Consider the following 72,089-nt stretch of genomic DNA (forward strand, 5'->3'; position numbering starts at 1 on the left):
ACGATCAGTAATTTTGATTGTAATAATCCAATGGGCGGAAAGAAAGAATTATCGCTAAGCATCCAACGGTCGTTCTTCTAGAATATTCTGAATTACGTAAACGACACTGTTAGAATTTGTAATTCCAATCACTCACTTCAGAGTCCTGTACAAGCGGTTGCGTTCCACTAAATTTATCAAAATTTGATTTCAATTGTTTTCATTTATCAGATAAAACCTTTTTATTTTTTCTTGCCCAGTCAATACTATCACGTAACCAGTCGTTAAATTCAGATCAGAAAAAACCGTTAGAAGATTTCATTAAATCAGTGAACTTGTTACAAATTTCCCTCAGGGCAGAAAAGAAAGGAATTTTATTGAACTTTAATAACGATACAATGTCAGACTTACACAAGAAATTACTGGCCAAGTACAAAGGAGATCTCAAATTACCAGACACCCCGTTATCTCTCACAGATCATTGTTCAAACAAGCTAATCAAACTGATGACGGACGAAGATAAAATCCTCAAGGAGGTAAAGAAGGCGGTAGAGGAAAGCAGACCATTGGATAAAATCGGAGCCTACCTAAAGAACTTTCAGAGGGACATTCACGTTAAAGAAGGACTGTTATTTAAAGATAACAAATTAAAAGTACCGGCTGCATTAAGATCACCATTCCTGTCACTTCTTCATGAAACACACCCAGGACAGTTCGGGATGAAATCCTTGGCAGAAAACATCTGGTGGCCGCACCTATACAGAGAGATCTACCATCACGGAAAAAATTGCATTCAGTGCATCATGGCCGGTAAAACCCTAAAAGTGTTACTAGAGACAAACAATACGGAGAAATTACCGATTCTGACCAAACCAAACGAAGAAGTAGATTTAGATTTTGCGGGCCCATTGGACAAAAGTTGGGGTAACTCAAAATATCTTTTGTTATGCATCGATCGCTTCTCAAAGTTCCCGTCAGCAAAAACAGTGAACAACACCTCGGCTTCTTCAATTTTAACTTTCATTGAAAGATAATTGCCATCTTCACGGATTTCCAAAGTCTATTAGAGCCGAACATGGGTCATGTTTTACTTCTTTCGATTTTAGAAGCTTCTGCGAGAAGAACATAATTAAATTAATCCTATGTACGGTTGGGGATCATAGATCCAACGGAGTAGTAGAAAGACTCGTTTACACTGTTAAAGCTAAGCTACTGGCAATGTCGTTCAACGATCCAAAACCATCTTTAAATACAGCTATTGATAAAATCATTTGGAATATTCGTTCGACGAAACAATCATCCATTGGATGCTCTCCTTTCTCAAAACATTTTAATAGATCTCCCAACACCTTCTGGAAATCTTTGGTCTCTCACGCGATTAGTTTAGATAAGGGAAAGTTAATCCTATCAAAGGATAGAGTACAAGACTGGGGAGCTGACGACGCGTTTGAAGATGGCTATCTGGAAAACAGAGCAATGGACGAAAGGGGGTACGAGAGCGACCCTGCGGACAAAGCAGACAGAAACCTCCAGCGAGCACCACTGGCAAACCCTTTCAGCCAAGGAGGTAACTGGTTTAGGAGGACAGTTAACAGGAGGGAAGGCGAACCTTACTTTAAACCACTTGGGGGTAAGCCTCTGTCAGACACGAAGCATACGGTTACATTAGACAACGGACATGTGATCAGAAAATCTGACTTAGCTTTTAACAAAATCCAACCGTCAGCCCTCACGACGTTTTCGGCAATACCGAATTCGCTAATTAATAAAAATGATTTAGCAGGCAAGCGAAAAAGAAATTCTCCCTCGAAGAGACCAGATTCAAGTGTAGGAGGCTCTTTAACGAGTTACACACCAACGGCAGGAAAGACAAATAAAAGGAGGAGAACCAACACCCCGAGCACAAAAGGTTCAAAGTTCGCCTTTAATAGTTTAGATTCATTGTTAGAGTTGGACCTTTGGGATAAAGTTATCGACGACTACTTGGGTACGGAAGCGGAAACTGTATGTAATACACCGACTGTTAATTTACACAGTGATTTAGATCAGCCAAGAAGTACCGTACAAAGCCAAACGAACACTCAGACAACGATAACTATCCCAACGGGCACAAGCGATGACCCAATTAGATTGGACAGCTCTCCGGAGAAGACAGTGGAGACATCAAAAACTCCAATATCTATCAAACCCCACTCAAGACGGAACCCAGGTCCCCCTAAATTTTACGGAGACAGTCGTTTTATCGATCAAGTGACGCTTGGAACGGAGAACAACACTGCTGTAGACTCCGATGACGAACTTCTAATTACGTTCTCCAGCGAAAAGAGTCCACGAACTAAAATGACTTACTTGACACCAATTGAAGATATACCACGGCACACAACACTGGTGGCGGAAACCACACAAGGCCCCTTCTCAACACCCTCCTCTCGAACAACAAAGGTCGCATGTATACCATCTCTATTGGTAGAAGTTGCTATTAATACTTAGGATGATGACGGCAGCGACATATCTTCGGGAATTGACGCTGATGTAAGGAGGGAGGTCAATAGCCTTCATGATAGATATAACGCCACGAACGTAAACTCCGAAAACTTTTAAACTCTGGTAATATTTTATCCTTCTTATTTGCTCGAGCTTTTATCCATTGGTCCAAAATACACAATTTTAATTTAGTTAGTGATTTAGTTAGTTTGCCTTAACTGTATAAATGCTACATAACCTCAGTTGTACATATCATTTTGTACATTCAGTGTTGATGTCTGTGTAAACCTGTAAGTAGCTTGTATAAATTACCACATAATCACCTCCATTGTAATCTGTACTCCCTGCATAATTCCATTGCTGCTGAACACGGTTACTTTTTGTTTCAACTTTGGCCCTGGTGGAGCGAGGGGAGATGGAGTATATGTGCGATGTTGGCTACATCGACGAGCAGGCAGATATTAATTTTTGCGCAGTGGGGAATGTTGTGATTTAGTATTTTAGTATGTTATAACCTTGACCTCTATTGTCTAATCAAGTACCAGTTAATGTTCACTCTACTAAGTCCTTTGGACTTCGAGTCACTAGTTGGTCTTTTTAGACTACAGTCAGTTTTAATTCACACATTACTTTTTATTCTGTTTTAATCTTAGTTAGATACGATAGTTACCAGTGGTAAACACACACTTTTATTACTGTAAGGCTGTTTGGCTGATTTATTTGGTAGTTTTCCTTTGTACTTCTGCTGGCCTAACCCTATCACCCACCTCTTAAAAACATCCTGAAACCGTTTGTCTTACGTCTAATTCAATCTAACGTTTTTTTTTCCTACTGGTAATCAGTCTAACCAATTAATAGTCTTCAAAAACTAATTTCAAAGCTCTGTGAATTTATTCAAACACCCACACAAAGTTAAAAATATAAATGACCGTTTAATTTCAAAGGTGGATGTTAAGTATGGTTAAAGTTTTGTTGGCAGCCGCAAAAAAGAGTTTCATCTCCGGTTGGTTGGTTGCGAAAGCTATACATACCAATTAATCTTTTGTTTTGTTTGTCTGGTCACATGTTACCGTTTTTTGTAGGATATAGAAGAGGAACAAAAAAAGATTGGAAAAAGAGTACTAATATCTTAAGAGTACTAATATCTTTTTGCAAATATCTTTTTGCAAAACTCTTTTAGATCCAGAATTTCAAAAAAAAAATTGTTTTAAGTCTTGCTGTTATTTTGGATTTAGACTAAAAAAACTTTTAACAAAGTAACTGTATTGACAAAAATAAAAAGGGATTCAATATGAAAATGTTTTGTTCAGACGCTTTAAAGTATAAAATATAGATGACGACAACCCAATTGCTTAGATAATTTGGTTTGTAATAAATTTCAGCGGCGTCCTAAAACCTAAAAACAGCCATTTTAGTACTTCATCATTTCATTATTTTACAATAGCAACTCAACAAAATAATTCCAGTTTGATATTTTAAGAACAAAATTAAGGCTGTGCCAAAAATGACTGCTTTTACAAAATCAAGAATTTTATAGACAAGTGTCCGAGTAATTTTAGTTAATATGATTTTGATAATCCAAAAGGATTGCTAAAAAAACCTGCCTGTGCTACTTCATAACAATTTGAAGTTTTGTTTGAAAAAAGAAGAGACTTAGGCTGTTAACCTGTTTTCAAGTCATAAATAAGCGAAAGCACTCATAAGTTAGATTTGAGTAGTCTTTCGAATTCACAGTTGCTCAAAAAAGAGGCCAGTTTTTAGCATCGGGTCATGAGTTTTGATTCAAGCAAAAAAAATGCAAAAAACTGGTTCTTTTCAAACACATATTTACCGAGCTTGTACCAAAAAAACTCAGGGTTTGTCGAGATGCGTGGAGAACTTAATTGTATCACTTTCCTGAAAAACAAAATGGCCGAAACAATATGAAAAAATGAAAGATCACAGCGAAAGACTTGCAACAACTGTCTTAAAAGTCAGTATAGTTTTGCCACTACCCAATTATATGGCCAATGAGTTTGCAATACCATTTAAGTGCAAATTCATAAGAACGGCCGCACGCACACGGAAACATCTAGATTTAAAAACGCTACCCATCCCCGTTGCTGGAAAAAAAATTGATCAATGTGACAGTAGGTCTTACAAACACGAGCAAATTTTTTGTGAGATGACACCAATGTGCTGAGAGTTTTGAAACATCAATTTTCTGGTTGGTCGATTTAAGCTTGAAAATAATCCCAAAAAAAACCTATCAGCCATATTTAATACTTCTTTCATATACTCCATTCTCCCCAACAAAAACTAACAGACCGACATTCGGACTTACAAGGCTCTTACTGATTTAGCGCCTGAAACAAATTTTATTTGATTTTGAGCAAGCTGCTTTTCTATCAATCCATAAAAAAATACCAAATGAACAACCAAAAAATTGTGTCCCACAAGACCTACGAAACGTATCAACAATTAAAGTTAGCCCTAAAAATTTTTTTCGCAATTTTAAAACTTTATAAATTCGGCAAATCCCATGATATGATTGTTAAGAAACTTCAGAACCTAGGCAACAGAAACCGTTTAGAACCTGGCAAAAGAAAAATTTCTTAATGGTTTCTCTGTATTTATTGGCTCTCTGTATCTAAAAAGCATCCTGTCAAACCGTTAAATTTATTCCTCTATTTTATTCCTCTATAAAAAGCACCCTCTATCTGCAACCAGTGAAATGCGGTCGTAAGTGTGCTTCATAGGAGAACAAATGATGCCGAAGAATAAACTTTTGAAATCTCTTGATATATCGGCGTAGCTCAATATAAAATGTCGAAATTTGTGAGCAGCTTGCAAAAAACGTTTGCAAGTGAAAGCGCTTCAAATGAAAAAAAAAATCGAACAAGTGTTTAATTATTTTTAGTGAATTATCTAGTTGGGGTTATCCAGTGTAAATTGTGTAAAATTTTTGATTTGCTTGTTGAACTATTTAGTTTAACTTTTAATCCTAATTCAGAGTCTTTTCCTTGCACACTATCGGAAAAAGTACTAAACGCAATACCTTGATTCGTTCAGTAACAAATTGATAACAAGACAGTCTCGCTTTTGTCGGGATGCGCTAGAATGGATTAGAGAATGGCAAACCCGCTCTATTATTCAGATTTTGGTTAAAAATTAACGCAATTTTAATGGAATGAGCAAACAACTTTAACTTTCTCATCCCATTTTGGAGAAAAAACGACACTAAAAAGAAAAAAAACACACTTTTGTAGTATTTTAATGAAAATGGTCGGCACATTTTGTGCTAATTTTGAACAACAACCGGCTCCCTTGTTTCTTTTTGTCTTCGGTGGTCAGAGAAGTGAAAGAAAAGTTATACAAATTTCTCCTACAAATTTTTCTTTTTTTATTAAAAGGTGAGGGTTCGAAGTTGATATTCGAAAACGAATATTCGAATAACTGTAATATTAGCAACCTATGAATTTTATAAGCGAAATTGTCAAAGCTTTCTGACAATATAAATGAGTGAATTAAAATAAACGTTACAAACTGTCTTACAAGCCAAAGTTTCTCACCTATATTTTCAAAACCAAATTAAGGGCTGGAAAACATACATTTACGTTTTTTTAAATTATATTTCTTCGAGGTTACCACTGTTTGCGAAGCTTCTGCAGTTCTGTACTTTTTTCGATTGAACTCTAGAAACTTAAGAGGTTATTTACCAAAAAAGTTTACCTTTAAAGCTAGACGATTTTGGTGGTCACGGAAGCCTCGTAAAAAACTTACAGCTGGTCGGCTGTCTACTTGCTCTGAAGTTGTGATCAACTAAGGTTTCTTCGGAAAAATGTTTTTGAGCATAAAATAATTTTGTTTTTATACTTTTCAACTTAATATAATTTTGACTCAATTGTTGATATAAAAGTTAATGATTGGGATCATCATCAGCTGCGATATTTGCTGACAAGGTGATCAATTACCGCTTAAGTTGTACCGATCTCTTTTACAAGGAATTCGACCCCTCCACGACCCAAAAGACTCATACAAAAGGATTCATATGAAAATCTTCGAAAAAGTAGGAAAAACAGACTAACTTGCCGTTGGAACTTTCAGCAAATTGGGTTCTTCTGATTTTAGAGTTTTGAACTAGAGCTCGAGGAAAGTCTATTTGAAAATGATGATAACAAGATGGGAAAATTAGCAACAAATGGAAAAATAGGGTATGAAGTACGGGCCAAATAGCCCGTGTTTTATTCTTGTGTGACTCACCCGACTGTTGGCAGAGTTGCCCTGTGAACCCCCTTCTGCAGACACAACTGGTGGCTGCCGGGTCATCCGAGTCCACCTGGCACAGTGAGTCACTCTCACAGGGGGAGGAGTAGTGGAAGAAGGAGAGGGTGGAGGTAGCTGTTGTGGTGGGGTTGAGAGAGGAGGAGTCTTGATATGAAGGTGCAGCAGCAGCAGAAAAAGATGATGAAGAAGACAGGACACACTTCTCGTCTGATATTGTGAAAGTAGCCCCGAGGTGTGATCGGATCGAAAGGGATTCAAACCTATTTACAAGCAAAACAAAATCAAAATGACACAACGAAGCTGGCTGCTGTGCAAGTAGCACAGTAAGTTCCGACCAGAGTTTTTGTTTTTCCACATTTTGTTTTTCAAATTAAAGTAGTTTTTTTTCTGCGTGGTGTGATAAAAGGATCTGAGCCAAAACAAAAATTAGGCATATTTGACAATCATAGTAAAAAAAGCAAATTGGAAAAAATTTCTGCAGAAAATTGAGGAGAAACGTTTTTGCAGATTTTTGAATTTTTGACGTATTCGTTTCAAAAAAGCGCCAAAAAATACGAAAAAAAACTATCTTTAGTCGAATGAAACTAACTTTTGCGACTGTAAGCTATTGTAAGATTTTAGGTTGTTAAATAAACTTTTGTTAGCCTACTCGCTCACTCGAAATTAGACGAAAAATCAATACTGGGATTGTTTTTTTTTTTAATTTTAATGTTTGAATCACCACTAAAAGAGCTCTAAAATGAGACTTCACTCATCTCTGTCCCATGATTAATTGTGGTAGCTAATTTTACATGTATAACAAAAAAGTTAGCCGGTTAATGTGCAAGTAGCACCGGTTGTTCTGACCATAGTCTTTAAGAGTTTTTGTTTTTCCACATTTTGTTTTTCAAATTATAGTAGTTTTTTTGTGCGTGGTGTGATAAAACGATCTGTTATAAAAGTGTAATTTAGTCACATTCGACGGTCATACGGACAAACTAGTTAACAGATTCTGAAGACAAATGACTAGAAACCAAAAACTCATAACAAAAACAAAAAATTCAAAACTTTATAAATTTTTTTTGCAGAATTCCCAAAATGGCTTTTAATTTCTCCGAAAAATAATTTAGTCCAGTGAAATTAAAATTAAGCAACCATAAACAATTGTAAAGGGATTATATTAATCATGAATATGTGTGCTTGATCCTTTACCAGCTCGAAATTAGACGAAAAATCGAAAAATTCAAACCGGTTTTTCACGAAACTGGGAAAAAAATTACAAAACTTATAAATTTCGTTCCAGTCACGACTGAAAAGACTTAATGGTTATTCAAATCACGCCTGAAAAGAGTTAATGTCGTTCAAATTACGACTAAAAATCACGAGATAAATGACAAAAAAACCAAAAACAAATCATAAGAAAATCAACAAACACTTCAAAAAATTTTTTCAATACTTTTTGCAGATTTTTTTTTAAGTTTCAAGTTTTTGATTCTAAAAAAAGCATTTAAAATCTCCAGATTTTAAATTATTCCAATGAAATTAAAATTAACAATCAATAATTGTCAAACAAAAAACTACAACAGATCAAATGGTCGGAACAATAATTTACTTGATTTGCAAACTTTCAAAAGTTTCGTCTCTTCAATATATTTTTTATAAAACCGATGTAAAATTGAACCACAAGCAGAGTAATAACTGGTCAAGTGAGCTAGTTATTTTGCTATTTTGAATGAAAGTTGAAGCAAGCAGCGATTGTTTTTTTTAAATAGCCGTTGTGGTAGACTAAAACTGCAAACTTCGTAGGTAAGTGTCCTCAATGAAGCACTTCCCCTTAATTTTTCTGTTTGTCCGAGTCATTTATATAATGTCTAACAGCGCGTTTATCAACGAAAGGAAACAGTGCGAGCTTTTCAACTCACTCTTTGCAGACGAGTGGAAATTTTTCGCTGACTCGTTAGTCATTTAGCTAAAATTGCCTCTTATCGACCGGCGACGAACTCCACGTGACTTTCATGTACTTTCCGGTTTTTTCTTTTTTTATACTACTCAACATGCAAACCGGAAATTAACCCTTTAAAATTTGAAAACAAGATATAAGTGACTAATCTTCTGCTAAAACAGGATTAGCCGATTGCTGTGCAACTAGCACCCCAAGTTCTGACCACAGTTATCACTGCAAATTATTTTTTCGCCGTTTTTTTTGACAAGAAGTATGATAAAATGACATTTTATAGCGTCTCTCGAGAACATCAAGCAATCTTTTTAAGTCCGTTTTCTCCATCAGACTGCTTTCTCTGGACACTGAGACCATTTTTTTGCAATCGAAATCACGACTAATAGGCCGTTGATATACTACAAATGACACCGTATGAAAACCTCAATCGAGATACCCAAAACCCTGCATCATGGCTCCTTACTGCTATTTTAAGTTATCTTGCCGGAAAAACAAAAACTAGATAAGATATTTAGAAAAAAACAATAAGTTCAATTAAAATTTTTATATGATTGCCATAGTAGTTCCAAAATGGCATCGATAAAAGTTAAAATTGCGAATCAATGAAACATGGTACTTGCTCTTTTCAGATTTTTCAGCTGAAAACTGGTTTTGATGAAAGACTGAAAATAAATTTCCAAATATCACCTTGTTGTGCGTGCTATCGTATCGTTGCGAAGCACTTCGTGGGAGAAAAGAATTGAGATAAAACTTTGCAAGTTATTTGAAATTGGCTACAGTGGTAAATAAAAAACTGATGAATAAAGCGCGACGAGAAATTTTTATGTGGCAATCATAGCTTAACCACTGCCTTCTTCTTACAACTCAATTTTCCACACGACGCTTAATTTATATCCATTTTCTCCTGAAAGAAAACCTTAACAAAAAAAAAAATTGTTAAAACATTACAGAATGTTCAACTTCAAAATTATTAGAAAAAACTCCAAAACTTTTTTTCAGAGAGTTTTCTCTTTTTTTTTGTCATAATTAGAATGAAAAAAGTTTCCTGATAAACGCTTGATTTTTTCAAAATGTTTACAATTAAATCGATCAAAGCAAGGTAACAGATCTTTCATGCTGGTGGCAGAAATTTCTTTATAAGCTTAAGTTAATTCTATTGCTAATGTCAATTTATGTTGAACGTTGTTAACTGTCTTCATTGCTTTTGATTTTGAGCTAGCTTTCATCGCAGCAATTGCAAATAGGACACATTCCTATTTATTTTCACTCAGAGTGAATCTGCGAGACACATCTTATACATTTTATATGTTAAATGAAAGTCTTAATGCGCTATGGATGTAAGGTTTTAATTTTTCTGTAGAGTACAACGCTTAAGAAGGCTTAGATCAGAACATTTAAAGATCGCTCAGAGCAACCATCGAGCTCAACGTTTAAGCGGCTTTAAGGGAAGACCTTTCTTGAAATTTCAATCATTCTTAAGTTTTCAACAAGTTGAATTCGATTCAATTTCAAGACTAGACAGTACCTGCCTAATTTTTGTACAACATTATGCGTTTTCAGTATATTTTAGTCTGATTGAAATCAATTACAAACATCAACCTCCAACATTAGAAAAATCATTCCTGAGCAAAACGATTCGCGATATGATTTAACTTTAAATGTTTCAAAGTGACATAGTTTCAAAAGCTTGCTTTGAAAAAACTTAATTTTTTCGAGACTTTTTTTTGCATATGAACGACGTCGAATTTTTCAAATTTTCATCGCTTGACTAGCCTGCCTGGAAAATTTCAATTTTTTGATAACTGATTCTGTCTAATAAATAATTTGAAATATTTCAAAGTTTCATAGCGGGAATAGCTTGCTTAAGAAAACATTAACTTTTTTGCGAACCGATTCAGTCTATGAATGAAGATTTTTTAAAATCAATATTTTTTTTTGTTGAAAAATAGCTTAAAAAAATTGGAATATTTTAAAAACTCATAGCTGGAATAACTTGCTTAGAAAAACTTACACAGTTTGAGAATTTATTTGCTCTATTAAATGACTTCGAGTATTTCAAATTTTCATCGTTGCGCTTGCATGCTTAGAAAACTTGAAATTTTTGCTGATAGATTCGGTCTTATGAACAACTTTAAATATTTTTCAAAGTTTTATAGTTGGATTAGCTTGTTTTACAAAACAAAAATTTTTTGCGTGCCGATTCAGTCTGTGAAATAAGTTGAACTTTCTAAATCAAAATTTTACTGGTTGAATAATGGCTAAAAAAACCTAAAACCCTTCATGAAATTATTAGAAGTATTTTTCAAAATCATAGCTGGAATAGCTTGCTTAGAAAAACTTAAGCATTTTGTGAATCCATTAGTCTAAAGTTGTTGCCATCCAAATCGGTTCAACAATTAACTTGAAAGCTTTATACTTGAAAGCTCGAAATTTTTGTGCGGACCGAACTGTTCTTTTAAATTTAAAATTTTTCAAACCAATTTCCGATAAAGATTAACTTCAAATTGTTTCTAGTTTCATAGCTTGAATAGCTTGATAAAAGCAAGATGTGTTTTTTTTGCGAGCCAAATCGTTGATAGAGACGGGCTTGCTTGTTTTATACATCAAATGAAAGACTTAATGCGCTGTGGAGGCCACAATTTAACTTTTCTACCGAGCACGACGTTTACTAATGCTTGGATCAAAAAATTAAGGAATCTTCCAAAGCAACTATCGAAATCATTGTTGAAGAGGCATTTATGCAAAAATTTTCAAGAATTTTCAATCATTCTTAATTTTTGAATATTCCAGAAGTCTTTTCAAACTCTATGAACTCGTCTCAACTTCAAGGCTATATAGTACAAGCTCACATTTTTTTCAAGATTTGCAATTCTACATTAATTTTAGTCTGAAATGAATCAACTAAAAACAGCAACCTCCAAGCTCTGAAAAACTGTTTTTTTTTTGCTAGCCGATTCAGACAAAGAAATATCCTAAATTACTTCAAAGTTTCGTTGCTTGCGCAGCTTTTTTAGAAGACAGCTTGCTTGTTAAATTTAAAACTTTAACCAAAGCGATTCAGTCTGTGAAAAAACTTGAAATACTTCATGGGTTGAATAGTTCTCTTGCAAAAACTTATTTTTTTTTCACAAATCGAAGTTTCTGAAAAAATTTCCAAAAATTTTCATAACCGAAATACAGCAGTGATTGAATTTATCCTGTCAAAATTAAACAAACTTGAATTTTAAAAGATTTGTTTCTCATTATAAATTGATGTTAGTAAAAAAACTCAGAGCACAAAACTTGCATAAAATTTTATAGAATTAATATAGTGCAATTTGTTTTCAAAATTCGGTTTAACAAGCTTTCCCAAAAAATAGATTATTTTGGATTTCAGTCCGTCAAAAATTACGCTGCGTCTACCTAGTCAACCAGCGACAAAAAATATCAAAACAAGGAGTGTCGGTTACTGTGCAAGTAGCACGGAATGTTCCGACCACAGTCTTAAAAAAATACAAAAATTTTTTTTTACAACTTAAGGTCGTTTTTTTCTGCATGTTGTGATGAAAAAATCTAAGCAAAAAAAAGAATATAATCATGTCTGAGAGTCATAGTAAAAGAAGCAATTGGAAAAGTTTTGAAAAACGAAAAAAAAATAAAAAGATTTAAAACTGAAATTAATCTTAGTTAAGCTAATGCAAGCATATACGGTCACCTTATTAGCTCAAAATTAGACCAAAAATCAAAAATTTTAAACCGGTTTTTCAGGACACAAAATTTTTTAAAGTTGATTGTTTCACGACTGAAAAGACTTTAAATTGATATATCACTCTCAAACCAGTCCGATGAATATTTGTGGTAGCTGATATTGCGTGGAAAACAAAAAGCAAAACAAAAACTAAAACACACCCGAATACAAAGTTCCTCCCCACTTTTAAGGGTCGGAACAATAAGCCTCTTATGAAGCTCAACAAAATTCAAAAGAGTATAACACCCAATTAAACGGTTAAATCAAGGTATTTTTGTTTGATAACATAAATATTGTTTTAAATAAAAAAAATTTAGAAGATTGCTTTATTATAGTTGTTTTCTATATTGTTGTAATAATTGAGTCGGTAGTCTCAGCGTAATCTTTGATTGAATAAAAAATCAAAGTAAACTGTTATTAGCGTAAAATTTTAAGCTGTAGTTTCAAACAAGAATTTGCACAATTTTCATTCTGCTGAATATGTAAGCAGCAAGATTTGTTGTCATTTTTTTTGCGTGAACTGAACCCAATTTAAAAAAAAATTGTTAAAATTCACGTTCAGCTCGTGTTGTCCAGATAATTTATTTCAGCGCTGTAGGTTGCTTCGAAAATCTTCATTATTTTGCAAACCAATTTGGTGTATGATTTAGATTGAAATTTTACGTATGTTGATTAGCTTGCTTATAATAACTTAACTTTTCGCGAACTTCAGTCATTTCAAAATTTCAAAGCTTGCAATAGAAAAAACTTTATTTGACAGACTAGTTCGTTGTATAAAAAATTGAAGTGTTTGTAACTTTTTAGGCGAACTGACTTAATATGAAATTGCTTCAAAATTTTTTAAAACATTTCATTGCCCGAATGACTTCTATATAAAAGCATTTGGCCATCCGAATTGCTCCGCAAAAAATTACTTGAAATTGTTTCAATGTATCGTAGTTGGAACAACTTGCTGAGAAAAAACATAAATTTTCTGCAATCCGATTCGCTTCGTGGAATATTTTGGAACATTTTAAAGTTTAAAAGCTGGCTTTTAAAAAAAATTTCTTGAACCGATTCGTTCTTTAAAATTTGAAAAAAAACCTAACAAATGTTCAAAGTTTCCGATTTCCGGCTTACCATTTGATTAAAGAATCCGACTTACCATATGATTAACTTTTGTTTGTTCAAAGTTTCATGGCGTGAAAGGCTTGATCAGAACGACAACTAAGTTTTCCAATATTAGGATATTTTTTCCAATATTAGGATATTTTTTGGCTCTATTAAAAGCTTTTCAAATGAGCAAAAAACCATTTCTACATTTTCAAAAGTTTTCAAAACTTTAAATTTTGAAAAATTTGAAGAGACAGTGCTTATTTTTTGGCACATCATTTACTTAACCTTTTTTTGGTTGCTATTGAATAGCTTGAAGACAAATTTTTATTATATGAGGCAACTAGAGCGTTAAGAACGTATTCGATTGCGTTTCGCAGTTAAGACTGAATATTCATCTCGATTGTAAGTAAACTGTGACCGCAAGTATTGTCGCATTTGGTTGCCTTACTAAGTTTTCGAATTATGTTAAGAATGAATATAATTGTTTCGTTTTTATGACTGAAAATGGAATTGCAACTGTAACGGTCGACTGCATTCAAGTACCGTTCAAGAAGTTTTTGAAAAGTTTTTGCTTCTCGTTTTTTTTCAGCCGTCAAAATTAGTTTTCCTACATGTGTTTACATTTAACTGTAGCTTGAAAAAAAGGGTTCTTATATGCGGTGGAACCAGATAGAAATCCTACTGCCTATAGTTTCAACTTGAAAACAATTGTTGTTTGTATAAATAATTTGAAAATGAATTTTGAGAATTTTGTAATTGCCAAAACTTGAGAACTTACTATTTTTCTGATCTGAAACAAAATCCATAATAAAAGCCAAGGAAAGCTCCTCTAATGCATAAATCAAAGCTATTCGTTTTCTGCAATCGGCTATGGAAAACTAATGGACTGAAAATGACAATTGAAATGTATAATTGAAATGTTTTTAAAAAAAGTATTGATGCCTCATAATTTCTGGCGAAAAAAAATCTGATGTAAACTGGGATTGAAGTTCTATAAAGTAGCAAACTTTGCCGTCTCCCATATCTATGATGCGATTTGTTTTGAAAGAAAATTGCGTTAAAATAAGTAGATATTTTTGAAGATTTGCCTGCCAATTTGGTGTTTTCTGCATTTCGGAATTTTCATTTAATTGTCATTTTGGTTTTGGTTTGTCAAAACACATTAAATAAAAAATGGAACTCGATTTCAAAAAGTAGATTGATTTGGAAAAACTGTCTATTACAGGCCAGTCCACCTAATGCAGAAAAGAAAACTGATGAATGTTTTCAGACTATGTGTATAGTTTATCAAGCAAAACAAATTACTATAAATATTCGCATTATGTTTAAAAACGTTAGTTTTTCTTTTGATTTATTTCAGGCTAAGTGTATACTTTATTAAGCAAAACAAATTAAACTAAACAATCGCATTATAAAAAAATCGCATTTGCACTAATTATAAGGTAAAGCCCGATGAGCTCAAGTTTAAATAGATATTTTATCTGTTTTCATTTTGTTTCGAGACTCAGAGAAAGCTACCGAATACTTATGCTGGACATTTTCTTTATTCAGTCATATTTCGAAATTTGAGTTAAAAATTTTGACGGAATTTTTTTATACCATTCAAGGTATTGTTATCCAAAAGTCAAATGAAAGGAACAATTGGAAAAAAAATTAGGGGGTTTGAAATTAATAGTTTTGCAAAAATTGAATATTTAATGCGCGTTCTTATAACACGCCTGAGCGTTCCAAATGGAGTTCCAGCAAATCAATTGGTCTGGTCATTGGGAAACGAGACAATAATTACAACTTTTTCTACTCTACATAGCAATTAGGGGTCAGAAGGATGAAAAACTTTGTTTCTTTTTTTTCAATATTCAAGAAAAACAATTTTTTTGGTACTTCAGTCGGAACATTCAGTGCTTTGCCTTGATATACGAGCAGTCTTGATGAAAACTTTATGATGCTTTAAAAGTTGCCAATTTGGCTAACAAAGGACAGTTAAGGCGCGATATATTTCTGGCATATATGAAGCTCATAAATTGCTCCTATTTCATTTCAGGCTTTGCTAGACGCTAATCACGTCACTTTGCACATTTTTTAGCAAGTGTTTCTATTGTTTTTTTTTCGAATTTTATCAATAAGTGTTTCTAATTCAAACGAGCCAAACTTTTTAGTCAATTCAATTGGAGTCAGTTGGAGCACGGAGCACTTTTTGATTGATATACAATTGAATTATGTTTTGTTTAAATTTCAAGTTTCAAAAAAATTTTTGAGACAAGTAAAAGAGAAAAGTCGTAATATTCAAGGTTTTGCGCTGAAATACGATCAATACTATTAAGCTAGGAGTGGTTTTATTGTTGATCGAAGATATCCCTTTTTTATACTGAACAATTCTGCAATAACCTATGCTTGTATGGATCGATTATTTCACTAAGTGCTTTCCTTATTAAATTGCGAAATTGTAACGCAGTGGAGAAAAATCAAACCAGTTTTTATTCTTTTTTAAAACTTATTTGAATTGTTTTCAAAGGATACACCTAAATACAAACTTTTTCATCAATCGAAAAACGAATCAAGTTGCCAAAGTCTATCATTCGGATTTTTTTGGCAGCTAAATGGGCAAAACATAAAAGAAATTTTCAATAAAAACAAGTTGGAATTCAAGTAATTAATTAAAATGCATATGATATATCTTAAGAAAAGCTTTTCAGGTCTAATTTCATATCTGAAAATTTGCTTTTCAGACCTGATTCAAATCTCAATATTTATTTTTCGTATCCACAAATCAGATGAGAGGACAAGGAGTTTCAGATCTGAAAGACCAATAACTAAAACAATAAAGAATTTCAGATATAAAAATATGTTAACGTTAGAAATAAAGATTTTGAATCTGAATTTTTAGGATGGGAATAGAAACTTTTACATCTGAAAAACTGATAAAGACAGAATTGTAAGCTTTCAGATCTGAAATTTTGATAACGCCAAAAAAAAATACTTCGGAGAGTTTGCTCTGATTTTTTGCACTGATTACTACAAGTATAAACAAATTTGTTTTTACTCTCAGCAAAAATTTACGCATTTTGATTCAGAATTACTTTTTGAAACTAGATCATCTTTAGATAACTTACTCAGTTCGCAAAACTTTGATGGTAGGAGTTTAAAAAATTAACCGTTGCAAAAAGTTAAGAGACTGTCAATTTATTTGCTTAAAGTGACAATTGCTAAAAGTAACTGTCAATTCATTTGCTTAAAGAGCATTATGATGCCCAATTCACCGTTTTCGTTTAAGTAAGACGAATTTTATTTGATCTAAATATATTCTGGCTACTGAGAAAATTTGTTCACTGGGTCGCTTCTAAAAAGGGCTTTGGTACGTAAAGCACTCGAACTTGTTTAAAGTGCCTTTAAGGTACTTGGCATTGAGCAGGAAAACTGACTCCAAATATCCTTCTAAGCTTTTTGCACTCTTCTTTGTAGTCAAAAGTGTAGCGTGCACAGAAATTTTTCTGGGGAGGGGCAGTTTTTCTAAAAAAAAAATTTGAAGTTGTTGCTACCTTTTTTTTTCAGTAGACGACCATTTTGATTTTCGAAGCTCTCCGAAATTACTATAAATACTCAGGCAAATTTAAGAAAAAACAACAGGCTTAAAATGACGTTTGGAGCACGTTTGACCAAAAAATTGGATTTGTTTGGCGCGCTCCCTCTAGTCATTTTGGCAAAAATTATTGAAGCTGGGCAGCCCAAAATGGATGTCGCACAAATATACCAATGGGGGACCCTTTGGAAAAAATTGGCAACCAGAATTGAGAGAAAGGGCAATCCTCCCCTTCCCCCTCATCACTGAGTCAGAAACAAATAGAAAATATAAATAGTTCAAGAAACAGACAATAAAAAAAATATACTCATATCAAAAATAAACCCAAATCGCTTGCTCCTTCTGCTTTTCAAAAAATGTTTTTGTCCCTATTTTAGAAGATAAAATGATAGTGACGGCATTTTTGTACTGGAAAGTTTATACATTTTGCTTAAACTTTCTTATACGATCTAAAAAAAGAAAAAAATCTGCCGGAGCTCAAATATAAATAGATATTTCATCTGTGAAGTTGGGGTGTTTGAAAGTTACCAATTCAGTATCATTAATGCGCGCGTTTTTTTTGGGGCTGGCTTCTTTTGATTAGAAGCCCATGTGATTACTTAGTTTGGCTCAGAAATGATGACACAAGTCCAATTAAAAAAAATACTTAGGACACATTACGAGGGCAATCGGAACATTCTTTGCTTCGCTTCGATGCGAGCACTATTGGTTTTAAGTGCGGCGGCCGTTTTGATTTCTCCGACCTGTCGAAACCCTGAAATGATTATTTTTCGTCAAATTTTACAAACTTTTGAATATTGGCGCCAATTAAAATAGTATCAAAAGATCTTTTGGAAGCTTTGACAACCAGAATTGAGAGCGTCAACCCTCGGCTTGCTACTTGAGCTTCTAAACTTCGCACAAAAATCATTCGAAATCAGTGCATATTAAATTCTCCAAATATTGTGTTAACGCATGAAAAAAACAAGTCTGCTCGAATTCAGGACAAAACTTTGAATGTTCTGACTGCCCTTTAACAACCTGATGAAAAAGTTTTTTGTTGAACAAACTGATGAAATGAATCGTAAATCTTTCACATACGCTGAGAAAAAGCAAGGTAACGTTTTAACAACGCTTTTATTAGCTGAATTGAGAACTCCTTTTGCTTAAAAATCTTTTTATAGCATAGATTTATCGGGGTTACGTCTAATATAGTGTAATTGCCATCAGGATAACCCGGGGCGGATTATACCCCCTCATCAACTATGACATCCATTTTAAGCCGACCAACCCTAATATTTATCTAAAGGCGCCTTCGGCGCCAATAAATACTAATTTTGAAGGGGAGCGCTAGCCGAAAAAAAAAATTGCTCAAAATGGGGTTTTTATACTGTTCTGAGAGTACTCAGGAAATCAGTTTGATCGATCCTCAAGAAGGTCGACAAATCATGTATTTAAAACCAAAAAGTCCCAAAACATTTTTTGTGTTTTTTTTTAATCATAAATTGAGTTTTTTACTCAAATAAACATTTTCCAAGAACAAATTTTTTTGCACGCAAAATTTAATTTTTTTTGTGTGTATGACGTAGTCGTGGATGGACTAATCTTGCATTTTTTCCTTTTTGCTTAATAATTTTTTTCAAAAACGCTAAAAACTCCTATTTTTTGTATGAAATGTTTATGTATGCCTTGATTAATGTCAGATAATTTAAAAATTCAAATTTTAAAAATATTCATTGTTGAAAATTTTTGCCAAAATTTAAAAGTTTGTTACTTTCGTTATATCATTTTTGTAAAACAAGGTGGAAACTAACTCATGTTCGACAAGGAACTATAATGTATGATGCAATATCAAATCATAATCTTACCAATTGTCTCCCATATCATTGCGTATATTTTGCACCTTTCCTCCATAGTGTGGCTTGTAATAAACATTCGGAAACGAAAGCTGGTCAAACTCAGTGTCTGAAGGCACGCCTCCAATGTATAAGCCACTCGTAATTCTGTCAAAAAGATCTGAATAAACTCCATCTAAAAGAACACTTTCGTCGTTAAATGTGAAATTGACACCATTTTCAAGTCTCCCAATCGAAATCTCGTTCCAGTTGTACTTGGTGACGAAGCCTTCCGAAGTGAAAAATGCTGAGTTCTGATTGGCTGAGGAGAAGGTGGCGCCAACTTGGTTGTCTATTAAGTAGATGTAAACATAATCTTTCGTAGATCCTTCGGAATCCATATATAAAAGCAGCCCATGTTCCGACTGGGGAATAAATTGTACGCTGATGTTGCATCTTACTCGGCAACTCGGAGTTTCGAATTGAATAAATGACTGTCTGTTTCCCGATAACTCAATTTGATCTGACTTCTGAACATTTTCTAGCGAAATAAGCAAGAAAGTAAACAGCACTGACGCATTTTTCGGCAAACTTTTTGAGAAACTTAGTGATTTTTTTCTTTTCATTGTGAAGAGTTGACCTTGTTTCCATCAGCGCCAAGGAATCAAAGAGAGGAGAACAAGTAATATTCTATGTCGATAGAATTCTGTTTTTTGATAAACTAATTTGAAGAAAACAAAAGACGTTAATGAGTGTGCTAGTTCAGGTCACGGAATAATGCATTCACTTCCTGGGGTAATTGATAAATGAAAGGTTTTCCATAGGAAATTGACTGCGGCGATTGTTGTTGTTTTCTGACTCTCAGTGATCGCCCAATTTCTGATGTTGAGAGAACTTTCTCTGATTTTTTTGCACCGACTGCAACTAAACCTACAAGCAGATAACCTTACCTTCACACCCAATAAAAATATACGAACTATTTTTGCAAAACTTTTTTTACGGAAAAAACAATTGAGTTTAAAGAACGAAATTGTAGAATGAAATTGTTTAAATTTCCATTGAAGCCTCTAACGAAACTTTGTACTTTTTATGTCCAGGTGCCAAAAGAGGTCATTTTGTCACCCCCGAGAGCTTTAAAAGGTGACTAACAGGCTTTCCGTTGTCAAAAATAAGTGTCAAAATTAATTCAAGAAACTCAATTAATCCTTGAACTCAGTTCACTTAGAAAAAGCTCAGTTCACTTGAAACTTTTCAGGTACTTAAGGGTATTGGTATTATCCCTCACTTTTTAATTAAAATACTTCAACAAATAGACGTTTAGAAAAGCATGTGTTTGTTTTACAATCTATATCTTAGCCAAAAAGGAAGGTCAAACAGGAAAAAAATTTGCACATTTTTTCAAGGTAACTTTAAGGGTTGCTCTACTTGTCTACTAAACAATTCCAATAACTGACGTTTCTGGTAAAGTTGAAGCTCAGAAAACATGTCTGCTCAAATTGTCTAGTTTGCGAAGTGTCTGCTTCTAAATCTGTCAGATTTTAGAATTTGTCCCCATAGCTTTGAAAATGATAGAAACAAAACCCGGATTAGCTGACTATACAATAAATTAAAAGGTGGGGAAATCTCACAAGGTTGGATGAGGGAAAGGAGATTGCGGTCAAGTAGCCTTATAATTACCCAGCCCAACCCCTCATCCAAAGCAGATAAAAGATGGCTGATATTTTCATAATATGCCTGACAAGACCTGTTAACGCCTCACTGATTAAGCGATATACGACAGAAATGAAGTAAAAGACTAAAAAGTAGGACACAAAGAACCGTGGCGTACTTTGTTGCAGAAAATATAACTTCTGAAAGTGTCAACAGGAGCTGAGCATTCTGAATGAGTTAATATAAGAACTATCGATTGCCTCCTAGACCAAAAAGAAAAAGAATGCACAAAAAAAACTTGAAAAGATTTCACAAACGCGTTGATTTATTGAAATATGTACGCATGGTCGGTGGGTCTTTTTTAGTTCAGCGGTCGGTCTAAGCGTCGTTATCAAGCGCCATACTTTTTATTGTCTCATCACAGTCTGGTTTGATCAAAAATTATTCCATAATAGATTTGAAAATGTACAGAGAAAGAACAAGCAGCAAGTAATGAGAACTGAAGAAGAGGTACAGGGTAAAGGGGGGGGGGGGGGGGGTTGGGATTAGGTGTATCAGCCAAAGCGGAAATTCGACCGTCACGCATCACAGCGCTTGGTTTCCAACTAATGTCCGATTCAATCGTAGCAAGAGCTCTGCAATCAATTTGTTATAATCGGCTTGACGGTTTTACGGCGGAACAATTCGTCTGAAGTCAAGTTAATATGTGCTACGTCCTTATCATCTCCATACTAACGCAATGAAGAATCAGATTTAGGCAGAAAAAAACTATTTTACATGATAATGACACAAAGTTTCATTATTCTAAAAATTCTTACTTTTTGACTTTTCAAAAAGTGTTTTTCCTTTCCCGCAATCGGTAAACAGAGAAAATAATCGGTTTTATTATAATTATAATCTTACTTTTAGCAAAATTATAATTAATTATAAGCGCCAATTTTAGATGTTTAAAAGATTTATAATCCATTATAATGATAACATTTTTGGTGACTTTTTAATAAATTATAATCAATTATAATTGATTATAATTTTTCCGAAAATCTATTATAATCTATTAAGATCTATTATAGTCTATTATAATAGATTATAATCCCGTTTTCTATCAAAATAATACTTTACAAGTTACAAGACAATGGATTATAATTTAGCTATTCTACATGAAAACACAGTAAAAATCAAGTAAACCAGGATATGAAATTATCTCGACGCGTGGAAGCGGATTTTCAAAAAAATTCCAAACATTTTATCGAATTTTTATAGGTTGACCAAATTGATTTTCCGAGCTCTCCCAAAGCGCTTAAAAGACGTTATTTTGGCCAAACTTTGTGCGCCGCAGGCAAACTTTTGAAGAAGCAGGCCAAAAATGGCTTTTTTAGGCATTTTTTGGAAAAATTTCACCAAAAAATCGCGTTTTTTTTGGCGCGCGCTCCCCCTCAAAATTAATTTTTATTGGAGCCAAAGGCCAAATGGTCCGTCACTAAATATAGATATCTCAAAACAATTCAAAGAGGGAACCCTTTGGGTAGGCAGGGGGTCGAATCCCTGAAAACAGGCGTCCGTCCTTGCAGTAAACAGTAAGAAAGTAAACAGTAAACAGTAAACAGTAACAAAAGAAACCAACTGCAAAGCACACAAAACAAAACTAAAATAAAACGAATTGATGCGATAAAGTTTTTTTGAACAAAAATGGATTAAATTCGATTAAAATGGATTATAATTCAATAAAATTTCAGAAATAATTTTTTCAAAAAATAATCAATTATACTCGAGGATAATCAATTATAAAATGGGTTTTTTTGTTTCGAAAAACAGTAATATTATAATCTATTTTTAATCGATTATAATCTCTTTTTTTTTTCAATTTTATGGAGACTGACAATAAAAATCCATTATAATCTATTAGTTTCTCTTTTACTGAGTGCGGGTTGTTTATTTTCTAATTGAAGTATAAATATTCTTCGGGCCTAGGAAATTGGACGACAATCAAATTAGACGAACGTAACAATACGGAACATAAACCATAACTCTTTGTAAATGTAGATGATTAGGTATGACACAAAACTGATCAGAACCATTATCGTAAACTGATTATAAAACAATAAATCGAAAAAGTAAATAGCAGTTTTGAAATGCATAAATTATAGAAGTGTGATATTATTAACGTGAATTGTGGTTGGATAACCAAAAAGGAATTTAGGCCTGTAAACAAACTTCACACAATTTGCACCCAAATTATCGTCTAAATTCCGTTATTTTCTGGACATCTTATTTGGTTGTCGTCTATTTTCTTAAGCCCACATTTTATAGTCAACTGGTTTGCCTCGATTGTTAATAACCAATTATCAATGCAAAAGTTATGCGACATTTTATCAAAACTAAAGAAGCCGACAATTTTGAAAAACTATTTCTGCTTGTACATAAGCTTAATAAAACCTTACGAAATTTAGTTTTTTAGGTTTGCAATTATTTTTTTTTAAATTCAATGTGTAGAAATTCTGGCACTACTTTATTTTACAAACACTATTCTTATTTGAAAAAATTGAAAGTGTTAAGCCTCCATTGAATGGTTAACAACACTTTATGACAGAAAAAAGCGGAAATTTGATTTTAAACAAATTTACGCCTCATTTTCAAGAAAAACAAAAAGGTTCTCTGCTTGGATGCCTAAAACTTCAGACTAGTTTTAGGCCTCCAATCAATCTTTTTGAAAGGAGTTTGTGATTACAATAATGAAAACATAATTGATCTGTGCTCAAAATTACAAAAAATTTCACCTGTTTCCCTTTTTCATGTATTTATGGCTATCTTAAAAAAGTTGAATTGATTGTATTTATGCGCATTTTACATTTTGTTGTCTAAAATGTTCGAGCTCAGCAAATTGATCTGCTCTCAAATTTATTCCAGATTGAAATAAGTTAAGTTAACTAGCTGTTCTGAAAAAAGAACACAATAACAAATCTTTGATGTTTTTGCCTGTGGATGGCAAGTTTTGTAAATGTAAGCGTATATTCTAGAACGTATAAAAATTTTTCAATAAATATGAATCGACAAGATTTTCAGACAATTTGAAGTAGGTTTTTAAAATTTTTCTAATGTAAGCAGCTGCCTTCGTTTCTAAGACTAGCAATTAGTTTCAAAAGGAAAGTGGTATGACCAACAAACGTGAATGATTTTGATCATTTATCAATGTTTTCTCTGAGTGAAGCATTGCATCATTAGAATATATTAAATTTCAAACTATTAGATTGAAAGATACTTTTTATTGTCGAAATTTTAATTTTCATCTGCAACATTTGCATCAATCAAAAGCTAACAGATTCTCACGTTCTCTCAGATTACTAAAAAAAAATCCCTGCAGAAAGTATTGTTACACGCCTATTTGGCCAAACAAATTGAATGGCCGTATAAAACTATAAGAGCAACAAGGATATCCGGTTTCTGTGCAAGTAGCGCAGAATGTTCCAATCAGTCTTAAGAAATTACAAAGTTAATTTTTTTCTAAATAGTGTAGTTTTTTCGGCGTGGTGTGATAAAATAATCCGAGCGAAAAGGTAGAGATTAGAAAGTTTTTTCATTTATTGTAAAATATATAAATTGGAAAACAAATTTAAAGACAAATAACAAAAAAAAAAAACAAAAACAAAATACATATTAATTAATTTTTCAATTTTCCCCCTATAGTTTTGAAATTTTTAATTCTAAGATGAAGCTAAAAACTCCAAAAACTAACTTCTCGAGGCTTTAACTTAGCTAATGTAAGCCAACTCACTCGCTCGAAATTGACAAAAATTCAATAATTTTAAACCGGTTTTTCTCAACACAGGGAAAATTTTTTCAATGTCGTTCAAATGACAACTGAAAGAGCTTTAAAATGATATATCACTCAACCTAATCCAATAATTTTTTGTGGAAGCTGTTTTTGCGTGAAAAACAAAAACAAAAAAACTAAAACAAATTTCTTCTCAGTTTACAATGGTCGGAACAACAAGACTGCTCGTACATCAGGGCAAAAGCCGGAATGTTCAATATACCCATAAGCAGTTTATCGCTTTTTCAAGGTCATAAATTTTCTTCACTTTTTTGAAGCCACTCCGGCAGGCTATGTTAAAGGTGTGTAATTTGCGCCTGCCTAGCGACGTACTTTTAGTTCGAAATAGCCTGTCTCAAATCAATTTGAATTAGTTTTTGAGCCGGAGGAAATTGCCGCTCACACTCTAATTGAACAAAAATTATCGCACAATTCAATCTGCCATAACTTAACAACCGCCAGAACTATACAAAACAACAAGAGTTGTACAAAAATTGGTGTAAAGTTTTACAGAAATTATCACCTTTAAAATATAATTTTGAATTTGAGCTTAAAAGATCAATAATTTTCAGATGATTAAAAAAAAAATCTTTTTAGCATGGCTCATTCCGTCAAACGTCAAAACTGAATAATTTTGGCAGTTTTATATTGCTCTTTCAAATTGTATCAATTCGAAAGAGCAAAGTTTTTTAAAAGAAAAAACAATACACCGAGCAGAAATAATCTACTTTTTTTTCGAAAGTCGAACCAACAGGAATAGTTAATTTGCTAGCCACGCAAATATGCCTGTTCAAAGTCTGATACTTTAATAGAGCAGCTCTTTGCTGTTAGGGATTTGCACTTCTCGCCCAATCGAGACAGAAGTGAGTTAAAGCACAAAGAATACAAGCACCCTGATTATTGATTAAAAAATTACCCGGGCTAAACGAAACGTCAAACCGTATATTTTTCATTGATGAAAAGTTTCCTGTCATACAATTTCAAATAAATCCATGAGCACAGAAAAAGTATGTGAGTCTCAGTGGCCAAAAATTTCCAAAACATGAATATTTTTCATTTCTATTAATCAAAATTTAGTTTCTATTAATCAAAATTTAGTTCCAAAACATGAATATTTTTCATTAACCAAATTTTTCCAAAACATGAATTTTTTTCATTTCTATTAATCAAAATTTAGTTTCTATTAATCAAAATTTAGTTCCGAAACATGAATATTTTTCATTAACCAAATTTTTCCAAAACATGAATTTTTTTCATTTCTATTAATCAAAAAAAATTGTTTTCCACTCAAAATCAGGTACTTCAAATAATGAACTGGGTTGAGTGATATATCTTAATAAAACCCTTTCAGCCGTGATTCGAACCACATTAAAATTTTTCAAAAGAATTTTCCCAGTGTCAAGAAAAACCAGTTTGAAATTTTTGACTTTTCGTCTTAATTCCAGCGAATAAAGCAAGCAAGCATGCTTACAACAGCCGTGCATGGAGGTCAACCAGGGTAGGCCGTGTCTAATTGGCATATTTTATAACTGCTGCTTCTCTTGTACTCCTTCAGTCTTACTCAAAACGTTTAAATCTCAAATTGTCTGAAAGGTCTCTTCTTATTTGTTTCGATATTTTAGCAAAAAAAAGTGCATCGCCACTTTCACTGCTTTTCGTAATTTAATCTTAGCTGAGAGTTTCCATGCTATTTTGACAGAAATAGACCGGGTAAACATCCTCGCCAAAATGACGTTTCTGGAGAGGGGGGATTTTATTCTGGTTCTAAGGTGGAATTTTCAGCTAATCAGAATTGATCATTTCACTTGCAGCGCACAGCAAAATTGATCCGAATTAAAGACTTGGCTGGTGGAGATCCTAACTTCGTCTTGGTCTATGGGGGGGGGGGGAGAGGCAAAGGATATGAGGTTAATTTGATTCACAGAAACTTTAGTCTGACAAAATTGTAACATTTTTATTCTGTATTTTGCCTCCTATTAACGGATTTGAGAAAAGCTGATCCGATTTAGTAAATCATTACAAAGATACGGTAGAAAGAAAGAAAAAGTGGAATTAATCTAAGTAGAGCTCGTTCGCCCTCTACTTAAGAAGGAAGCGACCAATGGGTTGACATCCTGCGATTCAAATCCCAGTCCAATAAGCTGCTAGTTTTAATTTGCCGGATGAGCCACGAGGGGGTGCTTCCAGCTCAATTAAATGCCCAAAACATTTCCCAGCAAAGTAACTAGCCGGAAGGACAAAAGCCGAACAGGCCTGAAGCATGCAGTAAATCGAGGCTGTTACAGGGTTGTCTAAATTAACCTGAATTTTACGTAAATAACCTTTCATAAAACCTCGACTGATGTTGATAAATGATCTTGACCTTACACTGTCATTTCTTAGATAAGGTATTTTTCCCTCTCAGGCTTCACAAAATAACCAACTCGAAACACTTTTAAAAAACCTAACTTGACTTAACAGCGTACTGTTAAAATGACTAAAAAAACCGACCATGACTTATCAGCAGAAGTTGATTTTCATCAAGAAAAGAGTATAATTAATCTTCTTACTCGTTTTGTCTCGATTACATGCAGTAGTAAACATCTTCTTAACTGTGACAGAAGAAGTCTGAAGATATAATTTCAAAGCCTAAATGCCAATTTCTGAACCATCTCGCTGATTCTACAATTAATGAAAGCGCACTTAATTTTTTTTTGGTTAATAACAAAAAATATACGAAAAGCTAATTTGATGAGGGAAGCTGGAAAACTATTCAATTTAGCAAGTGTGAAAAGATGTTTTAATTCCACCCCTTCGCATTTCCATAACTTAGCAGCGATTTCAACCCTTATTTGCTTTTTCCACGCCTGAATTTTTCCCATAAAACTTATCTGCAATTCGACCCAAATTGGAAAACCGTAGGATTGCAAATCACGCTAAACTGCTTATTTTAGTGTTCAAAATTGGGCAAAAACGTTTTCAGAAGATTAACTCATTGCTATTCTTTTATCATGTTTTCAAAGTAGCCTTTCAAAAGTCCAAATTTAAAAACAGAAATAGAAAAAAAAATCATTTTGCAACTCGTATATTAGGGGCTGAAAAAAAAACGAATTTCTAACAATTCAACTGATGGATCAAAATAAGATTTTGGCTTTAGAAAAAGACGAGGCAAAACATTAGGTTGAGATGAAGATTTAACTATTTAACCGCGGTTTTGAATCAACCGAACAATCACACCCCCCCCCCCCCCCCTAAGTAAAATCTGACCTTACCTTTCCCAAGCGTTTACTACACGCTGGAGTTTTGTGGATATGAATCGAATATACTGTCAAATTATAGTCAGTTTCCATAAAAGTATAAAAATAATCGATTATTATATATCAAAAATTGATTGTAATCCTAATGTTTTTATATCAATGAAATCCTTTATAATCGATTATAATCGATTATACTGGATTTTTTGAGATTTTATTGATAAAATTTGCAAGTTTTGTAAATTTTACAAGTTATATCATTTTCAGTTTAGTGCAGTTGCTCCGGATTACGTTAACGTAATCCGGAGCAACTGCACTAAAATGAAAATGATATAACTTGTAAAGTTTGCAAAACTTGCAAACTTTAACAATAACATCTCAAAAAATCCAGTATAATCGATTATAATCGATTATAAAGGTTTTCCATTATATAAAAATATTACCCGCACTGGAGTTTCGTGAGATCATATCAGCAAGAAACTCAAACAATTGATTTTCCTGACCCATCCAACCATCGAAATGGATTTTTAGGTGATTATTATTGATTAATTTCAAAATTTGAAAACCCCATAAAATCGATTAATTGGACCGTATAATCAATTTTTTATGCCACAAAAATCCATGCAAACTGACTGTTTTTCTGCAAAAAATTGTTTACAACTAAGTTCACTCTTGAAACGTTTGGATGAGAAATTTGCACCTTTACAATTTGTAAAATATCTGATATTCAATATAAAATTCATGTTCTGCAAATTAAGAGACTAAATGATCATGTTCATCTCAGTTTCTATCACTCCCACGATGTTTGATATTCGCCCCTAGTTTCACGCCAGCTCTTCTATTAAAAAACTCAAAAACAATTACCTCCCAGCTTACCATTTCCCCACTCCCAGTGTACTTTTTTACCCTCACCGCTACCCCCATACCTGTTTTTGCATGGATTTTTGTGGCATAAAAAATTGATTATACTGTCAAATTAATCGTTTTTATTGGGTTTTCAAATATTGAAATTAATCAATAATAATCACCTAAAAATCCATTACCATGGTTGGATGGGTCAGGAATATCAATTGTTTGAGTTTCTTGCTGATATGATCTCACGAAACTCCAGTGCGGGTAGTTTTGAAAAAATTTTCTGTATAAAGTATGCATATCATTCAAACGCGCAAACAATTTTTTTTTCATTTTTCGGCGGGATTGCATTTGTATGCTGTTAATTATACAAACTAATTTTTTAATTTAATATTCTGTAACAATACGGCTAATTTCGAAAAAATCTATGCTGTATTTAAAGTTAGCTAATGAATAAACTGTATTTTCCCCTAAATTGATTTGAGAGAGGAAATAGTACGGTTGATCCGTGGGTTTATTTGCTGAGACTTCCAACCACAGTTAGATCTTGTGACAAAGCTTAACATCAGCGCTTATAGCGCCAAGGATTATCAATAACCTCACGAACAAATAAAATGTGAACAATACAATGAAAAAAAAGATAGTTATGCTATTTTCATACAATTTTTTTTTCTGTTGAATTGTATGGATTTATTGTTTGATGAAGATTTTTTCCATTCTTATTGTATGAGAAGTATTTTTTGTCAACCCAGGAAATTTGCATCTTCTACGTAGTTGTAGTAAACTCGGCTAACATATTTCTTCGATCATTTTTCAGCTCCGTTGGAACCGTGGCTTAAACAGCTTCAATTGGATATATCATCAGACTCGGTCTGACATTTCTCTGTGATAGTTAAATGATGCTTGAGAAAAGAGACTTGGTCGGACAATTATTAGGACTAGGTTAACATCTTCCCACCAGAATCCGTTTGGGGGATGTTAACTTGGTTCTAAGTTAGAAAGTTTCAGCCAAATGGAATCGAGCAATTTACATGCAACGCATAGAAAATTTAATGCAAATTTAATGCTGGGGCAGAAGATCTTAACTTGGTCTATCTGGGGAGGTGAGTCTATCAATGAATCTTTTGTTTGATCCATTGATTATTTTTTGTCAGTTTTATCGAAAATAAAACCGGTAACTCGTTTTCAAAAATTTAACCGTTTTACACAATGCTTAATGCTCACAAACTTTAATCTAAAGGGTAATAATATTCAACCTTACGGGTATTTAAAAGAAACTCTATGTAATCTTAGATTTCGGCAAGTTAAAAAAGATTTCAATGCTTTTGCTGACGTTTCAAACATGTCAAGATTCTTCGGAATGTAAAAGTTTGAAAAAATCTTCAAGCATTAGCTTGCTGATTGCTTGCCCCCGCTCAAAAAATTTTAAAGAGTGATGCGAAAATAAATTTTTCGCAAAAATAAAAACCTTGCTAACAAAAGTCATGAAGAGACTAAAAGTTTTGCATCATTAAAGTTTGTTATGATCAATTAGCTGGAACTCGTTCATTATAAAATAAAAATTTTACAGAAACAATTCTTTTCACAAGTATACAAGCCTACTGATTCTACATTTTCGGAGTACAATAAAAAATAAAAAGATTTTTATTTAGAAGCGTAAGCATTTAGTATGTTCCAAATTCTCACAAAAAATCAGGTACCAAAATTATTTAAATTTTATTAATCAAAATAAATTTCAAAAGCTTTTCTAAAAAATTATTTTATTTATCAATATACGTCTGCAAAAACATCACACCAACACAAACATTCCATTTTTCTCATAATGAAGTACCACATACAAAATTTAAATGAATGATATACCGTGATATATCATATGAACACCCTTTTTAGTCATAATTCGAAAGGCATAGAAAAGTAGGAAAAATGTTTCAGAGCAAAAATGGAAGCATCATTTATAGCCATATTTAAATAGTGAATTGCTGTACGCTGTATAAACCTTTTATAGCTTGTTTTGATTCTCTATACAACACTCTTCCTTCAACAATAGGCGCAAAAAACAAAAACTAGATGAAAAAATCAACAACAAAAATTTGGATTTTTTTGTTCCATGCACAGCATCCGACCAATATTTTTTTCTTACCAATTACAAATTTAAGTATGGTGTTTATCTTTCAATTATTCTGAAACTAGTTCGAGTACAATTTTCTTGAAAAGTATTTTATCATCTAAAATATTATAATTTGGTCTATATTCACATGTTTTTATCGACTTGATGAGAAAAAACAATTACAAATCAAATGAAGAAGACATAAAAAAAGTCATACAGAATAGAAAATAGTGTTTTTCAAGGACAGGTTTTGCGCCAATAAAAAAGTCAAACTAATTCATAAAATGATCTCTAGCGACTGGTTCACTTCAGAAAATCAAGAATATTGCTACCTGATAAACAGCCAACTAATGTGGTTCTTAGTTTTTCCACTTACGTTATAATTATAAATAAGATCCTAACACAAAACTAGGTCTAATATTCAATGCAATTTCTGGCATGTCTTAAATTTTCCATTTATAAAAAACTCTAATTTCGGTCATTCAGTTTTGGCAATTCAAAGTAGGTCCATTTTGACCATAAAATCAAACTAATACTTTTTTAAGTTCCAATGCCTCTAGTTAATATGTTGTTAAGATAGACGAGGAAGAAGATTGATTAACATCATTTGGACTGTGGAGAATTGGAAAAAAAATGTCGTCTATGTTTTGGTGTGGATATGTTCTTATTTGTTGAAAAAACCACGTGCCAATAATTTACTAATATATTCAAATTTCATCTGTTTTCATTATTTTATAATAAAAACTAACTCTTTTTTTTCATGATGTCAGTTTCTGATTAGAGCGAAGAGGATAGCAAGGTATTCTCTAAATTTTACTATAAAACAAAATAATACAGCCTGTTGGTCGTTAAAAATCACTCCATAATTGGTTCTTTTTCGGCGTAATTTTCTTGTGAAAATTTAAGTATAACTTGCCGATAGTTTATAAATAATTAAACACAATATGAGCAATTTATTTCACTCAACCTGAATCAAAAGAGCAAAAAGTTTGAAAGCTCCCATAAATAACTTTTTTTTTTATCACAGCCAATATCAGCCTCTCAATCGAAAGGTCGGATGTTCGAGGCCCGCCATGAGACGTGCTCGTTGCTTGAGGGTGAGGCAACATTACCCAGCCCAGAAAAAATTGCATGTAGTTCTTAAGCAGGGGCACAACAGTGGTTCGCCGTGATGAGCTGTACAGCTCGTATGTTGGTCCTATCCCTCGTGGATATATGATCTTTACGAGAATGCATATTTTTGTCAAATTTAACCGCTTATCGGTTATTGAAATTGTATTCATAATATTCTGCGAAATGTTTTTTTATTGCATTTTTGATTTTTTGATTGTATTCGTTCAAATTACACAGAAAAAAATTCTTTTGGAGAACAAAATTCTTGTGTTAAGAACGAGCTTTAATGGATGACTATTGCTTTTTTTCCTTTAGTTTCGCTTTTATTTTCGACTTGAATTTTTTTTTCTCAGTGTATTTTTACCGGGCAATATTTAATTTATTAACAAGTAATTACCGAAAAAGCTTTTTATATAGTCTAAAAAATACTGATGCAATCAACTGAAAATGACAAAAAAATTACCTGTGTTTGTTTTTTCTGAAGTTATGGGGTTTTAAGAAAGCGAGCAATTAGCCTTATTCACGATTAATCTCTCAACTACTTGTGATAACTTTGAACTGAAGAAGCTCAAAAATTATTTTAGACAAACTAATTGGTCCAGAGAAGGCGTTACTAGATGGAGAAAGAAAACGTTGAATTAGACCTCGAGTGCGGGGGAATAAAGAGTTCGAATAATAGAATGAATTTTAAAAATAACCATAAAGGCTGCAAAAACCATAAAGGCATATTTTTGCTTAATATTTCTTCCGACCCCCCGATGAAAGTTAGAAAAATCTATACTTGAGTTTTTTTTACTTTGGCCAATTTCTAAAAAAAAACAACATGCGTGCGGGGAAAAAATACGCGCCCCGTCATTATTTTAAAGTGGCCCCGGGGTGATTAAAACTCGCCATCTTAGAACTTTTCTTATGAGAATGTTACAACGTATTATAAACTTGGACTCTAAATTGTTACAACATAGGGACTTGTACATATGAAAAAAGCTGTAAGATAGTGATTTTCGTTCAAGAAAGTTGTAAGATAGGAATTTTGCCTACAATTTTGTTTTTTCAAATAATTCTGCAAGACAAAATGAAAGTAATCAAACTCAATTCCCCCAAAAATTATAGTCGCTTTTGATCCATTTATAAAAAATTTTTAACTACATAGTGGAGAAAGTTGATGTAAATAATTCCAATTAATTTTTTTTCTGCCAGTACGGTACACAACCACATTAAAAATGTTTTCGGCGACTTTCATGAATTTTCGGTAGAATTGCTATCTTAGAACTTTTTTATCATAAAATTGTAATATAGCAAAAATTGTCTAAAATTGTTATTAAAATTTCTAAAATAGGGGAATTTTTGTAGTATGGTCAAACCGGGGCTCTACTGTGGCTCTGAAACGAGTCCATGTAAACTGCTTGTAAAAGACTCTGATACTAAAAACATTACGCAAATTATTCATGTGTCGCAATTTATCACGCACTACAAAACCGTTGCAAACTGATATGAGGAAAGCTAATTGGTCGTCTAATTAGAATTTTTGTAGTATGGTCAAACCGGGGCTCTACTGTGGCTCTGAAACGAGTCCATGTAAACTGTTTGTAAAAGACTCTGATACTAAAAACATTACGCAAGTTATTCATGTGTGGCAATTTATCACGCACTAGAAAACCGTTGCAAACTGATATGAGGAAAGCTAATTGGTCGTCTAATTAGGTCGTCTTGGTCGTCCATAAAATATCTGACCAAAATTCATAAATTGTTGATATGTTATTTACCAAAAGATAGTCAAGACCAATTGAAGGGCATTCGGAGTTTTCAGGGCTATGCAATGATAAGCAAGCAGTCTTGCTTTATGTTTTATGTGCCTTTATTGAAATATCCCGGAATGAAGATTGACCAAAAATGCGTATGATACAATTTTCAGATATGGAGAAATGCTTGCCATACATTTTCGTACAATTCCATTTGTAGAAATGTTAAGCCAAAACTATATCATAAACAATTTGCAAAATGGAACTTGTATAATCAACGTTTTTCTATATACAAAAAAAATTATGACAAGCATTTTTCCTTACAAAAAAGTAGTCCAGCTCTGATTTATGTTTTTATACGAAAGCACAACAACCAAGGTTCTTTCTTTTTCTTAAAAAACCATATGTTAAGTGGCAAGTGTCGATATGTGAACTGCAGAAACAAAGGTGAACTTCATTTGAATTGCCAAGAAAGTGGATGGAAGTAAATTTACCCAGAAGTATAAAGAGATAACATAAAATTTTTTATTCATGTCTAGAAATTGTTACTCCAAAAAGCTCGGTGGTTAAAAATTGTTGTCTGTTAAAATTTATCTCTTTATTTGAAAGCACTCAATTTTAATTCATGGTCAGTTTTGATTCATTTATACAAACATTTCACGCTGGACTACATTAAAGACAAAATGGCCAAATTTTTGCAAGCAAATTTATTTTTCTGACAAATAAAGTTAATAAATGGTCAGAGTCGATGTTGACAAAAGTAACAAAAGCTTCTAAGTAAAAAATGAATAAAAAGCTGTTCATGGAGGCAGGCTGAAAAAATCACGGTCAGAGAAACAGACATTGTAACAGTATGAAATTTTGACATCCTTAACTCATTATCATAAAAAGAACCCGGTATTTTAGTCTGATGAACTTTTCAATTAGAAAAATTATCAGATTACAAACAACGGGTTTTTGTTTTGACTTTTCAAAAAGTTCAGGATTATGTATGCTCGGGCTGTTTTTTTTTTACTAAGATCAATTTCCAAAAAAAATTCTCTAGGGGGATCAATCCCTAGATCTCAGTGAGCTCAACCGGTTGCGTGCACGATTAAAATTGTCTGCCTCACGTCTACCTAAACTGCTCAGTTCATAGGTTGATTTTGAAAGTGTAACACAAATTGGCCTTGTTAACGAAAATTTCAACAATAAAAACTTGATCTTAGCAGCCCCAAGGTTATAGTTTGTGAATATTTCTTATACCAAAATTTTTTAAGGCTTCGCCCTCATACGAGCAGTCTTGATTATAAAGACAAAAGAAGGATGCCAAAATTTCATACTCTAACGATGTCTCTTTTTATTTATTGTTCCGTTCAAAACAAAAATAGCAACAAATTTTACTACTAAAACGCGTTGCTCAATCGATTTTTTAATTACAATTTATTTTGAACCATTCACATGCGAGCGGCCTCTTTTCTGTTCTCATAAGTTTAGTCTTAAAATTTCGGGCCAAATGTAAGAAAATCTTTATGTGGAAACTGATTTGATCTTGACACGGTCTGCAAGGAAATAGCTGAAGGAATATTCACACGGACACATGGTTGAAGAAGTTCCTTCAATTTATAATTTCATTACGAGGCAAAACTTTATATTTTCTAACTTTAAGGTGAATCTGAACTTAGGCTGAACAATACCGTGTCGTAAAACGCGCAACAGGGCTACTTTCAATTGTTGTTTATTTGCTGTCAATTGTAGCGAGTTTACCCTAATATTTTAAAAAATGACATTCCTTCCCCGTCAGCATGGTTTGACCTCCATGAACTGAAAATGGTTATTGAGCTTTTCAAACAATTAAATCTTTGAAATTGTTTTCAGCCCATCACAGATTGTTGAAAAACACTTTTCGTTGATAGTTAGAGGCCTAAGGAAATTGACATATTAGATCAAGCTCAACTATAAATTGCGTAGCCACTTTCAACAGTCTTTGCTTCGATTTTAGCCGCCGTTAGGTGTCTTTTTTAATCTTGAGTCCTCGGACTATCAAATGTCTAAGATTATCAGGCTACAAACAAGTGAGTTATAGAAAAATAAAAAGAGTCAAAAATTTATACTGTTGCAGTGTCTATTTCTGTTATCCAATTTCGCCCAAACCAAAAATAGCTACAAAAACTTCTTTCACTTGATTTTTGCATGTTATAATTTTGAAAACTAATTTGTGTATAAATTTTTAATTTCAAAAAACTTGCAAAATATGTTTTGTCCGAATTTTTTCAGATTGAAAATTGTGAATAATTTATTGTTTTATACCAAAGACTTTGTTCGCTTCTCATTATTTTACAATTTAACAAACATATTTTGGCTACCTCATTTTTCATCAAAGCTCAAATTTGGCGCTTTTTTTGAATTTTCCTCATTAAAATAGTGAGGGGGGGGGGGAATTTTACGAAGTATTTTTTAACATTAATTGAAAAATTATTGCGACATCTTTCTGAATGACGAAGTCACAATTATTAGAGGATTTGAGAGCTCTAGGTGTCTTATTCTCAAGGAACTTGGTTGTTTTCACAGGACCACTCTATCATAGTTGTACCAAGCTTTCAGTAAATTAATCTTTTAATCACTTTAGATTTTCTGATCCATTCACCATGGTAAAGTCCTTCCACGCTTAATCTGCAATTGCTTTTCACTCGAGTTGGCTCTTAATTGGTCACGTTTTAGCTATTTGCAGCTTAGTTATCAGTCTAGCAAACAAGCTGCGAAATCCGCTTACAATTTGCCAAATCTAAGTAAAACTGATGATTCCGCTGCAAATCTACGTAATCCACATACAAATGGCGAACACGCTAGCAATTGAGGAACCTGCACTATCCTGCTATGTTTCTTCATTGCAGTTTCCGGGACATAAAAAAAAATCAGAAAAAGTCAGAAAAAGTCTCCAATATTAGTTTGTGGATTCCGACAGCCGAATTCCGACGCCGATAAAACTCTGACATCTTTAAAACTTTGCTTTCCAAAAACACGCACAAACCAAACTGTAAGTTTGTTCAAACCGACCTAATTATCTTTTCAATCAGCTTAGCACAAAAAATCTTGCCGCGTTAGTTTTTTTTTCAGTTCGATTACCTGCATTTTTCTATTACATTTTTATCTTTTGACTACCAATTATTGCATTGCAATTGTTTCCCCTCAGAGTGTTTTATAACAAAAATCAGTGTAAACAAAAAAAATGTTTTTCTGTTCAAATTTACGAAGTAAAATCTCAACAGCAGAAAATCGTAAAATATGATTTTCAGTGCAGTATGTTGGGCGGCAAATGCTGATTCAAGCGGGAAACTTTTCTCTTTTCAAAAAATGTACCTCTTTGATTGTATCTGCTTTAGCTAACAGTCACTTGCTGTCATTTGTAGCCAATTTTGTTAAAAATCTAAACAATTAACAATTTTTTCTGGTCAGCCAGGTTTGGACTGAAAATATTTGTCATACTTTTCAATAAAAGAAGTCTTTGGAAAACACTATCATGCCCTTTCCGTTTTGAAGAAGCAGTTCTCAATGAAAAATTAAGTGTACAAAAATGACACATCCAATCAAACTGAACTCAAGGTTTCTTAATTAGATTAACAATATTTGATTTTGGACATTTGCGTCGGTTCCTGTCTTGGTTAAGTTAACGCTCTGCTGAGTTTTGGTTGTGCACTTTGAGCAGTTTTTTGTCGTTGTAGAGAGTTGAATGATGCTTTTCTCCGCATTCGTATGGAGTGCAGTGCAATTATCAGATCTGTGTTGGCGTAAGCAGTTGAACGAGAACAAATCATCTAACAAGACTGCTCGTATATCAGGGCAAAGCCCTGAACTTTCGACTGTCCCTTAATTCATATCGAATAGTTTTTGGGAAAATAAGTTATAGAAAACCTATACATTTTGGACAATATCAAAGTGTAAAATAATGCGTCGAACTAAATTGATACGACCAATTGGCTAGCCTCAATTCAATTCGGAACGATTTTGTTGTGCGGGATAATTCGCCACGCATGAATAATTCGCATTTTTCTCTCGGCATTCTGAATAAAATCTTCAAAGCGCGCATAATTTAGTCCAAAATATGCCAAGTTTGGCAATTTTTAAATCCCCAGAACTTTACAAAAAAAATTGGAGCTGAAATACCTTTTTATATTTGAACTCAGGAAGTCGATATCTTCAATGGGGTTCAAGAAATATTTGTTGAAAATTGTTATTTAGATCGGTAAAAATTGACTGAATAAAAAACCACACTGAGCATAAATATTCCGTTTTCTTCAAAAGTCGAATTAATAATTAACTCTAAGCGTTGTTCTACGTGTATCCTCAGAAATTCCTGACAACTGTCCATTTATTGCGCTTCGTTATCGATCTGGAATGTATAGTATAGCGCTAGTTTTGTCGCTCCCTGACAATTATTTGTTGCTTTGCTTGCATTACGACGTACTTTGATCAAGTTGATTGTCCAAAAACAGTTGTTTGTTAGCTTTTTAATTTTGTGCTAGTGGGGTTGAAAGCGACGATGAAAAATCCCAGTTTTCCAGTGCTCGCAAATAGTTGTTTAAGAACTAATTGATAGCCTATAGTGTAACGTTTTCAAGGACAGACTGGACGCAGTTACACCCTCAAGTCATTTTTTGTGTCAGAAAAAAGTTCAGAAAAAAAATTGGCGTGCAACGTTGGAAATAAGTAAAAGTCTAACCTAGATCATGAACGAGTCAGCATTCCACATTTGATAGCCGTACACGTTTTAACAAACATTCACATCATAATTAATTTCGTTCTTGCTGAATTATATCTTCTTTTCCGGCAAAACAAATGTAAAATAGGCGAAAAAGGTAAGCAATTGTTGAAAATAAGGAGAAAACTTTGACGTTTATAAAAGAAATAGAGGTCACTTAAATCCCAAAGTTGTCTGAAAGCGTTCCGAAAGCTAAAAAAAACTCAAGTTAATAAATTGGCACTGATTATGTTATCAGACTGAAACCAATCGAACTTTATATTTTTCTCGAGCTAACCTTTTTAACTTATCAATCTGAAATACTGTTGCGATTGTGGTGATATCGTTTTGTTGTTTTTTAAATGGAATCGTCCAAAACCATAAAATGCTAAAAGGCCAGTGGAAATTGTTCGGTTGATTGACTAGGAATCTTTGAAGACATACAACCAACGCGTTTTCATATTTTTTGTGTTGAAGGCGCGCTTTCTTGTACGCTTCACCAGATGACGAGTGTTATCTCACATTTTCGCTTTTTCTTACCTTTTTGTTTGTCTTTGTTTGTTTCTGCTACGCAGGTGTGACGGAGGTCGAGAAAAACATGGAACTGTGCACAATGCTATGATTAATAGGTAATCAGAGTCATTATTCTGAAGTCACAGCGACAATCTCGGTTTACAGGGAGGGAATTTTTGAATTTTCTTTCAAAAATTGAAATAAAATAACACTTAACAATCTACTTGCAGTACATGTAAGCAAACAAACACCACCTTTGCTCAGGTGAGATTATGGCTGAAATTAACCAGCTGTAAATCTTCAAATCGTTTTTATAGAGTGTTTTAATACACGATATTATGCAGTAAAACTTGAAAGATTCAATGCTTTTTGGGTAAATTTTTGTGGGCGGACTGAATTAAAACTGCTGCATTTGAAGTATGAATACTTTAAATACTTGAAAATCAAACAATTTCAATTTTGTACGAAAAGCAGAAATTTACTGGAGTGAAATGAATATAAAAAGCTTGATGCAAAATTTTTCCGCCTTTTCTTCAAATTATTGATTTATTTTTAATGGAACTACACAGCAAGTCAATAGCTGTTGACAATAATTATTTAAATTTTAAGGAAATTTTTCTCTGACTCTGATCAAAGCAATGGGTTGACGCAATGACAAGTCTGACCTGATAGTTTTTGAACAATATTGTCAGATCTTCAAACATGTTTTTGATGGAATTAGGCCAAGTGTCGCTTGTGCTGAAAAAGAAGGAAAGTATGCCAAGATGTTGATAAGCTTATTGATACATCCAAAAAACAAAAAGGTTCAATTGAATTAATCTAATCAGACTGTTTTTGGGCACCAGGTAACAATTTCATCAGAAGTCTGTATTCATACATCGAATTATTTTCTGGCGCATCAAACAAGCTCTTTGAATCTACAAGGATATACAACAATGAAGTTCAAGAAATAATTAATCGGATTTTTTATTATGGCAAAAGAAATCATTGAATGCACAAGGGAATATATTGTAAGAAGCTAAAATAAAGATGATGATTAGGCTCAGTTTAAAAAAGGGGAGTTTTTAGGGTTGCTACGAAACAGTCTGGATATGAATTTGTATCTAATCTATCTGATTATGAGGAAGAAATTGATTCGTAAAAGGCTATTCATTTGAATCATTCTTTATCCCGGAGCGAGTAACTATATAATCATCACCATTTGAGTTTAAAGGCTGATATCTAATTTCAGCGCCATCGCAAGCTGCAAAAAGCATAAATATGGCTCAAGATGACTGCAAAACATGAAGTCAACGACTGGCGGCTGTTTGAAGTTAAGTTATCGGCTAATTTGATCATCTCAGTTTGGCTACTCTATGAGAACCAGGTTGACGCAATTAAATCTGTGCAGTTTTTTATTAGAAAATTGACAAAACCGACTCCACGCCAGAGGGATCCAAGAAAAGTCAAAACGTTGTTACAAAAAAAAAGAATTAACTTTGGTTGATAAGCGATGTCCAATTCAGATTTGATCAGAAAACATGAAAACAACATTCTTTCAAAAAGTTTTATGCGCACATCCAAGTGCAGATTTAGGGGTTGACATTTCACTAATGTCATAAATTAAAAAGCTGTTTTTTAATCAGTTACTTAAAAACATCAAAAACATCGCCCCCCCCTCCCTCAGGGATTCGACCCCCTTTGTACTATTTTGAGATATCAATTTTTGCTGACGGACCCTAAAATTTTTCTAAAAACGCCTTTGGCGCCAATATATACTAATTTGGAGGGGGGGAGTGCGCGCCAAAAAAACACGATTTTTTGGTCAACATTTTCCAAAAAGTACCTAAAACGCCTTTTTTGCCCGGTTTTTTTTTCAAGTTTTGCCTGCGGCGCAGAAATTTTTGGAATGGGTTCATTTGAGTCAATGACGGACTTTACAGGTTTTGCAGAAAAATTTTGAGCGTTATGACTTTTGGGGCTATGATACCTAGTGTATCAAATACCCTTGCAGCAGTAGAAAATTTTTTATCCAATGTCATTTTAGTTGCAAAATTTGCCCTGGTTGCCTATTGCACGAAAACTTTGCTGGCAGTGCTCCCTTAACGCGTAGGTCCCGATAAAATGTCCCGATAATCTGTGGAGAATCCATGTACTATCCATGAGTAAATAAGGTAGCGTGAGTTAAATGTGAACTTGATAGTTTGAAGCCTCCCTGTGTATCAGAAGAATCAACCGCTTCATGTGGTGCAGTGCTGATTTAATTTAACCGGACAAAACGCGTTAAACTTGAAATTTAAAACGCGTTTTTCTCAAATCTCAAGGTGAAAACTTATAAAGACAAGACTTGCTTAAACTTTTAGCAGAATTAATAAGGTGTAATTTGTTTCGCGAAATTCGGGCCCAAAATTTTACCCCAAAAATGGGTCATTTTGGCTTTTCTTAGTTAATCAAAAATTACGCCAAAAATACCCAGTCGATCACAGACAAAATTATATCAAAGTGAGCCCCTTACGTAGGCGAACAATATTTAAGGAGGGTATTTTCTCCAAAAAAAAATTGCAAATCATTTAAAAATGGTTTCTAAATAAACGTTGGTATTTTATATAAAAAAACGAATTTTTTTGTCTATCAAACAAAAATAAATTAACTTATACAATGTATTGGAGAATATACCCTTCTTAAAGTTTGTTGGGCTATGTAAGGGGCTCACTTTGATATAATTATGTCTGTGATCAACTGGGTATTTTTGGCGTAATTTTTGATTAACTAAGAAAAACCAAAATGATCGATTTTTGGGGTAAAATTTCGGGCCCGAATTTCGCAAAACAAATTACACCATATTAATTCTGCTAAAAATTTAAGCAAGTTTTGTGTTCATAAGTTTTCACCTGAACTCAACCCAATTTGAGAACAACGTGTTTCAAATTTCAAGTTTAACGCGTTTTGCGCGGTTAATTTAAATCAGCACTGTATGCTGAATGAATAAACAAACTGGTCAAAAGAACGAACTTGTTTACAGTCTTTAATAGCTGTTAGGGGGGTTGAGAAATTAGACGATAAGCAAATTAGAGGGAGGTACTTAAAAGGAATATAGACGGCTCTGCAAAACTGCAATTGTGAGAAAATAGACGAAAGTGAGAGAAATTAAATTGTTTGCAGACAAGCTGCGCGAGAAAAAAAAATTATTTGTTGACAGCAGTTAAATTTTACAAGTCAATCATGCATAATTTGTTCAAATCAAAACTCTCTTGTAGTATTCGGATTTGACATTTTTTTGATCATTTAAACTAATTGTTTTGATAGGTATTGACATTTTATGTTCTTTTTGTATTTGTGAAACTTGACTCTTAAGAAAAATTTTTTGGCCCTTTCCTCTTCATAGCTTTTTCGTCTAAAATGCCAGATCTGTAAAAAATAACTTCCGTCTAATTTCGTTTTTGTTGCATCCGTGTAATTTGCTTATCGTCTAATTTCCTAGGCCCCAGCTGTTAGGTCACACAAAAGCTGCTAAATACACTGTAAACAAGCCCGATAATTCTCAAAAATTACCTGACAGCTTCTTTATGACCGAATTTGTTAATAAGTGACATGATATTTGAAGGGATAAATTCTTCTAAGTAACCAAAGCCAACAAACATGGAGGCTTCGACTTGAAAAGTTCGTATTCGTTTCGCGCTAATTAACTATCCCATATCGGGAGAAAAAAAACGCATTTTTTGCTTTCGTAGGCAATCGAAGTTGGATGTTTTACAGCAAAGTTATGGTAATGCAGAGAGTATTGGAACTGTTTGTTACCATTTCTTGTTGGGCAGGTTTAAACATTACAAAAATTAACGCAAAACGTACCAAAAAAGGAAACATCTAAAATATAAAACAATATCACCATTCAATTTTTTGTTGTCCCATTTTTCGTGTTAAAAATTGAAGTTCAAGTTTGATTTTTTTTGTTAAAATGACTCAAAAATCTGAAATTTGATTATCTTTGTTTGGTAGTTTCATGTTTTTGGTAGGTTCATCAATTTTGTACCGAAAAGCTATTAATAATTTGATCTAAGTTTTTCCAAACAGCTGAATTTGATTTCAATTTTTGCAAAAATTTTTTCCTTTTGCACCTTCTATTGAGAAACCTATGTAGTTTTTGGATTTTGGACTCGTTTTGTAAGGTCTAGTAAAGTTCATTTTTTTGCCACAAACAATTATCAAAAACGACCCGCAACACAAGACCAAAAATTACTAAAAATACAACATTTTGTACAAGAAGACCATCAAGTTCCATCTACCAAGTTGTTCGATAGAAGTGCAGGAGCGGCCATAATAATCGATTCCAGGGAGAGCAATAGTTTTTAGTTTTGGATGAGCTGATTATACAAATGAAATTAGTATAAAATTTTCGAGACTAGATTTGTACGCGATTTTGGTTCAGTTTTTTTTCTACTTTATTCTCAGATTTTGGCGACCAAAATTCGGTAAATCCAGTCTTTTGCAATTCCGTCTCAGTTTGTCGCTCTTTTACTATGCTGGACTGTGCTTATTGGGTCTGTTTAGGGTATGCCGCGACTCCCCCAAAGAAGAGGTAGCTTTTTCCCATTTTGTTTCAGTGTAAGTCACGTATTTTTCAACTTTCATGAAAAATTGGCTAACCTATATTGATTTCGGCAATGACAGCTCCTTTTTTCTATCTATTCTTCTGCGAGTTAGGACTAACAGTGTCTAATTAGGCTCAAAACAAACTTCGGATCTGCATAACAATCCCTCCTTTCGAGAAAGGGGGACTGTTTATTAGACTAAGTTTGTAGATTTTTCGATCAATCACTGCAGCAAAATTAGCATTCTCAACAGAATAGCGCTAATATACAGTATTTTAAAATCGGGGTGGAGATTCTTAAGCAGATAGCATAGGGGGAGGGAGAGAGATTGTTAAGTAGATCCCAAACTTGTGACAATTGGTCAGCTAACATTTGAATAACTTCTCTTTTTACATAGAAATTTAACGCCATTGTATGTTTGATTTACCTGCGATATCAGATTGTCGTCCTTTCAAATAAAAGAAAGGTTTGTGGCTTCGTTAACGATAACTCTAGTTGGAAAGAAGGTTGGAGCGAATTTTTCTAATTAAACTAAAAAAACGTTAGCAAGAAAATATATCAAACACAAAACAATTTTTTTTATAAGGAATTGAAAATTTAGAAGTATAATTGGACATAATTGTAATTAAAAAACATATTATTTAAGATTTTGATTGATGTTTATTTAATTCACAATTAGCGGAAGATCGAATTTTGACAAATTTTATTTTAGTCGACAGCAAAATATTTAATACCCCTGCTTGAGATCGTGAAAATGCAAAACGTACCGCGAAAAGAAAATTAAGTCAAGGAAATTAAAACCCACTTTTCATCATTTTTTAAAAAAAGTTTCAAGTTTCTGTGACAATGTTTTAGTATTCCACAATGTCATACAATAAAATATAAATTTATAAGAGTGAAATTTCAAGTTTCATCAGTATGCTTTTTTGAGATAGACTTCTACTCGGATTAAAGAATTGGTCGTTCAAAAAGCGGAGTAATATAGTCGCATAACAGTGCAAGGGAGTGAGTATTTAACAAGGGGGACGTATTAAGGAAAAGGTCTCAATTTTTAATTCCTATAAAAAGCGTAAAAGCTTTTCAATCACGCTGCTTAAATCAAGTTGATGAGTTATATGGATGTGTGTCAAATTATCAGTGGTCAAAAAATGGAGGCACTAAATTGGTAAATGGTTTCTCAATTAGCCATGCGACTAAGGCACCCACATTTCTGCCCGGTTCAAAAAATCGAATCTCACATGGCCGATTTGAAGCATCACTTTAGAATAATACATTGCGAAAGATACTGAATTTAGTGACAGGGACAGATTTTTTGGGGGGGGGGGGGGGGGGGGTGTTGGCTGGTGAATACTTGCTTGAGGGTTTCGATCCCCTAACCACCGAAAGGGTCCAACTTTTGGTATTATTTCACAAAATCCATTTTCGGTTTACTCTCTGCCCTTTCTTGAGGCTCCTTAAGCACCAATATATACTAAAGACTGAGAGGGGAAAACCTTCAAAGAAGTGTTGAAACCTTCCAAGATGTAACAAGAAATTTTTGGGAAGTATTTACAAAAATTTGCATTCTGCTCAACTTTTTGGCACAGCAGTGTTTTTGCACTGTTTCGGCTCGCAAAATCAGTTTAGTTGAACTTAAAAAAGTTAAAATATGACAGAATTTTCAAATATAAACTTTTAAAATACCCCATCGAGAAAATCCGATTTACCCCGCTGAAAAGTGATATGCCAATTTTATTGCCAAGTTCAATATGTTCGCAATTTTTATATTCTTTTTTTCTGGTAGGTTTATTGAGCAGCACTCTGTACACCTGAATGGGAGAGAGGCTAATTACCTGATGGTGTTTATGGAGTCTTAAAACCAACCCACTATAGCTGAATTGCAGGAAATATATCACTCTCCCGTCAAAATTATTGAATTTTACCAACTCGGGTGACTTGAGTGGCATAAAATAGCAAAGTGTTTACTTACTGGGTCTAACTGGGGTTGAATTTGGATACTTTTTCCCATTCAATTCAGTCAGTTTTCAGGTTTAATCTTTACCCTCCCCAAGCTTTTACTTCCCCCCCCCCCCCCCCAGTTTACTTTCCCCCCTCCCCAATTGACTTAACCCCACCCCTCCCCAGTTTACATTACCCCAACCCCCTCCCCCCACGACTGCCAGTTTACCAGAACTCCCATTAGCCCCCCCCCCCCCCTTATAGTTGAACACGGGGGGGGGGGGGTATTTATTGGTATACTCTGGGGAGGATATTAATGATTGACCCCAGCTTAGCGCTAAGCGCCCCCCTCTTTAGTTGGGGAGACGTAAAAAACATGAGGGGGTGACGTTGGACGAGGCATTTAGTAAAAGGCATAGCATATATTTTGCAATTTTCCTGCAAAATTTTCAAAAATTTCTGCAAAATGATCAAATTTGGTTCTAAAAAATGGATTATAATCGATTATAATGGAATATCTAGGCAAAAATTATCGATTTCAGTTTAAAAAAATAGTGAATTATATTCGATTATAATGGATTATAAATGATTTTTTTTTTCAAAAATAATAGATTATAATGGCAATATAATCAATTTCGTGGTCTGTGGATTGTTTTTGTCACGGGAATCCATTATAATCGATTTGAACCCATGGGCGCTCACAGGGGTTGGACCAGTAAAAAATGGAAAAAAACTATATGCAATAAGTTGAAACTAATTTTTTTTTCATTTGAGATTTTGAGTGGAAATCATAACCTGTACACGCCCAATAAAGTACTTCGCTCGTAGTAACAAATCGATTGTGGCGAATCAGTTTTCCCGCACTCAGTAAAAAGACAAAATAATCGATTATAATACTCTTATCAAAATTATAATTAATTATGAGCGCCAAATTTAGATGTTTAAACCATTTAAAATCCATTATTATGATAACATTTTAATGATAACATTTATAATTGATTATAATTTTTTCCCGAAAATCTTTTATGATCTCTTATAATTTCTTGTAATCTATTATAATCTTTTTTTTTAAAATTATAATCCTTTTTTCTGTCAAAATCTCAAAATTGAGATGTCTTGTCACTCTTTGGTTCATCTGAACACAAAGTCTTACCACAAAACAAAAGTTTCTTAGAGATCCCTTCAAATTAGTTAAAAGAATCCCGCGGTAGGTGAAATATAACTTTACTATATAAATCATGAAACTAAAGCAGTGTGCTGATATTTTGTTGGTCAAAAAAATTTAGGTTGTGCATCAAGAAACAACTATAATTAAGAAGAAATGAAAAAATAAAAACATTAAAAATTTGAATGGATTTGAAAGCTGTTAAAACATTTTACCCATTTTTCACATAAGCCAACGATCTAAGTAAAAGCATAAATTATAAGCAATTCATATGCAAGGTCGAAGACAAAATGGACAAACAAAGGGGATTATAAGCAATTATAATATATTATAATGGATTTTTTCTGCAAACCAAATGAATCGAAAACTCGGATAAAAATAATGGATTATAATAGATTATAATGTATTATAATTTATCATAGTTGATTTCAAAAAGAGATTATAATCGATCCTTAATTGATTTAAATCAATTAATTTTTTCTCAATTTTTGTAAGATTGGTACTTAAATCATATTGCAATTTATTAACGGTATGATGTATGATCAGTCCAATATATTGAACGGCAACAATTTATCTAATAATTAACTCTAAGCGTTGTTCCACGTGTATCCTCAGGAACCCTGACACTTTTCTATATCACGCGCTTGGTTATCGATTGGGTTATGTCTAAAAAACCGCTAATTTTGTTGCTGCCCTGACAATTTTTTGTTGTTTTGCTCAATGACGTACTTTGATTAAGTTGATTGTCTGAAAACAGTTGTTTGTTAGCTTTTTAATTTTATGTTACTGCCCGGGTTGACAAAAAATGCTTATCATACAAATTTCACATCTAAAAAAAAATTCTTATCTTATTCTTTCATACAGTTTCATAGAGCATAACTAAGTGTATAAAAATAGCAAAATAAGCATTTTTTCCATAAATAAAATTGTATGACAAGCATTTTTTCCATACTATGAAATTGTATGACAAGCATTTTTTCCATAAATGAAAATACAAAAACTTTTGTTTCGCAATTTTGTGTTTTAACCGAAACACTAACCAAGGATTTTTTCTCATAAGACAACCCAGAGTGTAACTGGCAGTTACCACGCAGATGAACAGGATTTGATGATTTTAGCCATACACGTTAATAATAACAGTTTCACATGGAATTATATACCAAAAAAGTAACTTTTTGAATATGGCTAGACAATTTTTAGTATGAAAATTTTGATGGTTGAGAAAAAAAGCCTGTTTTTCTACAAAGTTATTTTCATTTTAGCAAATGAAACAAAAGATAATAATCGTGTTTACGAAAAAAAACGCTTTCTTGTAATTTGTGGATTATTTGAGTGAAAAACTCATCCTGGACTACGTTTTAAACCCAAAAAGTCAAATTTTGCATGCAAAATTTTTTTTCGTAGAATTTATATTTTAGCACAAAAGCAAGTTTGCAGCCAAAAAAGGGATAAAAAATTTTTATCTCAATTTTTTGTTTTTTATGAAAAAAATGCATAGCATACAATTTTCATATATGTAAATTGTATGATAAACATTTTTTATAAAAAATTTTAAATCATTTTTTTTAATGACCAGACCGCTTCAAAAGAGACAAGTAGACCAAAAATGTTCATTAAAATTTTTTAAAACACTTTTAAATTTTGTATGATTTTTCTATGACCAGCATTTTTCCATAGATTTCATATGAAACTGTATGATAAGCGTTTTTCTTCTATGTACGTCAACCCGGGTGGGATTGAAATGACGATGAAAAATGCAAGTTTTCCTGTGCACTCGAATAGTCGCTCAAGAACTAATTGATATCCTATAGTGTAACGTTTTAAAGGACACGCTGGACGCAGTTACATCCTCAAGTCATTTTTTGTGCCAGAAAAAATGTTCCGAATAAAAATGGCGTGCAACGCTGAAAGTAATTAAAAGTCTAACCTAGATCATGAAAGAGTCTGCGTTCCACATTTGATAGCCGTACACGTTTTAACAAACATTCACATCATAATTAATTCGTTCTTGCTAAATTCAATCTTCTTTTCCGGCAAAACAAATGTAAAATAGGCGAAAAAGGTAAGCAATTGTTGAAAATAAGGAGAAAACGATGACGTTTATAAAAGAAATAGAGGTCAGTTAAATCCCAAAAATGTCTGAAAGCGTTCCGAAAGCTAAAAAAACTCAAGTTAATAAATTGGCACTGATTATGTTATCAGACTGAAACCAATCGAACTTTATATTTTTGTGGAGCTAACCTTTTTAACTTATCAATCTGAAATACTGTTGCGATTGTGGTGCTATCGTTTTGTTGTTTTTTAAATGGAATCGTCCAAAACCATAAAATGCTAAAAGGCCAGTGGAAATTGTTCGGTTGATTGACTAGGAATCTTTGAAGACATACAACCAACGCGTTTTCATATTTTTTGTGTTGAAGGCGCGCTTTCTTGTACGCTTCACCAGATGACGAGTGTTATCTCACATTTTCGCTTTTCTTACCTTTTTGTTTGTCTTTGTTTGTTTCTGCTATGCAGGTGTGACGGAGGTCGAGAAAAACATGGAATTGTGCACAATGCTATGATTAATAGGTAATCAGAGTCATTATTCTGAAGTCACAGCGACAATCTCGGTTTACAGGGAGGGAATTTTTGAATTTTCTTTCAAAAATTGAAATAAAATAACACTTAACTATCTACTTGCAGTACATGTAAGCAAACAAAACACCACCTTTGCTCAGGTGAGATTATGGCTGAAATTAACCAGCTGTAAATCTTCAAATCGTTTTTATAGAGTGTTTTAATACACGATATTATGCAGTAAAACTTGAAAAATTCAATGCTTTTTGGGTAACTTTTTGTGGGCGGACTGAATTAAAACTGCTGCATTTGAAGTAAGAATACTTTAAATACTTGAAAATCAAACAATTTCAATTTTGTACGAAAAGCAGAAATTTACTGGAGTGAAATGAATATAAAAAGCTTGATGCAAAATTTTTCCGCCTTTTCTTCAAATTATTGATTTATTTTTAATGGAACTACACAGCAAGTCAATAGCTGTTGACAATAATTATTTAAATTTTAAGGAAATTTTTCTCTGACTCTGATCAAAGCAATGGGTTGACGCAATGACAAGTCTGACCTGATAGTTTTTGAACAATATTGTCAGATCTTCAAACATGCTTTTGATGGAATTAGGCCAAGTGTCGCTTGTGCAGAAAAAGAAGGAAAGTATGCCAAGATGTTGATAAGCTTATTGATACATCCAAAAAACAAAAGGGTTCAATTGAATTAATCTAATCAGACTGTTTTTGGGCACCAGGTAACAATTTCATCACAAGTCTGTTCATACATCGGATTATTTTCTGGCGCATCAAACAAACTCTTTGAATCTACAAGGATATACAACAATGAAGTTCAAGAAATAATTAATCGGATTTTTTTATTATGGCAAAAGAATTCATTGAATGCACAAGGGCATATATTGTAAGAAGCTAAAATAAAGATGATGATTAGGCTCAGTTTAAAAAAGGGGAGTTTTTAGGGTTGCTACGAAACAATCTGGATATGTGGATGTATCTAATCTATCTGATTATGAGGAAGAAATTGATTCGTAAAAGGCTATTCATTTGAATCATTCCTTATCCCGGAGCGAGTAACTATATAATCATCACCATTTGAGTTTAAAGGCTGATATCTAATTTCAGCGCCATCGCAAGCTGCAAAAAGCATAAATATGGCTCAAGATGACTGCAAAACATGAAGTCAACGACTGGCGGCTGTTTGAAGTTAAGTTATCGGCTAATTTGATCATCTCAGTTTAGCTACTCTATGAGAACCAGGTTGACGCAATTAAATCTGTGCAGTTTTTTATTAGAAAATTGAAAAAACCGACTCCACGCCAGAGGGATCCATGAAAAGTCAAAACGTTGTTACAAAAAAAAAGGATTTACTTTGGTTGATAAGCGATGTCCACTTCAGATTTGATCACAAAACATGAAAACAACATTCATTCAAAAAGTTTTATGCGCACATCCAAGTGCAGATTTAGGGGTTGATATTTCACTACTGTCATAACTTAATAAGCTGTTTTAAATCAGTTACTTAAAAACATCAAAAAACATCGCCCCCCCCCCTCCCTCAGGGATTCGACCCCCTTTGTACTATTTTGAGATATCAATTTTTGCTGACGGACTCTAAAATTTTTCTAAAAACGCCTTCGGCGCCAATATATACTAATTTGGAGGGGGAGTGCGCGCCAAAAAAACGCAATTTTTTGGTCAACATTTTCCAAAAAGTACCTAAAACGCCTTTTTTGCCCGTTTTTTTTTAAAGTTTTGCCTGCGGCGCAGAAATTTTTGGAATGGGTTCATTTGAGTCAATGACGGACTTTACAGGTTTTGCAGAAAAATTTTGAGCGTTATGACTTTTGGGGTTATGATACCTAGTGTATCAAATATCCTTGCAGCAGTAGAAAATTTTTTATCCAAAGTCCTTTTAGTTGCAAAATTTGCCCTGGTTGCCTAATGCACGAAAACTTTGCTGGCAGTGCTCCCTTAACGCGTAGGTCCCGATACAATGTCCCGATAATCTGTGGAGAATCCAGGTACTATCCATGAGTAAATAAGGTAGCGTGAGTTAAATGTGAACTTGATAGTTTGAAGCCTCCCTGTGTATCAGAAGAATCAACCGCTTCATGTGGTGCAGTGCTGATTTAATTTAACCGGGCAAAACGCGTTAAACTTGAAATTTAAAACGCGTTTTTCTCAAATCTCAAGGTGAAAACTTATAAAGACAAGACTTGCTTAAACTTTTAGCAGAATTAATATGGTGTAATTTGTTTTGCGAAATTCGGGCCCAAAATTTTACCCCAAAAATGGTTCATTTTGGCTTTTCTTAGTTAATCAAAAATTACGCCAAAAATACCCAGTAGATCACAGACAAAATTATATCAAAGTGAGCCCCTTACGTAGGCGAACAATATTTAAGAAGGGTATTTTCTCCAAAAAAAATTGCAAATCATTTAAAAATGGTTTTAAAATAAACGTTGGTATTTTTTAAAGTAAAAATGAACTTTTTTGTCTATCAAACAAAAATAAATTAACTTATACAATGTATTGGAGAATATACCCTTCTTAAAGTTTCTTGGGCTATGTAAGGGGCTCACTTTGATATAATTATGTCTGTGATCAACTGGGTATTTTTTGGCGTAATTTTTGATTAACTAAGAAAAACCAAAATGATCGATTTTGGGGTAAAATTTTGGGCCCGAATTTTGCAAAACAAAATACACCATATTAATTCTGCTAAAAATTTAAGCAAGTTTTGTGTTCATAAGTTTTCACCTGAACTCAACCCAATTTGAGAAAAACGTGTTTTAAATTTCAAGTTTAACGCGTTTTGCGCGGTTAATTTAAATCAGCACTGTATGCTGAATGAATAAACAAACTGGTCAAAAGAACGAACTTGTTTACAGTCTTTAATAGCTGTTACGGGGGTTGAGAAATTAGACGATAAGCAAATTAGAGGGAGGTACTTAAAAGGAATATAGAAGACTTTGCAAAACTGCAATTGTGAGAAAATAGACGAAAGTGAGAGAGATTAAAATTGTTTGCAGACAAGCTGCGCGAGAAAAATATAATTGTTTGTTGACAGCAGTTAAACTTCGTTAGCCGAAAATTTTACAAGTCAACCATGCATAGTTTGTTCAATTCAAAACTCTCTTGTAGTATTCGAATTTGACATTTTTTTGATCATTTAAACTAATTGTTTTGATAGGTATTGACATTTTATGTTCTTTTTGTATTTGTGAAACTTGACTCTTAAGAAAAATTTTTTTGGCCCTTTCCTCGTCATAGTTTTTACGTCTAAAATCCCAGATCTGTAAAATATAATTTCCTTCTAGTTTCTTTTTTGTTGCATCCGTCTAATTTGCTTCTCGTCTAATTTCCTAGGCCCCAGCTGTTAGGTCACACAAAAGCTGCTAAATACACTGTAAACAAGCCCGATAATTCTCAAAAATTACCTGACAGCTTCTTTATGACCGAATTTGTTAATAAGTGACATGCTATTTGAAGGGATAATTTCTTCTAAGTAACCAAAGCCAACAAACATGGAGGCTTCGACTTGAAAAGTTCGTATTCGTTTCGCGCTAATTAGCTATCCCATATCGGGAGAAAACAACGAATTTTTTGCTTTCGTAGGCAATCGAAGTTGGATGTTTTACAGCAAAGTTATGGTAATGCAGAGAGTATTGGAACTGTTTGTTTCCATTTCTTGTTGGGCAGGTTAAATAATAAGAAAAATTAACGGAAAACGTACCAAAAAAGGAAACATCTAAAATATAAAACAATATCACCATTCAATTTTTTGTTGTCCCCTTTTTCGTGTTAAAAATTGAAGTTCAAGTTTGATTTTTTTTTGTTAAAATGACTCAACATAACTCGATTGCTGAAATTTGATTCTCTTTGTTTGGTAGTTTCATGTTTTTGGTAGGTTCATCAATTTTGTACCGAAAAATTATTAATAATTTGATCTAAGTTTTTCCAAACAGCTGAATTTGATTTCATTTTTGCAAAAATTTTTTCCTTTTGCACCTTCTATTGAGGAACCTATGTAGTTTTTGGATTTTGGACTCGTTTTGTAAGGTCTAGTAAAGTTCATTTTTTCGCCACAAACAATTATCAAAAAAGACCCGCAACACAAGACCAAAAATTACTAAAAATACAACATTTCGTCTAAGAAGACCATCAAGTTTCATCTACCAAGTTGTTCGATAGAAGTGCAGGAGCGCTCATAATAATCGATTCCAGGGAGAACAATAGTTTTTAGTTTTGGATGAGCTGGTTATACAAATGAAATTATTATAAAATTTTCGAGACTAGATTTCTACGCGATTTTGGTTCAGTTTTTCTCTTCTTTATTCTCAGATTTTGGCGACCAAAATTCGGTAAATCCAGTCTTTTGCAATTCCGTCTCAGTTTGTCGCTCTTTTACTATGCTGGACTATGCTTATTGGGCCTGCTTAGGGTATGTCGCGACTCCCCCAAAGAAGAGGTAGCTTTTTTCCATTTTGTTTCAGTGTAAGTCACGTATTTTTCAACTTTCATGAAAAAACGGCTAACCTATATTGATTTCGGCAATGACAGCTCCTTTTTTCTATCTATTCTTCTGCGAGTTAGGACTAACAGTGTCTAATTAGGCTCAAAACAAACTTCGGATCTGCTTAACAATCCCCCTTTCGAGAAAGGGGGACTGTTTATTAGACTAAGTTTGTTGATTTTTCGATCAATCACTGCAGCAAAATTAGAATTCTCAACAGAATAGCGCTAATATACATTATTTTTAAATAGGGGTGGAGATTCTTAAGCAGATAGCATAGGGGGGGGGGAGATTGTTAAGTAGATCCCAAACTTCTGACAATTGGTCAGCTACCATTTGAACAACTTCTCTTTTTACATCGAAATTTAAAGCCATTGTAAGTTTGATTTACCTGCGATATCAGATTGTCGTCCTTTCAAATAAAAGAAAGGTTTGTGGCTTCGTTAACGATAACTCTAGTTGGAAAGAAGGTTGGAGCGAATTTTTCTAATTAAACTAAAAAAACGTTAGCAAGAAAATATATCAAACACAAAACAATTTTTTTTATAAGGAATTGAAAATTTAGAAGTATAATTGGACATAATTGTAATTAAAAAACATATTATTTAAGATTTTGATTGATGTTTATTTAATTCACAATTAGCGGAAGATCGAATTTTGACAAATTTTATTTTAGTCGACAGCAAAATATTTAATACCCCTGCTTGAGATCGTGAAAATGCAAAACGTACCGCGAAAAGAAAATTAAGTCAAGGAAATTAAAACCCACTTTTCATCATTTTTTAAAAAAAAGTTTCAAGTTTCTGTGACAATGTTTTAGTATTCCACAATGTCTTACTATAAAATATAAATTTATAAGAGTGAAATTTCAAGTTTCATCAGTATGCTTTTTTGAGATAGACTTCTACTCGGATTAAAGAATTGGTCGTTCAAAAGGCGGAGTAATATAGTCGCATAACAGTGCAAGGGAGTGAGTATTTAACAAGGGGGACGTATTAAGGAAAAGGTCTCAATTTTTAATTCCTATAAAAAGCGTAAAAGCTTTTCAATCACGCTGCTTAAATCAAGTTGATGAGTTATATGGATGTGTGTCAAATTATCAAAGTGGTCAAAAAATGGAGGCACTAAATTGGTAAATGGTTTCTCAATTAGCCATGCGACTGAGGCACCCAAATTTCAGCCCGGTTCAAAAAGTCGAATCTCACATGGCCGATTTGAAGCATCACTTTAGAATAATACATTGCGAAAGATACTGAATTTAGTGACAGGGCAGATTTTTTTTTTGGGGGGGGGGGCTGGTGAATACTTGCTTGAGGGTTTCGGTCCCCTAACCACCCAAAGGGTCCAACTTTTGGTATTATTTCACAATATCCATTTTCGGTTTACACTTTGCCCTTTCTTGAGGCTCCTTAAGCACCAATATATACTAAAGACTGAGAGGGGAAAACCTTCAAAGAAGTGTTGAAACCTTCCAAGATGTAACAAGAAATTTTTGGGAAGTATTTACAAAAATTTGCATTCTGCTCAACTTTTTGGCACAGCAGTGTTTTTGCACTGTTTCGGCTCGCAAAATCAGTTTAGTTGAACTAAAAAAAGTTAAAATATGACAGAATTTTCAAATATAAACTATTAAAATACCCCATCGAGAAAATCCGATTTACCCCGCTGAAAAGTGATATGCCAATTTTATTGCCATGTTCAATATGTTCGCAATTTTTTTTTTCTGGTAGGTTTATTGAGCAGCACTCTGTACACCTGAATGGGAGAGAGGCTAATTACCTGATGGTGTTTATGGAGTCTTAAAACCAACCCACTATAGCTGAACTGCAGGAAATATATCACTCTCCCGTCAAAATTATTGAATATGACCAACTCGGGCGACTTGAGTGGCATAAAATAGCGAGGTGTTTACTTACTGGGTCTAACTGGGGTTGAATTTTTTCCCATTCAGTTCAGTCAGTTTTCACCTTATCACCTGAATGCTTCCGCAAATGAAGACGTGAACCCGGGTCGAGGTCCGCGACTTAAGAAAAGACAGGCGCGACTCAAATTTGGCAATTCCAGACCGGCGCGACTTTATATTGGCAATTCCAGACCGGCGTGACCGAAACTTGGCAAATGAAGACCGGCGCGACTGAAAAAACCACCGCGACCGGCGCGACTCAAAATACCTTCAACAAAACTCGATTTTTGAAATTTGTTTGTTATCTTTGTTTGGTAATTCAAGATTTCATGTCTTTGGCCGGTTCATCAATTTTTTACAAAGAAGCTATCAATAATTTGATCTTAAAATTGTCCAAACAGCTGAATTTGATTTCGACTTTTGCAAAAAATTTTTTCCTTTTGCACCTTCTAATGAAGAACCTATGTAGTTTTTGGATTTTAGACTCGTTTTTTAAGGTCTAGTAAATGTTCTGGTTATACAAATGAAATTATTTTTAAAAATTTCGAGAATAAAATTCTACGCGATTTTGGTTCACTTTTTTCGTTTTGTTCCCAGATTTTGGCGACCAAAATTCGGTAATTCCAGGCTTTTGCAATTGCGTCTCAATTTTTTGCTGTTTGACTATGCTGGACTATGCTTTTTGGGTCTGTTAAGGGTATGTCGCGACTTTCAAAGAAGAGGTAGCTTTTTCCATTTTGTTTCACTGTAAGTCACGGTACTTTAAAAATACTGTATATTAGCGCTATTCTGTTGAGAATTCTAATTTTGCTGCAGTGATTGATCAAAAAATCAACAACTTTAGTCCAATAAACAGTCTCCCTTTCTCGACAGGGGGATTGTTGAGCAGATCCGAAGTTTGTTTTGAGCTTAATTAGACATTGTTGGTCCTAACTCGCGGAAGAATAGATGGGAAAAGCAGATGTCATTACCGAAATCAATATAGTTAATGGCGCGACCGGCGCGACTGAAACGTTTTATTATCTTTTTCTAAGTCATGCCGCTTAAAACTTTTCTTAAACCGCGCCGAAAAAAATAAAACAACTTAAAAAACGATTTAAGTGACGCGACTTAAGAAAAGACTTAAGCGGCAAGACTTTAGAAAAGACTTAAGCGGCGCGACATAAGAAAAGACTTAAGCGGCGCAACTTAAGAAAAAACCGACGGTTCGACTTAAGAAAAGACTAAAGCGGCACGCCTTAAGACAAGACTGATTGGCTCGACTTAAGAAAAGACATAAGCGGCGCGAATTAAGAAAAGATTGAGCAATGCGACTTAAGAAATGACTTAAGCGGCGCGACTTAAGGAAAGACTTAAGCGGCGCGAATTAAGAAAAAACTTGAGCGGTGCGACTTAAGAAAAAACTTAAGCGGCGCGAGTTAAGAAAAGTTTTAAGCAGCGCGACCTAAGAAAAGACTTAGGAGGCGTGATTAGGAAAAGACTTAAGCGACGTGATTAGGAAAAAGCTCAAACGGCGCAACTTAAAATAGACTTAAGTGGTTGTTTAGGAAAAGACTTAAGTGGCGCGACTTAAGAAAAGACTGACGGCGCGACTTATAAAAAGACTGACGGCGCGACTTATGAAAAGACTGACGGCGCGTCTTAAGAAAAGACTTATGCGGCGCGACTTAAGAAAAGACGTAAGCAGCGCGACTTAAGACAAGACTTAATGGCTCGACTTAAGAAAAGACTTAAGCGGCGCGACTTGAGAAAATACTTCAGCGGCGCGACTTAAGAAAAGACTGATGGCGCGACTTAAGAAAAGACTAAAGCGGTGCGACTTAAGAAAAGACGCAAGCGGGGCGACATAAGAAAACTCTTCGGCGGCGAGATTTAAGAAAAGACTTAAGCGGCGCGACATTAAAAAAATAATTAAACGGTGCAACTTAAGAAAAAACAAAGCGGCTCAATTTAAGAAAGGACTTAAGCGACGCGACTTAAGAAAAGACTTAAGCGGCGCGACTTAAGAAAAGACTAAAGATGCTCGATTTAAGAAAAGACTTAAGCGGCGCGACTTAAGAAAAGACTAAAGATGCTCGATTTAAGAAAAGACTTAAGCGGTGCGACTTAAGAAAAGACTGACAGCACGACTAAAGAAAGGATTTATGCGGCGCGACTTAAGAAAACACTTCAGCGGCGAGCCTTAAGAAAAGACTCAAGCGGCGCGACCTAAGAAAAATTGACGGCGCGACTTAAGAAAAGACATAAGCGGTGCAACCTAAGAAAAACTGACGGCGCGACTTAAGAAAAGACTCAAGCGGTGCGACTTAAGACAAGACTTAAGCGGCGCGACATAAGAAAAGACATAAGCGGTTCAACCTAAGAAAAACTGACGGCGCGACTTAAGAAAATACTCAAGCGGTGCGACTTAAGACAAGACTTAATGGCTCGACTTAAGAAAAGACTTAAGCGGCGCGACTTGGGAAAATACTTCAGCGGCGCGACTTAAGAAAAGACTGATGGCGCGACTTAAGAAAAGACTAAAGCGGTGCGACTTAAGAAAAGACGCAAGCGGGGCGACATAAGAAAACACTTCGGCGGCGAGACTTAAGAAAAGACTTAAGCGGCGCGACATTAAAAAAATAATTAAACGGTGCAACTTAAGAAAAAACAAAGCGGCTCAATTTAAGAAAGGACTTAAGCGACGCGACTTAAGAAAAGACTAAAGCGCTTCAATTTAAGAAAAGACTTAAGCGGCGCGACTTAAGAAAAAACTGAGAATACGACTTAAGAAAAGATTTAAGCGGCGCGACTTCAGAAAAAACTTCAGCAACGAGACTTAAGAAAAAACTTAAGCGGCGCGACTTAGGAAAAAAACTTAAGCGGCGCGACATAAGAAAAGACTTAAGCGGTGCAACTTAAGAAAAGAATGAAGGCGCGACTTAAGAAAAGACTTAAGCGGCGCGGCTTAAGAAAAGACTAAAGGGCTCGATATAAGAAAAGACTTAAGCGGCGCGACTTAAGAAAATACTGACAGCACGACTAAAGAAAGGATTTATGCGGCGCGTTTTTAGAAAACACTTCAGCGGCGAGCCTTAAGAAAAGACTCAAGCGGCGCGACTTGAGAAAAAACTTAAGAGGCGCGACATAACAAAAGACATAAGCGGTGCAACCTAAAAAAAACTGACGGCGCGACTTAAGAAAAGAATCAAGCGGTGCGACATTAAAAAAATAATTAAACGGTGCAACTTTAGAAAAAACAAAGCGGCTCAATTTAAGAAAGGACTTAAGCGACGCGACTTAAGAAAAGACTAAAGCGGCTCAATTTAAGAAAAGACTTAAGCGGCGCGACTTAAGAAAAAACTGAGAGCACGACTTAAGAAAAGATTTAAGCGGCGCGACTTCAGAAAAAACTTCAGCAACGAGACTTAAGAAAAAACTTAAGCGGCGCGACATAAAAAAAAAAACTTAAGCGGCGCGACATACGAAAAGACTTAAGCGGCGCGGCTTAAGAAAAGACTAAAGGGCTCGATTTAAGACAAGACTTAAGCGGCGCGACTTAAGAAAAGACTGACAGCACGACTAAAGAAAGGATTTATGCGGCGCGTTTTAAGAAAACACTTCAGCGGCGAGCCTTAAGAAAAGACTCAAGCGGTGCGACTTGAGAAAAAACTTAAGCACGCGACAAAAGAAAAGACATAAGCGGTGCAACTCAAGAAAAACTGACGGCGCGACTTAAGAAAAGACTCAAGCGGTGCGACTTAAGACAAGACTTAAGCGGCGCGACATAAGAAAAGACATAAGCCGTGCAACCTAAGAAAAACTGACGGCGCGACTTAAGAAAAGAATCAAGCGGTGCGACTTAAGACAAGACTTAATGGCTCGATTTAAGAAAATACTTAAGCGGCGCGACTTGAGAAAATACTTAAGCGGCGCGACCTAAGAAAAAACATAAGCGGTGCAACCTAAGAAAAACTGACGGCGCGACTTAAGTAAGGCTCAAGCGGAGCGACCTAAGACAAGACTTAATGGCTCGACTTAAGAAAAGACTTAAGCGGCGCGACTTGAAAAAATACTTAAGCGGCGCGACATAGGAAAAGACTGACGGCGCGACTTAAGAAAAGACTAAAGCGGCGCGACTTAAGAAAAGACGCAAGCGGCGCGACATAAGAAAACACTTACGCGGCGAGGCTTAAGAAAAGAATTCAGCGGCGAGACTTAAGAAAAAACTTAAGCGGCGCAACTTAAGAAAAGACTGACGGTGCAACTTAAGAAAAAACTAAGCGGCTCAATTTAAGAAAGGATTTAAGCGGCACGACTTAAGAAAGGCTCAAACGGCGCGACATAAAAAAAATTAAACGGTGCAACTTAAGAAAAAACTAAGCGGCTCAATTTAACAAAGTACTTAAGCGGCGCGACTTAAGAAAATACTAAAGCGGCTCAATTTGAGAAAAGACTTAAGCGGCGCGACTTAAGAAAAAACTGAGAGCACGACTTAAGAAAAGATTGAAGCGGCGCGACTTCAGAAAAAACTTCAGCGGTGAGACTTAAGAAAAAACTTAAGCGGCACGACTTAGGAAAAAACTTAAGCGGCGCGACATAAGAAAAGACTTAAGTGGTGCAACTTAGGAAAAGAATGAAGGCGCGACTTAAGAAAAGACTTAAGCGGCGCGACTTAAGAAAAGACTAAAGCGGCTCGATTTAAGAAAAGACTTAAGCGGCGCGACTTAAGAAAAGACTGACAGCACGACTAAAGAAAGGATTTATGCGGCGCGACTTAAGAAAACACTTCAGCGGCGAGACTTAAGAAAAGACTCAAGAGGCGCGACTTGAAAAAAAACTTAAGCGGCGCGACATAAGAAAAGACATAAGAGGTGCAACCTAAGAAAAACTGACGGCGCGACTTAAGAAAAGACTCAAGCGGTGCGACTTAAGACAAGACTTATGCGGCGCGACATAAGAAAAGACATAAGCGGTGCAACCTAAGAAAAACTGACGGCGCGACCTAAGAAAAGACTCAAGCGGTGCGACTTAAGACAAGACTTAATGGCTCGACTTAAGAAAAGACTTAAGCGGCGCGACTTGAGAAAATACTTGAGCGGAGCGACATAAGAAAAGACATAAGCGGTGCAACCTAAGAAAAACAGACGACGCGACTTAAGAAAGGCTCAAGCGGTGCGACTTAAGACAAGACTTAATGGCTCGACTTAAGAAAAGACTTAAGCGGCGCGACTTGAGAAAAGACTTAAGCGGCGCGACATAAAAAAATAATTAAACGGTGCAACTTAAGAAAAAACAAAGCGGCTCAATTTAAGAAAGGACTTAAGCGACGCGACTTAAGAAAAGACTAAAGCGGCTCAATTTAAGAAAAGACTTAAGCGGCGCGACTTAAGAAAAAACTGAGAGCACGACTTAAGAAAAGATTTAAGCGGCGCGACTTCAGAAAAAATTTCAGCAACGAGACTTAAGAAAAAACTTAAGCGGCGCGACATAAAAAAAACTTAAGCGGCGCGACATAAGAAAAGACTTAAGCGGTGCAACTTAAGAAAAGAATGAAGGAGCGACTTAAGAAAAGACTTAAGCGGCGCGGCTTAAGAAAAGACTAAAGGGCTCGATTTAAGAAAAGACTTAAGCGGCGCGACTTAAGAAAAGACTGACAGCACGACTAAAGAAAGGATTTATGCGGCGCGTTTTAAGAAAACACTTCAGCGGCGAGCCTTAAGAAAAGACTCAAGCGGCGCGACTTGAGAAAAAACTTAAGCGGCGCGACAAAAGAAAAGACATAAGCGGTGCAACCTAAGAAAAACTGACGGCGCGACTTAAGAAAAGACTCAAGCGGTGCGACTTAAGACAAGACTTAAGCGGCGCGACATAAGAAAAGACATATGCGGTGCAACCTAAAAAAAACTGACGGCGCGACTTAAGAAAAGAATCAAGCGGTGCGACGTAAGACAAGACTTAATGGCTCGATTTAAGAAAAGACTTAAGCGGCGTGACTTGAGAAAATACTTAAGCGGCGCGACCTAAGAAAAACAGACGACGCGACTTAAGAAAGGCTCAAGCGGTGCGACTTAAGACAAGACTTAATGGCTCGACTTAAGAAAATACTTAAGCGGCGCGACTTGAGAAAAGACTTAAGCGGCGCGACATAAAAAAATAATTAAACGGTGCAACTTAAGAAAAACCAAAGCGGCTCAATTTAAGAAAGGACTTAAGCGACGCGACTTAAGAAAAGACTAAAGCGGCTCAATTTAAGAAAAGACTTAAGCGGCGCGACTTAAGAAAAAACTGAGAGCACGACTTAAGAAAAGATTTAAGCGGCGCGACTTCAGAAAAAATTTCAGCAACGAGACTTAAGAAAAAACTTAAGCGGCGCGACATAAAAAAAACTTAAGCGGCGCGACATAAGAAAAGACTTAAGCGGTGCAACTTAAGAAAAGAATGAAGGAGCGACTTAAGAAAAGACTTAAGCGGCGCGGCTTAAGAAAAGACTAAAGGGCTCGATTTAAGAAAAGACTTAAGCGGCGCGACTTAAGAAAAGACTGACAGCACGACTAAAGAAAGAATTTATGCGGCGCTTTTTAAGAAAACACTTCAGCGGCGAGCCTTAAGAAAAGACTCAAGCGGCGCGACTTGAGAAAAAACTTAAGCGGCGCGACAAAAGAAAAGACATAAGCGGTGCAACCTAAGAAAAACTGACGGCGCGACTTAAGAAAAGACTCAAGCGGTGCGACTTAAGACAAGACTTAAGCGGCGCGACATAAGAAAAGATATATGCGGTGCAACCTAAAAAAAACTGACGGCGCGACTTAAGAAAAGAATCAAGCGTTGCGACGTAAGACAAGACTTAATGGCTCGATTTAAGAAAAGACTTAAGCGGCGCGACTTGAGAAAATACTTAAGCGGCGCGACCTAAGAAAAGACATAAGCGGTGCAACCTAAGAAAAACTGACGGCGCGACTTAAGTAAGGCTCAAGCGGAGCGACCTAAGACAAGACTTAATGGCTGGACTTAAGAAAAGACTTAATCGGCGCGACTTGAGAAAATACTTAAGTGGCGCGACTTAGGAAAAGACTGACGGCGCGACTTAAGAAAAAACTAAAGCGGCGCGACTTAAGAAAAGACGCAAGCGGCGCGACATAAGAAAACACTTACGCGGCGCGGCTTAAGAAAAGAATTCAGCGGCGAGACTTAAGAAAAAACTTAAGCGGCGCGACTTAAGAAAAGACTGACAGTGCAACTTAAGAAAAAGATAAGCGGCTCAATTTAAGAAAGGATTTAAGCGGCACGACTTAAGAAAGGCTCAAGCGGCGCGACATAAAAAAAAATTAAACGGTGCAACTTAAGAAAAAACTAAGCGGCTCAATTTAGGAAAGGACTTAAGCGGCGCGACTTAAGAAAAGACTAAAGCGGCTCAATTTGAGAAAAGACTTAAGCGGCGCGACTTAAGAAAAAACTGAGAGCACGACTTAAGAAAAGATTGAAGCGGCGCGACTTCAGAAAAAACTTCAGCGGTGAGACTTAAGAAAAAACTTAAGCGGCGCGACTTAGGAAAAAACATAAGCGGCGCGACATAAGAAAAGACTTAAGCGGTGCAACTTAAGAAAAGAATGAAGGCGCGACTTAAGAAAAGACTTAAGCGGCGCGACTTAAGAAAAGACTAAAGCGGCTCGATTTAAGAAAAGACTTAAGCGGCGCGACTTAAGAAAAGACTGACAGCACGACTAAAGAAAGGATTTATGCCGCGCGACTTAAGAAAACACTTCAGCGGCGAGCCTTAAGAAAAGACTCAAGCGGCGCGACTTGAGAAAAAACTTAAGCGGCGCGACATAAGGAAAGACATAAGCGGTGCAACCTAAGAAAAACTGACGGCGCGACTTAAGAAAAGACTCAAGCGGTGCGACTTAAGACAAGACTTAAGCGGCGCGACATAAGAAAAGACATAAGCGGTGCAACCTAAGAAAAACTGACGGCGCGACCTAAGAAAAGACTCAAGCGGTGCGACTTAAGACAAGACTTAATGGCTCGACTTAAGAAAAGACTTAAGCGGCGCGACTTGAGAAAATACTTGAGCGGAGCGACATAAGAAAAGACATAAGCGGTGCAACCTAAGAAAAACTGACGGCGCGACTTAAGAAAGGCTCAAGCGGTGCGACTTAAGACAAGACTTAATGGCTCGACTTAAGAAAAGACTTAAGCGGCGCGAGTTGAGAAAAGACTTAAGCGGCGCGACATAAAAAAATAATTAAACGGTGCAATTTAAGAAAAAACTAAGCGGCTCAATTTAAGAAAGGACTTAAGCGGCGCGACTTAAGAAAAGACTAAAGCGGCTCAATTTAAGAAAAGACTTAAGCGGCGCGACTTAAGAAAAAACTGAGAGCACGACTTAAGAAAAGATTTAAGCGGCGCGACTTCAGAAAAAACTTCAGCGGTGAGACTTAAGAAAAAACTTAAGCGGCGCGAATTAGGAAAAAACCTAAGCGGCGCGACAAAAGAAAAGACTTAAGCGGTGCAACTTAAGAAAAGAATGAAGGCGCGACTTAAGAAAAGACTTAAGCGGCGCGACTTAAGAAAAGACTAAAGCGGCTCCATTTAAGAAAAGACTTAAGCGGCGCGACTTAAGAAAAGACTGACAGCACGACTAAAGAAAGGATTTATGCGGCGCGACTTAAGAAAACACTTCAGCGGTGAGCCTTTAGAAAAAACTCAAGCGGCGCGACTTGAGAAAAAACTTAAGCGGCGCGACATAACAAAGGACATAAGCGGTGCAACCTAAGAAAAACTGACGGCGCGACTTAAGAAAAGACTCAAGCGGTGCGAATTAAGACAAGACTTAAGCGGCGCGACATAAGAAAAGACATAAGCGGTGCAGCCTAAGAAAAACTGACGGCGCGACGTAAGAAAAGACTCAAGCGGTGCGACTTAAGACAAGACTTAATGGCTCGACTTAAGAAAAGACTTAAGCGGCGCGACTTGAGAAAAAACTTGAGCGGCGCGACATAAGAAAAATCATAAGCGGTGCAACCTAAGAAAAACAGACGGCGCGACTTAAGAAAGTAAGACTTAAGAGGCGCGACTTGAGAAAATACTTAAGCGGCGAGACTTAGGAAAAGACTGACGGCGCGACTTAACAAAAGACTAAAGCGGCGCGACTTAGGAAAAGACGCAAGCGGCGCGACATAAGAAAACACTTACACGGCGCGGCTTAAGAAAAGAATTTAGCGGCGAGACTTAAGAAAAAACTTTAGCGACGCGACATAAGAAAAGACTGACGGCGCGACATAAGAAAAGACTTAAGCGGCACAACTTAAGAAAAGACTTAAACGGCGCGACATAAAAAAAAAAATTAAGCGGCGCGACATAAGAAAAGACTGACGGCGCGACATAAGAAAAGACTTAAGCGGCACAACTTAAGAAAAGACTTAAAGGCTCGACCTAAGAAAAGACTCAAGCGGTGCGACTTAAGGCAAGAGTTAATGGCTCGACTTAAGAAAAGACTTAAGCGGCGCGACTTGAGAAAATAATTAAGCGGCGCGACTTAAGAAAAGACTAAAGCGGCGCGACTTAAGAAAAGACGCAAGCGGCGCGACATAAGAAAACACTTACGTGGCGCGGCTTAAGAAAAGAATTTAGCGGCGAGACTTAAGAAAAAACTTTAGCGGCGCGACTTAAGAAAAGACTGACGGCGCGACATAAGAAAAGACTTAAGCGGCACAACTTAAGAAAAGACTTAAACGGCGCGACATAAGAAAAGAATCAAGCGGTGCGACTTAAGACAAGACTTAATGGCTCGACTTAAGAAAAGACTTAAGCGGCGCGACTTGAGAAAATACTTAAGCGATGCGACATAAGAAAAGACATAAGCGGTGCAACCTAAGAAAAACAGACGGCGCGACTTAAGAAAGGCTCAAGCGGTGCGACTTAAGACAAGACTTAATGGCTCGACTTAAGAAAAGACTTAAGCGGCGCGACTAGAGAAAATACTTAAGCGGCGCGACTTAGGAAAAGACTGACGGCGCGACTTAAGAAAAGACTAAAGCGGTGCGACTTAAGACAAGACTTAATGGCTCGACTTAAGAAAAGACTTAAGCGGCGCGACTTGAGAAAAAACTTAAGCGGCACAACTTAAGAAAAGACTTAAACGGCGCGACATAAAAAAAAAATTTATGCGGTGCGACATAAGAAAAGACTGACGGCGCGACATAAGAAAAGACTTAAGCGGCACAACTTAAGAAAAGACTTAAAGGCTCGACCTAAGAAAAGACTCAAGCGGTGCGACTTAAGGCAAGAGTTAATGGCTCGACTTAAGAAAAGATTTAAGCGGCGCGACTTGAGAAAATAATTAAGCGGCGCGACTTAAGAAAAGACTAAAGCGGCGCGACTTAAGAAAAGACGCAAGCGGCGCGACATAAGAAAACACTTACGTGGCGCGGCTTAAGAAAAGAATTTAGCGGCGAGACTTAAGAAAAAACTTTAGCGGCGCGACTTAAGAAAAGACTGACGGCGCGACATAAGAAAAGACTTAAGCGGCACAACTTAAGAAAAGACTTAAACGGCGCGACATAAGAAAAGACTTAAGCGGCGCGACTTGAGAAAATACTTAAGCGATGCGACATAAGAAAAGACATAAGCGTTGCAACCTAAGAAAAACAGACGGCGCGACTTAAGAAAGGCTCAAGCGGTGCGACTTAAGACAAGACTTAATGGCTCGACTTAAGAAAAGACTTAAGCGGCGCGACTTGAGAAAATACTTAAGCGGCGCGACTTAGGAAAAGACTGACGGCGCGACTTAAGAAAAGACTAAAGCGGTGCGACTTAAGACAAGACTTAATGGCTCGACTTAAGAAAAGACTTAAGCGGCGCGACTTGAGAAAAAACTTGAGCGGCGCGACATAAGAAAAATCATAAGCGGTGCAACCTAAGAAAAACAGACGGCGCGACTTAAGAAAGTAAGACTTAAGCGGCGCGACTTGAGGAAATACTTAAGCGGCGAGACTTAGGAAAAGACTGACGGCGCGACTTAACAAACGACTAAAGCGGCGCGACTTAGCAAAAGACGCAAGCGGCGCGACATAAGAAAACACTTACGCGGCGCGGCTTAAGAAAAGAATTTAGCGGCGAAACTTAAGAAAAAACTTTAGCGACGCGACTTAAGAAAAGACTGACGGCGCGACATAAGAAAAGACTTAAGCGGCACAACTTAAGAAAAGACTTAAACGTCGCGACATAAAAAAAAATTTTAAGCGGCGCGACATAAGAAAAGACTGACGGCGCGACATAAGAAAAGACTTAAGCGGCACAACTTAAGAAAAGACTTAAAGGCTCGACCTAAGAAAAGACTCAAGCGGTGCGACTTAAGGCAAGAGTTAATGGCTCGACTTAAGAAAAGACTTAAGCGGCGCGACTTGAGAAAATAATTAAACGGCGCGACTTAAGAAAAGACTTAAGCGGCACAGCTTAAGAAAAGACTTAAACGGCGCGACATCAAAAAAAAATTTAAGCGGTGCGACATAAGAAAAGACTGACGGCGCGACATAAGAAAAATCATAAGCGGTGCAACCTAAGAAAAACAGACGGCGCGACTTAAGAAAGTAAGACTTAAGCGGCGCGACTTGAGGAAATACTTAAGCGGCGAGACTTAGGAAAAGACTGACGGCGCGACTTAACAAACGACTAAAGCGGCGCGACTTAGCAAAAGACGCAAGCGGCGCGACATAAGAAAACACTTACGCGGCGCGGCTTAAGAAAAGAATTTAGCGGCGAAACTTAAGAAAAAACTTTAGCGACGCGACTTAAGAAAAGACTGACGGCGCGACATAAGAAAAGACTTAAGCGGCACAACTTAAGAAAAGACTTAAACGTCGCGACATAAAAAAAAATTTTAAGCGGCGCGACATAAGAAAAGACTGACGGCGCGACATAAGAAAAGACTTAAGCGGCACAACTTAAGAAAAGACTTAAAGGCTCGACCTAAGAAAAGACTCAAGCGGTGCGACTTAAGGCAAGAGTTAATGGCTCGACTTAAGAAAAGACTTAAGCGGCGCGACTTGAGAAAATAATTAAGCGGCGCGACTTAAGAAAAGACTTAAGCGGCACAACTTAAGAAAAGACTTAAACGGCGCGACATCAAAAAAAAATTTAAGCGGTGCGACATAAGAAAAGACTGACGGCGCGACATAAGAAAAGACTTAAGCGGCACAACTTAAGAAAAGACTTAAAGGCTCGACCTAAGAAAAGACTCAAGCGGTGCGACTTAAGGCAAGAGTTAATGGCTCGACTTAAGAAAAGACTTAAGCGGCGCGACTTGAGAAAATAATTAAGCGGCGCGACTTAAGAAAAGACTAAAGCGGCCCGACTTAAGAAAAGACGCAAGCGGCGCGACATAAGAAAACACTTACGTGGCGCGGCTTAAGAAAAGAATTTAGCGGCGAGACTTAAGAAAAAACTTTAGCGGCGCGACTTAAGAAAAGACTGACGGCGCGACATAAGAAAAGACTTAAGCGGCACAACTTAAGAAAAGACTTAAACGGCGCGACATAAGAAAAGAATCAAGCGGTGCGACTTAAGACAAGACTTAATGGCTCGACTTAAGAAAAGACTTAAGCGGCGCGACTTGAGAAAATACTTAAGCGATGCGACATAAGAAAAGACATAAGCGGTGCAACCTAAGAAAAACAGACGGCGCGACTTAAGAAAGTAAGACTTAAGCGGCGCGACTTGAGAAAATACTTAAGCGGCGAGACTTAGGAAAAGACTGACGGCGCGACTTAACAAAAGACTAAAGCGGCGCGACTTAGGAAAAGACGCAAGCGGCGCGACATAAGAAAACACTTACGCGGCGCGGCTTAAGAAAAGAATTTAGCGGCGAGACTTAAGAAAAAACTTTAGCGACGCGACTTAAGAAAAGACTGACGGCGCGACATAAGAAAAGACTTAAGCGGCACAAGTTAAGAAAAGACTTAAACGGCGCGACATAAAAAAAAATTTTAAGCGGCGCGACATAAGAAAAGACTGACGGCGCGATATAAGAAAAGACTTAAGCGGCACAACTTAAGAAAAGACTTAAAGGCTCGACCTAAGAAAAGACTCAAGCGGTGCGACTTAAGGCAAGAGTTAATGGCTCGACTTAAGAAAAGACTTAAGCGGCGCGACTTGAGAAAATAATTAAGCGGCGCGACTTAAGAAAAGACTAAAGCGGCGCGACTTAAGAAAAGACGCAAGCGGCGCGACATAAGAAAACACTTACGTGGCGCGGCTTAAGAAAAGAATTTAGCGGCGAGACTTAAGAAAAAACTTTAGCGGCGCGACTTAAGAAAAGACTTAAACGGCGCGACATAAGAAAAAACTTAAGCGGCGCGACATAAGAAAAGACTGACGGCGCGACATAAGAAAAGACTTAAGCGGCACAACTTAAGAAAAGACTTAAAGGCTCGACCTAAGAAAAGAATCAAGCGGTGCGACTTAAGACAAGACTTAATGGCTCGACTTAAGAAAAGACTTAAGCGGCGCGACTTGAGAAAATACTTAAGCGATGCGACATAAGAAAAGACATAAGCGGTGCAACCTAAGAAAAACAGACGGCGCGACTTAAGAAAGGCTCAAGCGGTGCGACTTAAGACAAGACTTAATGGCTCGACTTAAGAAAAGACTTAAGCGGCGCGACTTGAGAAAATACTTAAGCGGCGCGACTTAGGAAAAGACTGACGGCGCTACTTAAGAAAAGACTAAAGCGGCGCGACTTAAGAAAATACGCAAGTGGCGCGACATAAGAAAACACTTAAGCGGCGCGGCTTAAGAAAAGAATTCAGCGGCGAGACTAAAGAAAAAACTTTAGCGGCGCGACTTAAGAAAAGACTGACGGCGCAACATAAGAAAAGACTTAAGCGGCACAACTTAAGAAAAGACTTAAACGGCGCGACTTAAGAAAAAACTTAAGCGGCGCGACATAAGAAAAGACTGACGGCGCGACATAAGAAAAGACTTAAGCGGCACAACTTTAGAAAAGACTTAAAGGCTCGACTTAAGAAAAGACTTAAGCGGCGCGATTTGAGAAAAAACTTAAGCGGCGCGACTTAGTAAAAGACTGACGGCGCGACTTAAGAAAAGACTACAGCGGCGCGACTTAAGAAAAGACGCAAGCGGCGCGACATAAGAAAACACTTGGGCGGCGCGGCTTAAGAAAAAAATTCAGCGGCGAGACTTAAGAAAAAACTTAAGCGGCGCGACTTAAGAAAAGACTGACGGCGCGACATAAGAAAAGACTTAAGCGGCACAACTTAAGAAAAAACTTAAACGGCGCGACATAAGAAAAGACTGATGGCGCGACATAAGAAAAGTTTTAAGCGGCACAACTTAAGAAAAGACTTGAAGGCTCGACTTAAGAACAGACTTAAGCGGCGCGACTTGAGAAAAAACTTAAGCGGCGCGACTTAGGAAAAGACTGACGGCGCGACTTAAGAAAACACTTAAGCGGCGCGGCTTAAGAAAAGAATTCAGCGGCGAGACTTAAGAAAAAACTTAAGCGGCGCGACTTAAGAAAAGACTGACGGCACGACATAAGAAAAGACTTAAGCGGCACAACTTAAGAATAAACTTAAGCGGCGCGACTTAAGAAAAAGCGTAAGCGGCGCGACATAAGAAAAGACTTAAGCGGTGCAACTTAAGAAAAGAATGAAGGCGCGACTTAAGAAAAAACTTAAGCGGCGCGACATAGAAAAGACTGACGGCTCGATTTCAGAAAAGACTAAAGCGGCACACCTTAAGACAAGACTTAAGCAGCGCGACTTAAGAAAAGACTGACAGCGCGACTTGGAAAAAGATTGACGGCGCGACTTGAGAAAAGACTTAGGCTGACGACTAAAGAATTGATTGAGTAACGCGACTTAAGAAATGACTTAAGCGGCGCGACTTAAGCAAAGACTTAAGCGGCGCGAACTAAGAAAGAACTTGAGCGGTGCGGCTTAAGAAAAAACTTAAATGACGCGACTTAGGAAAAGTCTTAAGCGGCGCAACCTAAGAAAAGAATTGAGCGGCGTGATTAGGAAAAGACTTAAGCGGCATGATTAGGAAAAGACTTAAGCGGCGCAACTTAAAAAAAGACTTAAGCGGCGCAAGTTAAGAAAAGTCGCAAGCGGCGAGACATAAGAAAACACTTAAGCGGCGCGGCTTAAGAAAGAACTTGAGCGTCGCGACATAAGAAAAGAATTATGCGGCACAACTTAAGAAAAGACTTGAACGGCGCGACTTCAGAAAAAACTTAAGCGGCGCGACATAAGAAAAGACTTCAGCGGCGCAACTTAAGGAAAAACTGACGGCGCGACTTATGAAAAGACTCAAGCGGCGCGACTTGAGAAAAACTTGAATTAAGAAAAAACTTAAGCGTAGTGAGGAAAGAATTAAGTGGCGCGACTTAAGAAAAGACTGACGGCGCGAATTAGGAAAAGGCTTAAGCGGCGCGACTTAGGAAAAGACGCAAGCGGCGCGACATAAGAATACATTTAAGCTAAGCGGCGCGGCTTAAGAAAGAACTTGAGCGGCGCGACATAAGAAAAGACTTAAGCGGCACAACTTAAGAAAAGACTTAAATGGCGCGAATTAAAGAAAAACTTGACCGGTGCAACCTAAGAAAAGTTTTAAGCGGCCCAACTTAAGAAAATACTGACTGCTTGAATTAAGAAAAGTCTAAGGCGGCACGCCTTAAGAAAAGACTGACAGCGCGACTTCAGAAAAGATTGACGGCGCGACTTGAGAAAAAGCTTAGGCTGCGCGACTTAAGAAATGATTGAGCAACGTGACTTAAGAAAAGACTTAATGGCTCGACTTAAGAAAAGACTTAAGCGGCACGACTTAAGAAAAGACTGAGAGCGCGACTTGAGAAAAGATTGACGGCGCGACTTGAGAAAAGGCTTAGGCTGCGCGACTTAAGAAATGATTGAGCAACATGACTTAAGAAATGACTTAAGTGGCGCGACTTAAGAAAAGACTTATGCGGCACAACTTAAGAAAAGACTTAAACGGCGCGACTTAAGAAATAACTTAAGCGGCGCGACATAAGAAAAGACTGAGAGCGCGACTTGAGAAAATATTGACGGCGCGACTTGATAAAAGGCTTAGGCTGAGCGACTTAAGAAATGATTGAGCAAAGTGACTTAAGAAATGACTTAAGCGGCACGACTTAAGAAAAAAATGACAGCGCGACTTGAGAAAAGATTGACGGCGCGACTTGAGAAAAGGCTTAGGCTGAGCGACTTAAGAAATGATTGAGCAACGTGACTTAAGAAATGACTTAAGCGGCGCGACTTAAGAAAAAACTTAAGCGGCGCGACATAAGAAAAGACTTAAGCGGCGCAGCTTCAGAAAAAACTGACGGCGCGACTTAAGAAAAGACTCAAGCGGCGCGACTTGAGAAAAACTTGAATTAAAAAAAAACTTAAGCGTAGTGAGGAAAGACTTAAGTGGCTCGACTTAAGAAAAGACTTAAGCGGCACGACTTAAGAAAAGACTGAGAGCGCGACTTGAGAAAAGATTGACGGCGCGACTTGAGAAAAGGCTTAGGCTGCGCGACTTAAGAAATGATTGAGCAACATGACTTAAGAAATGACTTAAGTGGCGCGACTTAAGAAAAGACTTATGCGGCACAACTTAAGAAAAGACTTAAACGGCGCGACTTAAGAAATAACTTAAGCGGCGCGACATAAGAAAAGACTGAGAGCGCGACTTGAGAAAATATTGATGGCGCGACTTGATAAAAGGCTTAGGCTGAGCGACTTAAGAAATGATTGAGCAAAGTGACTTAAGAAATGACTTAAGCGGCACGACTTAAGAAAAAAATGACAGCGCGACTTGA

The 72,089-nt window shown here is 35.6% G+C and overlaps 1 protein-coding gene across 1 annotated transcript; it reads right to left on the minus strand.

Moving 5' to 3' along the window:
- Positions 1-4,351: 4,351 nt before the first annotated feature.
- On the minus strand, positions 4,352-43,710 carry LOC134846698 (uncharacterized). Its single transcript, XM_063864083.1, has 4 exons — positions 43,606-43,710; positions 18,912-19,808; positions 6,706-6,989; positions 4,352-4,359 (listed from the first exon to the last, which is right to left on the minus strand). Exons 2-4 carry the CDS (start codon positions 19,502-19,504, stop codon positions 4,352-4,354), a joined length of 885 nt encoding a protein of 294 aa, XP_063720153.1. The 5' UTR covers positions 19,505-19,808; positions 43,606-43,710.
- Between the last annotated feature and the right edge of the window lie 28,379 nt (positions 43,711-72,089).

The sequence above is a fragment of the Symsagittifera roscoffensis genome, chromosome 5 (genome assembly GCF_963678635.1).
Source record: "Symsagittifera roscoffensis chromosome 5, txSymRosc1.1, whole genome shotgun sequence".
In the NCBI taxonomy this organism is placed as follows: Eukaryota; Metazoa; Xenacoelomorpha; order Acoela; family Convolutidae; genus Symsagittifera; species Symsagittifera roscoffensis.

What these genes read in the sequence shown, in the direction of transcription:
- LOC134846698 (XM_063864083.1), bottom strand. Translation starts at nt 19,504, where the DNA reads ATGAAAAGAAAAAAATCACTAAGTTTCTCAAAAAGTTTGCCGAAAAAT. An exon ending in AATGATATGGGAGACAATTG is followed by an intron (nt 6,990 to 18,911) that starts GTAAGATTATGA and finishes GCTTGTAAATAG; the next exon opens with GTTTGAATCCCTTTCGATCC.